The following is a 61941-nucleotide window of genomic DNA, read 5'->3' as shown; positions in this document are numbered from 1 at the left end:
TCAGGATTATACTGCACTGCAGAAAAGTTAACATCCTGTGGCAGCACCAACAAATGTATTCATTGTAGCTGGTGGTCTTTTTGTAGCATTTCCCTCATAGTCATTCTGAAGACCTGAAATGAAAGTGAACTATAAATTACTCTAAATTCGTGAGGCAGGGTGAAAAGTTGGGTTGCTTTGTTTTACATATCAATCAATTCTTTCTTTTCTGTTCATACTGGTGCTTACTTTTTCATAGCCAAAAGGCAGAAAAGTTCCCTCCCACAGTCTCCAATGTGTCTGTCTGACCTCACAGAAACGTCTTCACATATTACAGAGCAGGACCACCAGAGGCTTTGGCACACTTGCAGTCCCTCGCCCGACATGGAAGTCCTGCTGGAAACTGTGCTGCGGGGGCTGTGCCGGGTAGAGAGGGCAGTGGGAGGTAAGAGCTCTCACCCTTCACCACCTTCTCCACCCAGCATGGCCAGCACACTTTGGTCTACGGCATATCTCCAAGTAGAGAATGGGCTTTGAATGCTGTTGTTACCTTGGGGATGGGGGATAATACTCTGATTTGGACTATTTGGTGGGGGGAACAACGTGAATTTTATCATCAGAGTAGGAATTGTTACAAGTAAATGTGTCTTTTATATTGCTTTTAAGACTGAATTATTGTGTTTCTTTTATCCACTGTTCCTTTATTCACAGAAAACATAAAAGCACACTTCTGTCTTTTCCATTTTTTAAATTTAAAAATTCAGTATTTTAAATTTTCTTTTTCATGTTAAGTAAAGTATATGTAATATCCAATTTACCACTTAAATCATTTTTAAGTATATGAAAAATATACCTTCCATCTCCAGAATTTTTTTCATTTTGATTTAAAACTCTACGTTTCCCACCTCTCAACCCCTCTCTTTGAATTTTAGGTAATTCACATAAGTGGAATCATGTAATATTTGTCTTTTTGTGTCAATCGTATTGAATTTTGTTAAGATGGAGAAACTATCATTAGATATATGTGAAATGTAGCCTAATTTATATTTGGTTTATTGTCATTATTGTCTGTGGTAGGGAAGAATGTTATGGTGTCTGCCTCTAAGGATATGAACAGAAGATTATGCCTTCAACAGACTAATTTGTTTATATTTTTGTGATTTTTTTTTTTTTTTTTTTTTTTTTTTTACTAATTTCATATTCCATTTTGGGACCTCTACTTCTTAGTTTTCAGATGGTTTTGTTAAATATCAATGATTTGGAGGTGGCGTAACTAAAAGTTAACCAAGACTTTGTTGAGAGTAGTTTAGAAGAATGGGAAATTGATTTTATAGTATATGATAGGCTATTGATGGCAATGTCTGTAGAAGGACCACTTGCTTTGGATTCAGAAGAGCAATTAGAGTTCAAGTTCTACTTGCTAGCAGTGTGGATCTTGATAAGGACACATTGCCTCTCCAGGCCTGAACTTCATACCTATAAATTGCTAATAATGGGCCCAGAATATTTTTTAAGTTCCTTCTGACTTTAGCATTCTAAGAATTAAGGTTGCAGTGTAAGAAAATAGGGTTGAATCTGTGTTTATGAGTTTGTTACAGAAAATAATTTCAGATGGCTTGTAAAGAAAGGTATGTAAAATTCAGTACTGTACAATGTAAATTTAAAATGAGGTAAAAGAAGAATAATGATAGACTAAATGGCATAGATTTAATTTGAGCTTTCTTAATAGCCATTTTATGCAAAAGAAAAAAAAATTTTCATGCACACAAAGGGTCCATGAGATAAAAATAAGCCATTTGTGTAGAAGTACAAACGCACTTTCTCCAGTTTTACACAGTACAAGATTTGCGAACGATGTCTGGGCTTGATGAATTAAGCTGGGATAAGAGATTAATTTGCTTTGTTTGGGGAAGCTTATTGAAAATATTGAAGAAGCCCTCTTACCTTTACTTGGAGGAGAGCCCATTCTGGGCCAGGAGTTTCAGACTTTTTGTTTTACTTGGTTTTAAAGTATAGGTGAAGGGGGGTGCCCAGAGCAGCAAAATTTTATTTTGTGTATACTCATTAAAGTAGTTTTAACTTGAAAACATTCTAAGAAGGGCTGGGGATGTGGCTCAAGTGGTAGCGCGCTCGCCTGGCATGCGTGCGGCCCAGGTTCGATCCTCAGCACCACATACAAACAAAGATGTTGTGTCCGCCAAAAACCAAAAAATAAATATTAAAATTCTCTCTCTCTCTCCCTCCCTCCCTCCCTCCCTCCCTCTCTCTCTTTAGAAAAAAAAAGAAAAAGAAAGAAAACATTCTAAGATAAATGTAACCAGATCCTGTCAACAGTTGTGGGACTCTTGCTTTAAGAACTGCTCTTTCTCCCCCATCCTCCACTTTTTGATAATAACTTATGTGAATTTGTTTATAAAGCAGTTAAAAGTTTGAATATCTGTCAGAAAAGAGAACTAAAATAACAATCCTGTTTTGTTCTGCAAGAGGTGCTTTAATTGTTCTTCCAGAAGACTTGTTCTTCTGGCTCAGCTTCCATACTGGTATTGGAGAGAAGGTTCTATATGAATATTAATAACCAAGCAACCTGGTTGAGACTTCTGTAATTTGACTCATAATCTATTCATAGATTCAAGGATGAAGGAAAAGCTAATAAGAAGCAGCTGGGGCTGGGGTTGAGCACAGTGGTAGAGCACTTGCCTTGCGTGCATAAGACACTGGGTTTGATCCTCAGCACCACGTAAAAATAAATAAATGAAATTTGTTTCCAGCTACAACTAAGAAAATAAAAAAAAAAAGAGAGAAGAAGCAGCTAACAGGCTGGCACAATTAAAATGAAAATCTGCGACCATACTCTATAGAAATGGAACAAATGGCATTGTGGGCCTGAATAGACAAGATCATAGTTAAGGGTTCTTTAACCTGAGGCTTCAGAGATCCAGGGATTCTATACATAGACTGTATTTAGTATGTTAGTTTCTTTTGTAATTCTCAGTGTTTTATGTATTTAAAAATACTCTGAGCTGGGTGCTATGGCTCATATATGTAGTCTCAGCTACTTAGGAGGCTGAGGCAGAATAATCATTTGAGCCAATGAGTGGGAGGCCAGCCTGGGCAACATAGAGAGACCTCATTTCAAACAAACAAACAAAATATATTCTGTTAAGAGGTCCATAGGTTTCATCATAACTGCCAGAGGGATCCATAATAACAAAACAGACTCAAAATCCTTGCTTAAGTTTTTTAATTGTCAGTAGATATGGCCAGATTAGTTTTTCCCGTAATTTCCCTCATGAGTTGTTTTTAAAGGAAATTAGAAAGACTTAATTGGATTCAATTTTAACAGCTGCAGATTTATTCTTCATTGTATATCAAGCCTTATATGCCTCTCTAGTATTAATATTGATAGTAGCAGCCTAAGTGTGAATGGGTGTTTCTGGCACAGAGCAGATTTTCATTTAATTGACTCTTTCTTTTATATGTTAAATCTTGGTTGCCAAGAGCTTTTCTCACTAGGAGTTGTAAATGCTAAATCTATACTTGACTTCACCACCTCCTGTCAAGATAAATGCAAGCTTTGTTTCCTCTCAAAGGAGTTCAAAGGAATAATTTACTCCTTGGTGGGTTTGGGGAAATATTGTTCTCAGCCAGTATCACATGAACCTAACAGCAAAGATTTCCAGTGCCTAAAGCAAGTTCAGCTGCCTTTTTGTTCTCCTGAAACATGCAGCAGTTGAAATGAGAAATTAAAAATTGCTCACTTCTAAATTCTATGATAGAGAAATGGCAGCAATAAAATCCTCTTAAGTGGGAGTATGTTGATGTCCTCCAAGTTTAGTCATAAAGTATCTTATATAGCTGAACAGTCATTAATAGAGATATAGGAAACGGTCTTTTTGGCAGCCTGAGGGCAGAGAGATAAGCTGTGCTTATTAAAGATAATCATTTTTGGATGTGTGCCTTAGAAACTAAAAACCTCACATTTCTTACCCAGCGATCTGTATCTTTGAGCTAAGGCACATAGAAATCTATTAGTAAAAAGGGGCTGGTAGATTTATTCAAGTTTTGTATTAAATAGTTTTTTGGTGGACTGTAGGGAAGGCTTGCTGTTTTACTTGGGGTAGAGTTTGTTGAGATAGTTTATTTTAAAAGCCAGATGGTGAATTTCACAAATTTTTCAGATTTATATGGGCTTGCTTTTTGTGATTAACCATAGCATGTTTTATGTGCCTTCCCTTCAGTTAATGTTTGTGCTGCTCAGAATAACCCTGTGAAATAGGTTGCGAAGTTAGCTTCTTTTTATAGATGAGAGATTTGAAGCCTAGAGAAACGAAGAGTTCATAGTAATCAATTCTTGTATTAAGTAGAGTCAGTACTGAAACCTGGATGTTATGAGTCCTAGCCTTGCACTCTTTAAACTGCACCAGCTATCCCACTTGAAAAAGATGATGCAAGATACTGTTGTAACTCCGCATCATTCTCCATATCCATTGGAGAATGGATTCATTTTTCATGTTATAGTATTTTGACCCATAATTTTCTGCTTGAAATTACCTAGATTCCAAGCCTGTTTACCTGAGGACTGGTGAAGATTAGAAGAGCCCACAGTCCTTGAGGTTTTCTTTGATGATGATATCTGTAACTGCATCAAACACAAATTTGACATTCTGTGTATCTGTAGCACAGGTCATGTGACTGTAGATTTCTTTGACATCTTTTCGCATATTGAGGTCAAGGAACTGGTTCTTGATATAATTCCCCGCATCCTCAAAGGAGTTGTTCCCTGGTTTTCCAGAAAAATAGTAAAGAAGTGGGCTGAATAAATCCTTGTCTGTTGCTTGTTCACTTTTTAGGTGGCCAACTTGATCCTTAAAATGTTGTATTAGACAAATACAGTTGGGGGCCTGTTTTTGGAACAGGGGTTCAGCCTATTGTCATCCAGTGTTTCTCACTTGAGTAGACCAAGGAAATTGAGGAGGGAAGTATCTCTGTGTCTCTACCTTTGGTTTCTAGTAGGAATCCTTTGAACAGTCAGTAGCTCTCATGCATCTAAAATTTGCTGTATTCCAGACACATCTTTATTTTAAACCTCTAACTAAACGCCCAAGCTTCCCCTGAGACAAGATCCTTTATATCTCCTTAGCATAGGGAATGAGGCAGTTAGTTGCTAGTTACTACAAAAAGGTATCACTGTTGTCTGGAGCCCTTGACACTTACCTTCATACTCTGGAAAACAAATACTGAGATGGACTTTCTTGATTTTTTCCTCAAAAAGATCTTTCTTGTTGAGAAAGAGCACAATGGAAGTAGCCGCAAAGAACTTGTGGTTACATATGCTGTTGAACAGATGCAAAGACTCATGCATACGATTCTAGTAAGAGGAAACACCATTGAAAATATCAGATTGGGTTTATAAGTTGGTTGTTTGCTTTCATTTTTGTTGCCCTTAGATAACCAGTACTCGAAATGTAAAAGGATAGATATGGGAATAATTTTTCTCTTTTTAATGTGGAGTAAAGCCAACATATCTGGGTTCCTTCTAACCTCATTTCTGTCATTTTAATAGCTGTATAACTTGGGGAAATTATTGAGTTTCTCTTGAGTCTCAGTTCCCTTATACTGTTATCATGAAAGTTAAATGAGGGCATATATAATGGTATCTGTATAGTGGCTAGCATATAGGTATACAATAAATGTTATGCACCTCTTTGGCAGCCAGGATACCAGCAAGGACTTCAACATCCACAAATACTGCCAATAATAGGGTCCTAGATCTCAAGTTTGGACAGGAACATGACGGGTATACTTTGGATCTAGTGCCATATGATGAAGGCTAGAGAACTTCCCAATGCACACCACAAGCACTTCTGCTCTTTTTGTTTCCTTCTGTGATTGCTAATCTGAAAGAGTGAGAAGTGGTGCTATATATGTGCAGAGTCTGCAGATTGCCCATACTAGCCTGCCTGTAGGAGACAGGCCTTTAGGGACCTGAAGTAGGTTGATACCTGACTTGAGCTCAGTCATCTAATAAAGCAAGAAAGATAAAATTTGTAGCGTTATCTCACTTTTACTACTCCTACAAAATTCTTTAAAAACCTCAGAAATCAAGGTTAAAGATAGAAGAGATGTTGGAAACTGAATAGTGTAAAACATTTTGGCTGAAGTGGTAGAGTGTTCTAATGTGAACTTGAGCTTTTAAGGGGAATGGAAAAGAGCTGAAGCTGAAGTGAGGAATAGGAGGATAGAATGTTTTCAATGAGTAGGTTGCTGGCTTCCATTTGTGAAGTAGATGTTTATGTGAAATTAGTGTTTTCAACACCTTTGACATCCTTTATCTGTCTTATACTCAGAGAATGTAACTGCCCAGGGTCTGATACTTGTCCTGCAGTACCCTTACAGAACTTCACAGGTTGAAGGGAACCACCTCAGGTGGTTCCCCAGCTGTCAGTTAATTTGGCAAGTGAGAAGCCCGGTCTGCTAGTGTCGCCTTACTTCTGTTGATACACAGTACATTTCTAGGCTTCTGAAGTGAGGTTAGTAGCTCAACATCTCTATCTGGGAGATTTATACTCCTTACCTTGTTTTTTAAAAAAAATACTGAAATCCTCTGGTGAGCTTTGTGATAGTTAAGTAATACTTTGATGTCTAATCTGAGACAATCCTCATTCTTAGTAAATCTAGAGCTCTAAAGTACTAACCTAGAACCTGCAGAAGAGGTATTTTAGAATTGCTTACATGAGACATTCATTGGTCTGCTAGAGGTCAGCTAGATTGTTAGAGTTCCCTGAAGTCACTCAGTTTGGGGCATTGGGATGACACAAGCTTAAAGAAAGGGTTACGGCAAAAAATTTGTCCTACTAAAGCTGGTTGAAAGGTCACTTACCACTTCATCATCTTCCACCAGTACCATGTCGTAGGCACTGAGCGCTGCACAGAAGATGATGCAGGTGACGCCCTCAAAGCAGTGGATCCACTTCTTTCTCTCAGATCTCTGCCCTCCCACATCAAACATCCTGTGGGAGAAATCAGATGTTCATAGGTATGCCCAGAATATGATCCACATGCCTTTGGTGTTAATCCCCCAAAGTGGCTACTTTGGGGTCAGTTAGCAGCAAAATGAGAAGTGGAAAGGAAAAGGGAAAGAAGTAGGACAGTAATTTAGATTGGGTTTCAGCAAAGGCCTAGAAGCATGCCCATGTCCCTTTTTAGGATTACATGTGTGTGTCTGAGATGCCCCAGGGAATCATGTACTCACCTGAAATTCAAGTCTTTGACAGAAAACTTGGTTTCAATAATGCCTGTAGTTTTCACTCTAGATCTCAAAACATCTTGCTCATTAGGAATGTAGTCCGGGTCTGTAATCCTGTCCAGTTGGTTCAGGTAGCTAGAGAAAAGTAGTTTGTATTGATGACATTACATTCTCCACAACCAAGGTGAAGAAACGTAAAGCATCTTGCCCACAGTCACACAAGTAATATGGTGATAGAAACAGAACTGGAATCCATATAATTAAATCTAGGATTCTTTCTTTCAAACCATTATGTGTCCTTCAAAAAAAAAAAAAAAGTAAGCAATGGGCTAAGGGACTGCCCATTTGAGGCAGGAGTTCCATCCAATTTAAGTCAAATCAGATTAAGTTATCCTTGGATTTTTGCATGAGTGCAAGCTTTTCTAGACTGAATGAGATTGACTGGTTTAAATGGGGTGACCAGAGTTCCATCATGAGGCAAGAGTAGACTGAAAGAAACTAGAGACCCAAGACATGAAGGCAATACATAGACTTCATCCTGAATCACATTGGGGGAAAATCATTTGAGCTAATAGGGGAAAATTGAACACTGATTTGGATATTAATTATATTAAGGTATTATTAAATATTGTGATGATGATATTGTGCTTTTCTTTTTAAAAAAATCCTTATATTTTAGAAATAGTTTATAGGATGAAATGATATCTGAGATTTGCCTTAAAATAATGTAGTGAAGCCAGGTGCAGTGGCACACACCTATTACCCCAACTACTCAGGAGGATGAGGGAGAAGGATTACAAATTTGAGGTCAGCCTGGGCGATTTCAATAGACTCTGTCTCAAAAAAGGGCTGGGGATATAGCTTGGAGAACTTCTGGATTCAATCCCCAGTGCTGCAAAAATAAGTAACTGAGTGTAGGGGTAAATTAAAAGAGTTGGCCATGAATTAACTATTGGAACTAGGTGATTCATTATTTTAGTCCACTTTTGTATATCTTTGAAAATTGGCATGAAAAGTAAGAGTTTTTTAAAAAGGATAGGAAGCTTGGTGCAGTGGAGCATGCCTGTATTCCCAGTGGCTCAGGAGGCTGAGACAGAAGGATCAAAAGTTCAAAGTCATCCCTAGCCACTAAGCAAGGCCCTAAGCAACTTAGGGAGACCCCGTCCCTAAATAAAATACAAAACAGGTTTGGGGATGTGGCTCAGTGGTTGAGTGCCTCTGAGTTCAATCCCCAGTACCAAAAACAAAAAGAAAAGAAAAGATAGGAAGAAGGCAGATGTGAAATGAAATGACTGAGATAAACGGAACGAAAATTAACACTAATGCCTAATGTATGCCAGGTATTTTAACATTAAAATTCTCATTGAACCTCATACACCTTCAAGATGCATATTCCCATTTTATGATTAAAGGGAAAATTTAAAGAGTTAAATAACTTGCCTGAGATCAAAAGACTTTGTGGTATGCTGTAAGAAAGCTTTGTGGTCAAGCTGAACTGAATGCAAATCTAGCCTCTGATAGTTACATATATGACCTCGCTGAAATGGTTTTTCGATTATAAACTAGTACTAGTAAAAAGTATTATCTACCTGAAGGCTTATCGTGTAGATGTGTAAAGGATCTCAAGACAGTACACATGGCACATCTAGCAGGGACTGTGCCTTGGAAAGGGAGCAATCTAGAGAGAGTAAATGATCCAAACAGGAATTTAATGCAGGTCTGTTTAATTGCAAAATTCATGCCCATCTATGACATCTCCTGTTACAGACACACTTGATAACTCAGTCTCTGTCTGTGTCTTTTGGAAGCAGCTTTGCAAAGTTGCTAGTCTATGATTCCTGATCACCTTCTTTTGGTTTGCCCTGGTGGTTTCTGAGTCCCCTGCCCTAATATTCTGACATAGATGCTATGGTGAAGGAAACTTTGATTCCTGCTTGGTTATCCAGTAGAGCCTGAGTAAACCAACTTGAAAAATCAACCCTGAAAGAGCCTTCAATGCATTACATGTCTCCTGAGAGAGTGTGTGGCAGAACCACAGGGCTATCTTTTGATTCTGAAGGAAGAGGCTAAGTGTTCAACTTAAAAGAACGGAGCTGAGGGCTGCTAGGCAGAGCACCTCTGTTTTGAATTTTGTCTCTTCTGCTTTGTAGCCATGTGTGGTAATGCAGAGTGGTGGGAACTGGCAGGTACCTGTGTGGCATTAAGTTTATTGTGTGGGTCTCCAGCTTTCTATGCCAGAAATTTAAGGCAATCCTGGAAGATTGCCTAAGCATCATCCCGCCGCCTCCCCAGTCAGAATCTTACTAGGATGCTGAATCATTGAGCTGATATTCTGCAGCTCTTTCGAAGCAAGCTTGAACTCCACCATCCTTCCACAACTTTCTGATGACCTCCACCAGCTCAGGAGGCATGGTCCCCTCCTCAATGGAGTCGGCCAGGTTATTGAGCTGTCGCCCATCATCCTGTAACACAGAAACCTGGCTGAGAATGATATGAGCAATGGCTTTCTAGGAACACTGCTGAATGGAAAGCATTTTGCATTGCTACCAGTGGTTAAATGTGGCAGTCTCCAGTTAAAGCACACTTTAAGTGTGCTCAGATGTAGAGTGGGCAATATATCCAGCCCTGGGATGCCTATAGGATCTGAGATCACAGGTGCTTCTTCTCTGTTATTCCCAGCTTCTATCCTTAGTCTGAAAGTGGACTGCCACAAAATGTGTGTCCTTTACTGTAGGGAGATTGGAAGTTTAAAGGCTACATTGACCATGAAATAAGATGGAAGAGAGGCCTTTGCTTTTTCAATGGTTTAGGAAAAGGCTCATACTAGAACTAGGGGTTTAGCTTCTAAAAGTTTTATGACTAGGGCAAGAAGAGCAATTTAAATGGTAAAATAAGACAAAAAGGGAGAAGAAGCCGGGCACAGTGGTGCATACTTGTAAATCCCAGCAACTCGGAAGGCTGAGCCAGGAGGATTGAGAGTTCAAAGCCAGCCTCAGCAACAGAGTTACTAAGCAACTCAGTGAAACCCTGTCTCTAAATAAAATACAAGAAAGGGGGGGATGTGGCTCAGTGATTGAGTACCCCTGAGTTCAATCCCTGGTACCAAAAGAAAAAAAAAAAGGTAGGGGTGGGGAGAAGCTGAGAACAGTTTTGTAAATATAAAAGTGAGGTTTGCTTACTTCTCTGGACTAGGATTTAAAACTTGGCATATGGGATTTTAGTTAAACAAGTTTTTTTTTCTTACCCAATTTCCCTCATTGTTTGTTGGTCTTTTTTTTTTTTTGTGCGTGTGTGTGTGTGTGTGTGCACGCTTTTTTTTTTTCTTTTTTTCATTAGCCTTTCTTGCTTCCACCCTTAACCACATAAGATTAATCACGTACCGCGCGGCTTGGTTCAGCATAGTCAATGCCCAGTGTGGACATAGCCCGGATGATAGCCAGGATGGACTGTAACACATTCCCATAGATGACAGTCTTGAACTCCAGGCATTCTTCTGGTGTATACCCATCCTGGTGAATGATCCTTCAAGGGGCAGACACCCAGCTTTTAGATGAATCTAAATAACCAGACCTAAGGGATTGGGAATCTAGGGGGACTTAAAAGGTCATAAGAACCCCATCTCTCTAGTTCTGCTATCCCAAAGTGCAGAGTGGGAATCAGGTTTTTATACTCAGTTTCCATGAGGCTGAAGAGCCTTTCACTCTTGAGTACCTCCATTGGTTCCACTGAGTACTTCCCCCAACCACAGTCCTTTGGGGCTTTGTTCCTACTCACTTCATCTGCTTGACGATAGTGCTCTTTCCTGACTCCCCAGCACCTGGAAGGAGAAATGCTTATGCTTCCAGTTTCCACCAGTTCTCCCCAACATTCCAGTAGATGGTCTGTGAGGAGTCAGAGCCATTGCTTGCTTGGGAGCCTTGTAAGGGGAGAACTTGTTAGAGGAATGATTGCTGCCCTCAATTTCTGTCTCCTTGAGCTCAGGCCATTTGCCCTGGGTTGAGAGCAGAATTTCTCAACTTCAGCACTTATTTACCTTTTGGGGTAGATTTTCTTTTAGTCGGTACTGCCCTGTGCATTGCAGGATATTTAGCAGCACTCCTAGCCTCTACTCACTACAGATCAGCAGCATCCCACTCTTTAGTTGTGACAACCAAAAGTGTCTCCAGATACTCCCCAAATGTCTCCTGAGGGTCAAAACCCTCCCATTGAAAAACACTAATTGATTCAGAAGAATTCCTTGGACACATTTTTTCACTGTTTTTGACTCAGGTGAGTAATCTTGGGTAGGATTGGAGAAAGCTGGGCCTCTTTACTGGAATATTTTTTTCTCTATGGTTCCCTTTATTGACTAAAATATCCTAATGCTCTCTTCTCTTTCCACTTCAAAAATTCACCTTCTGGGCTGGGATTGTGGCTCAGCGGTAGAGTGCTCACCTAGCACGTGTGGGGCCCAGGGTTAGATCCTCAGCACCACATTAAAAAAATAAATGAAATAAAGGTATTGTGCTCAACTACAAATAAAAAATAAATATTAAAAAAAATTCACATTCCGGGCTGGGGATATAGCTTAGTTGGTAGAGTTCTTGCCTTGCATGCATAAGGCCCTGGGTTCAATCCCCAGTACCACACACAAAAAATTCACATTCCCTTTGACCCTCCTTTACTCCATGCTACCCTGATCCCTCAACCTCCTACCACTTAGCTTGTGCTGGTTCCCTCTAAGCTGCTTATTCTGAACCTAGAATTTGCTTTAAGCTTAAAAGGTCTTTCAGTGGCCCCACCACCTCCATTTCCCCTTGTGTAACTTCTGAGCTTCTCGGAACCTGGGTTGAGCTTATAGAGATGCTCCTCTAGTGTGTCCTTAAGCTGTGCCACAGTAGGCTGAGAAAAGGACATGCTTTAGCTTCTGCTTCAATTCCCAGGCTCCTTATGAGCTTGGAAACCCAGCCCAGGTATCCAGGCCCCACTTGCTCTAGCTAGCCTACTCCTGTGGTACTACTGGTGCTTTTTTGTTTTGTTTGTTTTTTTCCTTAAGCCTGTTGTCAAATTTTCTTGTCTTGGTTCTATTTATGGTCATGAACAATTTCCCTGACTGACCCACTGAGATGCTTTTATTTTCTCAGTACAGACCAGTGATCTGCTTAGGAGCTCATCAAGTTGATGAACCTCCCATCTGTCAGGGGTTTTAGAGGCAGTTACCTAATAGAAAACAGGAGGGGACTTATTTGGATAAAGATCCCATTCCTCCCACATCAGGATTCCCTACTTCCAAAATTTTTACTGAAAGCCAGAAGGAACCAATGTACTTGGCAAGAACCAGTGGATCTATGCCTGGGACTATGTAGGAGAATTGTATGGCAGAACTGCTGAATCCATTGGTAAGGGAAGGTCCTGTCTGATTCTTTGGACCAGAGTTCTCTCACTGCAGATTGGGTAAGTGTCTGCAAGGTTAGGGTTCTTGGATTTGCAAAATCGAAGTGAGGTGCTACATTTGGAGATGGTGGGTTTAACCTCACTCTTGGATTATTACTAGTTCAAGGAAGAAGAGAAAAATTCCAGTAGCTTTGGCATCCTGGGTTCCCTTGGAGTGGCTATATAGACTTCACATAAATGGCCCTAGAGCTCCCTAACTCCTAGCTTGAGACTGGATAGGGAAGAGGGAAACTGGCCTGCCCTCCCTCCTCCCTTGGGGTGGGCTGAAACACCCTCCAGGAAAACAGGAAGAAGCATTACCTTCCCCTTCTCTGGCTCTTCTTTGCCTCTCACTCACCCAGCAATAGCAGCTTGACAGTCTTTGCTTCCTTGTCAGCATCCTCCTGCAGCTTCTTTTCTAGCTCCTTGGACCTCTTGGCCAGTTCTTTGTCCTCAGTACTGGCTCCACTCCCCATCTCTGCTGTTCCCTCCTCAGCTACGTCCTTAGGCTTCTAGGCTTCTCCTGTAAACTTTCCTATATGTGAGATGGAAGAAAAGGAAAAACTAAGTCCAGATGGAGTATCGATCTCTTGCTTCCCTAAATTGATTTACATGTGGCTGGGTAACAGCCGGGCTATAGGTTGTTGTACCCTGCCTCCCCTGGTTGAGACTCCCTACCCCAACTGGACACCTTCGTCTTAGTCTAGGGATTGTAGTCTTTATGTCTAGCAATGTGATGGGTCAAGCCAATTAAGAGCTTTGCCAATAAGCAAAGGGCAAAGACTCAATCAAACGTTCTGTAATGAGAGAAGTGATTCAGATTCTGACACAGGAGGAAAGGGTACAGGTAGGTACTGGAGCTCTTTGGAATGAAATATGCCCACCTCCATCCTTTTGGGAATCTCGTCTCCTGAAAGCCACCTGCGCCCTTGGAATTACTTGTATTGTAGAGCTATAGGTTAGGGGCACAAATGTAGGAAGCATTCCTCATGCTGGGCCTCTAGATTACAAGGTCTTCGTTTCAAGGGCCTCAATAAATCAAAATATACTCTTGCATCAGAGCAGACTGGTTCTGGCAAAGAATTTTTGTTCAGGATTGAAAAGATTGAATAGATTAGGACACTTTTATGCAGCTTTTCCAGTGGTTGTTGCTCCAAGAAGATACTACCATTGTTCTTTTGCGTGGGCCCATCTCTTGTGTTTCTGTTCTTAGCATTTAGCTCTTCATGTTTAACGATCTGTTTGCCAGTGTGAATTCCTCCCCCCGAAGGTCAGGTACCAAATCTGATTCATCTCTGAACCCTCAGAACTTGTAGTTTATTAGTGCACTCTCATCCAAGAGTTGGTGAATGAATAAGTGAAAGGAAAAGGGTCCATGATAGAGAGAATAGGACTGCTTCCCACGACCATCAAGGCTACTTGATGCCCAACTTAACTTGGCAAGTGAACATTGCTGGTATTTAGAGAGGGGTTTGTGTTGCCTCACACAACAAACTCTGCTTCCTGTAGCAACTGGAGTCTTGACTTAGTCTTCTGAGGCTGGGGCAGCTCTCACTCTGGCCTTCATCCCAGTTGCCTTAACCAGGGAGAAATGAGGGTGCAGTCACCTCACAGACATGGAAGAATTTCCACTGCTCATATTTCTCAATGCCGTTGTTTCATTTAAATGAGTCATGGGTGGAGCCTCCTCAGGCCAACATTCTTTAGAACTTTGCTACTCAAAATGTAGTGTAACGACCAACAACATTATGACCTAGAATTTTGTTAGAAAGTACAGTTGGGGGTGGGCCTAAATCCAGATCTTCCAATTCAGAGTGCATTTTAACAAGATCAAAAGTGACTTTAAGGGGCTGGGATTGTGGCTCAGTGGTAGAGTGCTCACCTTGCATGTGCAAGGCCCTGGGTTCAATCCTTAGCACCATATAGAAATAAATAAATAAAGGTATGGTGTCCAATTACAACTAAAAAATAAATATATAAAAGAAGTGACTTTAAGGATATTAAGATTGGGAAGTACTGCCCCAGGGAATTGTTTTTCCCCCAAGCTTGCCTCATCCTGAGAATTCACCTGGCATGATTGTTTCTGTTTCATGAAGTCTTACAGACCACTGACTGGAAGATCACCTTGCTTTCAAAGATGTTTTAAAAGTACTCATATTTTAAAAGGGTATGTCTTAGAATCAGTAGGTTTCAGTAATAATGTTAATTCCAGAGCCTGAGAAACTGTATTTTAAATTAATATAAATAATTTTTGTCATCTGGCAAGTTTGGAAAACCCTGGCCTACACCAGTTCTCAATTTGGGTGTACGTTGGCATTTACTAGAGAGCCTTTTTAAAAATATATTGATTTAATTGGTGTAGGGTACAGTCTAGGCATGAAAATTTAAAATTTTCCCCAGGTGATTCCCATGTGTAGCCAACCTGGAGAACCATTAAGTTAAGAAGATTTAACTTGCTCTTCCCTTTTAGAGCTGGAAATGTGCAGCTGTGACCAGTGGGACAAGAAAGTGGGGGGTAGAACCTGGTTCTGCTCCCTACCAAACAACCTGAGCCCTGGATGATCTCCTCCCCTCTGCCCTCTTTCAGCTGGCACCTGGGAGGCTGGTCTCTGGCAGCTGCTGAGTGGCTTTGGTGCAATAGTGTTTTCCCAATTGAAAACTGGCAAGTGCTTATTGACTTAAGGGAAAACAGGACTCTGAAATTGTGACATCTTGGCATCTTGGTCATAAGGTTTCAGTAATTATACCTCACCACCGTCCTGCCCTGCCCTACCCACAATATTGGTAACTTATACCTAGGCCAGAGCTGTGTTGAAGGCTGAACCTTTCAAAGCAAGGGACTGCTAGGAACTCTGCTAAACCACTTAGGTGGCTCATAGCAGTTAATTCTCATAATAACTTCAAGGTAAGTGCTGTTTTCCTTAGTTTACAGACAAGACGACTGGGACTTGAGGGTTCCGTAACTTGTTCAAGTTATATATCTCAACAAATAGACAATCCAGTGATCTTCCTTGCCACTATCCACCCCCTGCCCTCAATAAGCAGCCATAAAGGCAAATTGGGAACCCAGGAACAGCAGCACTTGCATTGTAAGAGGAGCCACAAACTTGTTTCACACGTGAAGAAGATGCTTGAGTGTGTTCCTTTGTCAGCCTCCACTGCTGCAGACTTCTGTGTCCTGCTTTGTTAGCTTTCTCATTAGTTCTTAGGAAACTCTTGGCCCTTGCCTGGCCTGAGAGCAAGGTGGGATCCACCACCTTGGCACCATACTATGCCAGGACATATCCCTCAGGGATCTCTTACCTCCAGTCACCAGCTCTGTGCCTTCCCTATGACTGTTCTGGTAAAATAGGGAAGGCAGGTAGTGCAATTCCCATTTTAGAGTTAAGAGAAGTGAAGCACAGGAAATTCTCACTTTTAGTATTTCTCAAAATTCTCACTTTGCTGTCAAAAGTCAGAGCTAGAGCTCAGGTGTTTGGTTCACATCCCTTTATTACCACATCATTTTGAGAGGAAGAGGAATCACTTTCTCAAAAAATTTGGGCATATTTCAGAGTTAAGGGGAGAGCTCAGGATCTGTCATTATCAGTAGTAAATCTTGTCCCAGAGACAGTGCAGGGATATGACACAGGAGGGAGATGCCCTTAGGACCTTCCAGTCCAAAAGAGGAGGAGGAGGAAATTCACAAATTAACAGTTTAATTAAAGGGACACTAATGCTGGGGAATTCAGAGTTGTTTAAAACCTAGCCTTCACCCTAGGAAAGGCAGTTATATATACATCTAACTGCTGGACTGGTAGATTCTGTGGTAAAAGAAAGGAAGGGGTGATTGTAAAATGGACAGACTTTCCCTAGAGAAGCAGAACAGCCATAAAAATGGGGATATGCATTTGGGGAGGGGAAAAACCATGAAAAAGGCATAGTGGCACATGAGGTATAAAATGTGCTCAGAGAAGATTGGAAAATTTGATGTGACTGTACTGGAGCAAAGAGTGCATGGAGGATAGGTAGAGCTGGGAGATGAGGACAGGAAAGATAAATCGGGGTCAGCAGGTGAAAGTCCTTGAATGACAGGTTAAGGGGTTTGGCTAAAATCCAGTGGGGACTTATAAACAAGTACAGATGGATACAATTGCACGGTACTATAAACAGTGCTGTGTGACTGAGGTGACAAGGTAAGAGGAGGTGGCTGCTGGGAGAGGCTGAGAAATGAGCAAAATGGCTTGGTTACAGAAGGATCTGGGCATAGATGGGACTTAGGAAATTGTTCTGGCCAAGGATCTTTTTGAAAGTTCAGGTGTCCTCTTCTCCCAGATATAATGTCTGCTAGGAGTGGTGTGGCCTAGGGAGGCTGGCATCATTGGCAAGCCAGAAGGGAAGAGAAGCAGTTCTTCAGAGAAACAGGAGTGCATAGAAATTGGGGGCCCTCAAGGGCCTGGGTTCCGGGGGTGGGAGGCAATTAAAGAACCATAGTGGGAAGAGGCTGGGAGGGAAGAAACTGTTTAGAGGTAAGAAAGACCCCAAAGGCTCAAGATTAAAAACCTCAATGTGAAAAGCAGAGGCTGTGGGAGGATCACTCCTTCCTTTCCCAAGCTCTGTTTTTTTTTTTTTTGAAGACAATGAAAACCCACTGAGATTCTTTTTGATGCTGAGTAGGTGGGAGATTGATGCTTAGCTGTAACCAAGGCAGACTTCCTAGCAGCCACAGTACACCAGATGGCCAGGAGTACCAGGGGTGGAGGGGAGGGTTATATAGAGAAGGGAGTATTGCACATGGGCCCACGAATGCTCATAAAGGACTAATGAACTGGTTTGCATGGGTTGGGTGGAGGGCAGGGATTGCCACCTATTGGCTAAATAGGTGGGTAGATCCAATGCTAGACAATTTTTTAAATGCAGATAGGTAAAAAGAAAAATATATATATAACCTATAATCCCACCACACACGATAATAATTTTTTAACTTTTTGGTGTTTCTTTTCTATGCATATACATCACTTAATTAGGACCATATCATATGTATATAGCTTTTTTGCATCCTTTTTTTTCAGTTTCATATTTTTTTTTCTAGAGAGAGAGAGGGAGAGAGCGAGAGAGAGAATTTTTTTAATATTTATTTTTTAGTTCTCGGCGGACACAACATCTTTGTTTGTATGTGGTGCTGAGGATCGAACCCGGGCCGCACGCATGCCAGGCGAGCGCGCTACCGCTTGAGCCACATCCCCAGCCCTCAGTTTCATATTGTAAACATTTTCACATCATTAAAAAATTGTCCAAAAACAATTTTAATGGCTGTATTTCATTTTCTGCCTGACAATAATTTAAACATTTCCCTAATGTTGGACCTTTAAGTTTCCCAAATTTTAACTGTGTGATAAACATTTAACTGTGTGATGAACAACTTTGTGCATACATATTTTTCTGGCAGTGGTTTTAGTGGTTTTTAGAAGAACAATTTCCTGAAGGTAAGAACCTTTTTGAGATTCTTGATTAAATATTACTAAATGGCTTTTAGAGCAATTCAATGTTTATGGCCACCAGTTGTGTTTGTGTGTGTGTGTGTGTGTCCATTATATTCACCTTGCTTGCTCTGTTAGATATGTATTTGTTTGCTATTTTTGATACGCAAACATTATCTTCTTCATAGATCTCCCACCCCCTATGTGTACAGAAGTCTTTTTTTTTCAGTGCTGGTGATTGAACCCAGGTCTCTGAAAAATGCTAGGCAAGAGCTCTGAGCTACACCTTTAGCTCAAGACCCCCCTCCCCCCTTTTTAAAGTTTGGGGTGAGGAGTAGATCAGGGGTCAGTCGGGTGGACACCAGAGGTAGGTACAGAATAGGGTTCAGAGTCCAGAATCCAGGGTGGGGAGAGAAGAGAAAGCCAACTTTGGGAAGGAACTCTGTGGGGGAGGTGAGAACTGGGAGGAGCTGGACAAAGAGCTTAGAACAACTGGGTGTGGGGGCAAAGGGCTCCCACAAGGGAGAGAATAGGGAAGAGACTAATTGCTGCTCATACACTAATTACATTCAATGAAGTTCTCTTTAGGTAGGATTCTCTTCCCACTCCCAAGGGGCAGAAAATCCTACCTAGTTGGATAGGGTGTCTGCAGTCCTGCAAAGAGTCAAACTCCACTTCTTTATAGAATGCAAGATGAATCAATAGGATGTCAATAAGGATCCAAAGCCCAAGACCAAAGCAATGATAATACATGATCATAATAGTAATTACAGGCTAGACACAGTTCTAAGCACTTAATTTACATTAATTCATTTATCTTAATCATCATATAAAGCAGGTATTCTTAAACTTACAATGAATGTTGAAACAAACACAGAGAAGTTAAGTAACTTGTTCAATGTCATTCAGGAAGTAGGTGGAGGAATCGGAATTTGAACCCAGTCATTCCAGCTTCAGACTTTAAGCTCATTAACTCTCAAATATATAAATTAATGTCGGAAGGGAAGGTAGCATTGCAGGGCACACCCTGACTACCAATGCCTGCCAGAAAAAAAAAAAAAAAATAGACGACCCAGGTGAGAATGCGAAGAATGCAGAAACAGAACTTCTCAAAGTGAATCCCAGGACGAAATAACTTCGTTGGACCTTGCCTATGTGCCAGGCGTTGTGCAGAGGGGCTTCACAACATTCCTCACAATAACCCCTGTGAGTGAGGTACATTCATTACCCCTAACCCATTTTACCGATGAGGAAGCTGACTCTTGGAACTTGCCAAGACCCAGGGCCCGGCCAGGCCAAACGTGGCGTGGACGCCCACGTGGCGGCCGGGAAGAGGAAAAATGGCGGGGGCGGGGCCGCCGGGCGTGGACGGAGGGGGCGGGGCCACGGACCTGGCGGGGCCTACGGCTGCGGAGGCTGGCGCGGCGCCGGCGGGGTTTCGGTGGGGTAGCACCTGTTGCGTGACTCCCCCACGGTCCAGCCGTGGGAGTCGGATCCCGAATGTCCAGGGAGTGTTGAAAGAAGCCTAGACGAGTTCCGGGTACCGTTCTCTGGTGAGCACGTGGTCTGCCCGCCTCTGAGTGCAGGACTGGGGGTCGGGACGCCGGGGTCTCAGAGGCCAGTCCGGCTGCCGTCGTCGGCGGGGATCCGTTTCCAGCCAACTAGCAATTTTGAAAAACTGCCTTACTTCCCCCTTCTCAGTGCCAGGGTGGGGGCCCTTGGAGCAAGTTGGCTGGGTTTGGGCCCCATCCCCTCTCCTCTCCCTCACCACCCGGCCTTCCCTTCTGGGCAGACCCTCGTGGGAGACTCCCTGGTGCCCCGCGGGACTCTGCCAGCATGGCCTCAGGTAAGTGTATGCGCTTGTGTTGCTGGAGGGAGTCTGGGACAGAGAAGTGCTGTGGCCAGGGCGACAAGAGGGTGGGGGTCTCAGTGCATCACAGCCTACAGAACTCAGGGACGGCGACCAACTCCTTCTGGAAGGGCCTGGGGAAGCTGAGCCTGAATGTGCAAAGACTGAAGCAAGTCAAGAAGAGTCTGGGGTCTTTTCCCTGGATCCCAGACTTGCCCCTGCCTCTTGGCCTCCCTGCTTTCTTAGAAGGCCGTTTCTGCTGGACAGTGGAATTTTCCCAGGACAGGCCCCTCCCTTCTGGACTGGGATTCTCAGTTTTGCACTCTCCTCCCAGAGCTGGACTACCCCTGGAACTGGGGGTCGGGTGGAGAAGAAAAAGGGGAACTCTGTCCCAGAGGCACTGGATTTTCTCCAGTACACTTGCGCTGCCCCTAGAGCAGTGTGCTCTGAGCTTGGAGGAGTTCAGGCTGGATTCCTGTTTATTATTATTATTTTTTTCTGCCAGGCTGGCTGGACCAGGTAGCCTGGACTTTGGCCCATTTGCTTTAGAGTCTGGGCAAAGGATGAGGGTTCCTGAGCCGGGTTAGTGCAGAGCTGAGGGCTGGCCCTGACCCATCTTATTTTATCCACCATAACACCCATCAGGCACAGCCACCATCAGTCACGTCACTGCGGGGACCGAGGAGGGAGGGGAGGAATAAGGGGCAGGGATGGAGGCCCCACTCCGCGAGGTTGCCTAGACAACATCGGCAATCGTGGCCAGGGCCTCTTCCGCCTGCGGGGTGCTGCTTCCTGCATCAGTCACTCCCGCTGGGGGCGGGGCGGAGGAAGGGGTTGGATGTGGCAGAGCCGGGGCCCAGCCGGTGCTGCTCAGACTCCTTCATTGTCGCCTTGGCCCCAGCCATGGCATCGTATTCATCTGGCCCTGGCAAGTCCAAGGCCAAATATCCCTTTAAGAAGCGGGCCAGCCTGCAGTCCGCAGCTGCAGTGCCAGGTGAGTGTGTGCTTGTTTCTGGCCTCAGGCAACTGGCTCTGCCCCAGCACCTTCTGCCCAGGTCACTGCCCCTCTCAGGAAGGGGCCCTTTTCCTGCACTCTTTCTGCAGTGGTGCCCCTTGATCTCGGTTCCAGAGATGTCTGGCTTGAGAGTTGGTGTGCAGAGAGAGACGGGGTGGGGATGACCGAGGTTTCTATGTCAGGGATGCTGTCCTCTGTAACAAGGAGTGGGTGTGGGTGCAGCAAGAGGTGTGTGTGCACACGTGTCTGCGTGTGCAGATGCTAGGACTGCGTGTGAAGTGTGTGTGTGAATGGAGTGGGGGTGTGTGGGACTGACTGGTTTGTGGACTGGCCACCCTGATTGGTGCTTGTGTCTTTCCCAGACAGACTCAGGCTGTACTCCTGTGGCTGGTCTATCTTTCCAGGACCCCCTCCCTGGGGTTCTGACATCTGGGCACATCCATTGCTGGCCAGCATTCCAGAGCTCCAGGCTTGACTCTCTCTGCCGTCTGTTGTTTGCTTGTTCCTGTGTTGTGAGCCTCCTTAGGAGAGTGCTGCCCTTGGGGCAGACCTATGTGCTTTGTACTCTGCATCCTTTGGTTTGGTTCCCATTCTCTGGGCATCTCTGCACTGTATGGAGCCTGTGGTGTGATATGGTTGTGCTCATCTCAGTGAGGGCTCAACCTCCTGGGTGAGTGCTTACTGAGGACAGGTTCCAGCAGGCAGGAACCTGCTGTCTGCTGCCTGTAGGCCTTGTGGCTAAGCAATGACCCCACCTTGATGACCAGGTCATACCAACCCTCCCAACCGCCCGCAGTTGTCCGTACCTATAGCCCAATTATAGGTATGGGGGTGGTACCAGGTGGCCAGAATCTTGGAGTTGGTGGAATAGCCCTCTTTGGTTTTTGGTTGACTAACGTGTGAGTGTGGGTGTGGATGTGTGACACTGTCGTCAGGAACCTCTGGCACAAGTCCCAGGAGGAGAGACAAGTAGGTGCTGTCTTCTAGGCCTGGCCTCAGAGACTGTCCTCTTCCAGTATTTTCTTGTGCTATTGAAGATGCCTGGTTTGAAGTTTGTAATGTCCTGAGGGTCTGTTTCTCTGTGCCATTCAGAAGGTATATGCCCTGAGGCTAGCTCTGTATATGCTGCCTTTCTGTTGAACCAGGTGGTGGCCAGGTGGTGAGAGCATCTGATACTTGGGGCCCCAGCCTGCCAAGGCAGTGAGTGGGGAGATCCTGGTTTAGGGGGGTAATAGGTGGCCAGAATCTTGGAATTGGTGGAGTAGCCCTCTCTGATTTTGGTTGACTAACTTGTGAGTATGGGTGTAGATGTGTGGCACTGTGGTCAGGAACCTCTGGCACAAGTCCCGGGAGAAGAGACCAGTAGGTGCTGTCTTCTAGGGCTGGCCTCAGAGAGCATGGAGGTTACTGCCTGTGTGTCACCTCTAGTGAACCCCAGGTGGCTCTCTGCAGTGGCCTGGCAGGCAAGGGTGGCTCTGCCTGCTGGAACCTGTCCTGCACACCCCAGCATTGCTGTGCAGTCCCCAGGTCACCCTGCTAGGAGAGAGGATAAGATTAGGACCTTTGACTCTACTCCTGCTGAACCAGCACAGACCAGCCCTGGAAGCCTATGGTCTACTCTTCATGAGGGGTTAGAAGTGTTCTGGGACCTTATCTGGGGAGTAGTATATAGGCTCCAGGCTCTTGGGCAAGCAAAGACTTTACACCCTGAGGGTGGGGTAGGTGCCCATCTTTTCTTCTTCTTCCTACTGTGCCCTCTTCCAGGTAAGACATGGTGTCATACCATCTCTGCCCCTGTCAAGTTTTGCTTTCTTTACTGTGCTTCTTTGCTCAACTGCCTTGGTCCTGGCCTAGGACTTTATAGAACATGTGCAGAGCATTTTCTCTGTGAGCCCTGGGGCTGTGGCTAGGCAGTGCAGGGGCCCCTTCTCATTGTTTACAGCCTACATCCAGAGATAGAAGCCATGTCATATGTGAGTCCTCTACATGCTCGTGCCCTTTCCCAAAGCTCTCCTCCTGGAGGGTTTGTCCTGATCCTGACAATTAGATGTAGAACAGGAGTTAGAGGTTTGGGGGCCATAAAGCCTTAGTATCTGGCTCTTACTTAGAGTGGGCCACTCCCCCAGCTGTTAGTCAGCTCTTCTTCCCACAGAGACCTTTTTTTTCCTCCTGAATGACCCCTTAGTCAGGGCCAAGAAGATAGTGGTGGGCAGAGGAAGCTGACCTGGGGTTGCTGGTTTCAGAGAGGAAGAGAGCTGCTGTCCCTTCTTTTCTTTCTTCCTACCCTTTGGCCAGCCAGCCCTTGCCTGCTTCTGTCCCCTAGGGCAGTGGTTTTAAGGAGGCTTAGCCCCTCCCTGCCAGCCTGCCCTGGCCGTATCAGCCTGCCTTGCTTCTTCTCCCCCTTGGGAGCCCTGCTTCTGGCTGGGCCACCCCAGTCCTGTAGAGCTTAAGCCTCCTACAGTTCAAGACTTTGTCTTATCTCCCAAATCTGATGTTCCTTCCCTGGGTTTCTGAGCCCCCTGAGCTCCCTCAACCCTCTACTCTGGCCATCCAGGGTCTCCCCTGCTTGCAGCTGCACTTGGTACAGCCCGTGCCGGCCCCTGAGCTGTCCTGGGGGACTGGCTGCAGCTTCACTCGGCAAACAGGCGGGCAAGGGGCACAGGGCTGCTGGCTGGAGCAGCCTGAACTCTGCAGGTAGGGTTCAGGCAGGACCAAGGTGAGCAGGGGAGGTGGTCTTGGATCTGGGACAGTCAGCTCTTTCTTCCCTTTGTCCAGCTTGGAATCAGACCTAGAGTACTGGGAAATGGGCACAGAAACCTTAAGGCATGCTACCTGGGCAGAGCCTTTAATCCCTCCCCAAGTCAGGATAGAGAGGAGAAAGAGGGTGCTGGAGGGGTACACCCTGCACAGCTGTCTGGGAGAGCCAAATTGTCTGTGAAGAGCTCCGTACAGGGGAGGCTGGGCTGCTGAGCCCAGGGAGGGTCCTTCCTGGTGGGCCGAGAGCTCAGTCAGTCCCATAAAGGAACAGCTCCAAGGCCCTTCAAGTCGTGTCCTTATGCACATGAAGAGTTTTGCTCTTACTGGAGAAAGACCCCTGGCCTTTGAGGCTCCCTTCCCAGGGCTCTCCACGGGGCCTCCGGCCCAGATCCTGGGGCCTCTGAGTGGCGCAGACTGTTTGTGGCAGCTTCCTTTGGAGGGGCAGCCAGCAGTGGGAGGGGCAGGTTGGGGCCAAGCCACATCTTGGCAGCCCTGGGGTCCTGGGGAGAGGGCAGGCCTCCAGGGAGAAGCCAGGGTTCCCTGCCAACCAGGCCTTTCCCTTCCCTGAGGACTGGTTCCCTAGGTCAGAGCTGAGTGCCTGCTGTGGCCTCCCCTGCCCTGTAGGTCTGGGATTGCAGGGGGCCTCTGGCCCCTTTGAGTAGAAGATCTGCTAGTCCAAGGGCCGGTCTGATCCTGGATCAGCTGCTCTGGAGGCTGTGGGCTAGAATCCTGGGTGTAGCCAGCCACCTGGTCCTTGCCTGTTGTATGTCTCTCTGTGTGTGTCTCTGTAGTGTATACACATGTACAGGTGTGTCTGCCTGTGGGGGATAACATGGTAGATTCTCATGACCCCAGGGAATGCGCCCTTATCTGGGCCTCAGGTGAATTGAATGAATCCACTTGTCTTGGGGCAGATGCAGGACCTCCATCCCTGAGCCTGGGATGGTGAGGGGTCCTTCCTTGTACTGGGCTGTGGGTGAGGTCCTTTAGGAGCCACTCAGAGGCACCTTCCTCAGCCTCTGTGGAGGGACTTCCCACTGTCCAGGCCCTGGACTCCCTCAGGGACTGGCCTGGGACAGGCAGCGGCCCTTGGCTTCCAGGGCACCCAGGCCCTGCCCATCCCCACCCTTGACCCTGACATCACTGTCTCTGCAGAGGCTCGGGGTGGTCTGGGGGCCCCTCCGCTGCAGTCTGCCCGATCCCTGCCGGGCCCCGCCCCCTGCCTCAAGCACTTCCCGCTCGACCTGCGCACGTCTATGGATGGCAAATGCAAGGAGATTGCCGAGGTATCGCTTGGCACCCCCCCTCCCCTCACCCCATGCCCCGCCTCTGTTCCCACACCCCTCTGTCTCAGCTGCCTCACCTCAAGCTTGGCTGTCCCTGATCCTCAGTCTCTCCCAGGAACCCCAGCTCCTGCTGCCCACACCCACGCCCAGGTTCTGCAGGGGAGGGCTGGGGCTGAGGGCCCAAAGGAGAGGCCCCCTGACCTGTGTTGCCTCCCTCCTGCCAGGAGCTGTTCAGCCGCTCGCTGGCTGAGAGTGAGCTCCGAAGTGCCCCATATGAGTTCCCTGAGGAGAGCCCCATTGAGCAGCTGGAGGAGCGGCGGCAGCGGCTGGAGCGGCAGATCAGCCAGGATGTCAAGTGAGCCTGGCACAGAGCCTGCCCAGTGCCCCTCTGGCTTCTTTCTTGTTCCATCCTCCCTTTGAGATCTACCTGGGAGCACAGGCTTTGAGGCCAGGCTGTTAGGTTCTGGTTTTGTCTTCTGTCCACTGGGGTGGCCTGGAATATGCTGTTTAACTTCAGGGTCTGCTTTCTTACCTCCAAGGTCGGGTGAGCAATGCATAGGGTCCTACAGTCTTGCCTGTGAGGATCACATGTGACAAACTCTGCATAGCACCTAGTGTAGTACTGGAGCCTGGGAGCCAGAGCGACCCTCCTGTTCTTCTGACCTCTTGCTCCTCTTGCCTCTAGGCTGGAGCCAGACATCCTGCTTCGGGCCAAGCAAGATTTCCTGAAGACGGACAGTGACTCAGACCTACAGTGAGCAGGGCAGGGGTGCACACACAGGGGAGGTGGAGCTGGGGCCTGGCTGCACGAAGTGTGCTCCAGCCCCTCCCTTGTATGCCTCCCCCCTCCTGTAGGCTTTATAAGGAGCAAGGTGAAGGCCAGGGGGATAGGGGCCTGCGGGAGCGTGATGTGCTGGAGAGGGAATTTCAACGAGTCACCATTTCCGGAGAGGAGAAGTGTGGGGTGAGTGTGGGGCGAGGTTTTGGATTTCCATCTCTTTCTGTCATGTCCAAGGGAGCTCCCAGGCTGGGGGATTTCCCAGCCTGGGGAGCTGAGGATAAGGCCTGCAGAAAGTGTTTCTCATTCCTAACAGCTGGAGGGACAGAGGGTCTGGCTGGGAGCTCCCTGATAGGCTGGGACCAGAGTAGGCTACCTGTTCCTGGGTCTAGGCCTGCAGGAGGTGGGGATGGTGTGAGGTCTGGGGAAAGCCACAGGGAAGAGGTGCTCGTGAGTCTTGAGTCTGGGTCAGAGACTGAGGAGAGTGACTGCGTGTGTTCCCCTGCAGGTGCCATTCACAGACCTACTGGATGCAGCCAAGAGTGTGGTGCGGGCACTATTTATCCGGGAGAAGTACATGGCCCTGTCGCTGCAGAGCTTCTGCCCCACCACGCGCCGCTACTTGCAGCAGCTGGCAGAGAAGCCCCTGGAGACACGGACCTTTGAGCAGGGCCCCGACACCCCTGTGTCTGCTGGTGGGACTCTTATCCCTGACGTTCCCCAAGTGCCCTGGCCTCCTGCCTTGCCCATGTCTCCCCATACCCAGGATAATTCCAGCTTCTTGAACACCCAGAGGGTGGAAGTTGGAGCTGGAGCTGTACTCTAGGACCTTTTTTTAAAAGTTTTTTTTAGTTGCCAATGGCCCTTATTCATTCATTCATTCATTCATTCATTCATTTATATGTGGTGCTAAGAATTGAACCAGTGCCTCACACATGCTAGGCAAGTGCTCTACCACTGAACCACCACCCCAGTCCTCCTTTTGGGACCTTTGATGGATGTCTCATTCCCTCTAGAGCCTCTGGGCTGGATCGCAGCTGATCTGGGGGAGCCCTGGTCCTAACTCCACCGTTTCCACCCTTACAGATGCCCCAGTGCACCCCCCTGCTCTGGAACAGCACCCATACGAGCACTGTGAGCCAAGCACCATGCCTGGGGACCTGGGCTTGGGTCTGCGTATGGTGCGTGGCGTGGTGCATGTCTATACTCGCAGGGATCCTGATGAGCAGTAAGATGGGTGTGGTGTGTGCTAGGGGATGGGGGAGATGACATCTGGGAGGTGCATGGTTTCCTTTCCTTACCCAAGCTTCCCCACTTGCAGTTGCTCTGAGGTGGAGCTTCCATACCCAGACCTACAGGAATTTGTGGCTGATGTCAATGTGCTGATGGCTCTGATTATCAATGGCCCCATGTGAGTTCTTTCTGGTCACTCTGCTTGCTTCCTAGCCCAGATTCTCCAGCCCTAGCACTGCCCTGTTCTGTCCCATATCTGTTACCTGGGCTCTGGTCTCCTCACCCCACCCCAGTCACCAAGTCCTTGACCTTCCCTCGGTCTGCAGCCCTCTTGGCCGCCTCTGTCTTGGACCCTCCTGCCTCTTCTTGTGCTCTGCTGCCTGGGCTCTACCCAGGTTCCTCCCTCAGGGCCTGAGTCCCTGCCTTGCTGCCTTCCTACTGCCCAGAAAATCATTCTGCTATCGCCGGCTGCAGTACCTGAGCTCCAAGTTCCAGATGCATGTACTGCTTAACGAAATGAAGGAACTGGCTGCTCAGAAGAAAGTGCCACACCGAGACTTCTATAACATCCGCAAGGTGGGTCTTCACCTGTGGCCCTCTTTGTGTCCTGACTGTGCACCTCTGCCTGGCCTCCCTGTCCAGGGCCTGGGATCCCCACTCAGCATCCAATATGGGGAGCCCTCTCCCATCTCACTGTGCTGGCCCTAGACCCTCTGGGCATTTGGTAGGCTCAGCAGTGCCCTGTTCCACTCTAGGTGGACACACACATCCATGCCTCATCCTGCATGAACCAGAAACATCTGCTGCGCTTCATCAAGCGGGCAATGAAGCGGCACCTGGAGGAGATTGTGCATGTGGAGCAGGGCCGTGAGCAGACTCTGCGGGAAGTCTTCGAGAGCATGAATCTCACTGCCTATGACCTGAGTGTGGACACACTTGACGTGCACGCGGTCTGTCCCCATGCATGAGCTGGGGGGTTGGGTTAGTGCAGGAGGTGAGGGTCAGGGGTGACCTGGGCCTGCCCATCTCCCCCAGGATAGAAACACCTTCCACCGCTTTGACAAGTTCAATGCCAAATACAACCCTATTGGGGAGTCTGTCCTCCGAGAGATCTTCATCAAGACCGACAACAGGGTTTCTGGGAAGTACTTTGCTCACATCATCAAGGTATGGAGGCAGCCTAACCTACTGAGCTGCAAGCCTGGGTATAGGTGGGGTGAGGGGACAAGGGACTTAAGAGGTCTGACTGAACATGCATGGCAAGTGTGCAGAGGGTGGGAGAGGAGCCTAGGTGTGGCAGCTATTCTGCACATGTCTAGGAGGTGATGTCCGACCTGGAGGAAAGCAAATACCAGAATGCAGAGTTGCGGCTATCCATTTACGGGCGCTCGAGGGATGAGTGGGACAAGTTGGCACGCTGGGCCGTGACTCACCGAGTGCATTCTCCTAATGTGCGCTGGCTCGTGCAGGTGCCCCGCCTCTTGTGAGTGTCCCTTGAAATGGGAGGAAATACCAGGGCTGTATTCAAGGGGGCCTGTCTTGCCTCCTGTCCTCCTGGGACTGGGAACCTCTCCCTGCCCGGCTGAGCCCTCCAAGTACAAGGAGAGGCCTCCCTGGCCCAACCACAGTCTATCCAACCTGACCACCCTGGCATCCCCACTTTCCCAGTGTAGTTCACACATGCTTCTGTGTTCTTGGGCCAGCTCTGACCCTTACCTTCTTTCTGGGTTAATTCCTATTGGCTCTGACCGATTGTCTCACCTACAGTGACGTGTACCGCACCAAGGGCCAGCTGGCCAACTTCCAGGAGATGCTGGAGAACATCTTCTTGCCATTGTTTGAGGCAACTGTGCACCCTGCCAGCCACCCGGAGCTGCACCTTTTTCTGGAGCATGTGAGGGAAGGGTGGCAGGGGCTGGGTGTGGGCAGGACAGCCAGGCTCAGGCCCAGCCACCGGCTTTGGGATTGACCACGAATTCCTATACCAGGTGGATGGTTTTGACAGCGTGGATGATGAATCCAAGCCTGAGAACCATGTCTTCAACCTGGAGAGCCCCCTCCCTGAGGCTTGGGTGGAGGAAGACAACCCACCCTATGCATACTACCTGTACTACACCTTCGCCAACATGGCCATGTTGAACCACCTGCGCAGGTACCTGTGCCACCCAGTGCTGATCCTCTGCTAGCGGTCACGTGTGTGCCGAGGTGGGGCTGTGGAGCTGACCCTGTCTTCATGCCCCCCCAGGCAGAGGGGTTTCCACACGTTCGTGCTGAGGCCACACTGTGGGGAGGCTGGGCCCATCCACCACCTGGTATCAGCCTTCATGCTGGCGGAAAACATCTCCCATGGGCTGCTTCTACGCAAGGTCAGGGTCTACACCCCAGGCTCCCCTCACAGTTGTTTACCTTCCTTTGAACCTTTGGACTCTTTCAGCAACTGATCCTCCTCACCCTGACCCACAGTCGGATTCCTCCTTCCCACTGTAACTAATGTTCTCTACCCTAGACTAGGCCCTTCCAGGCTAGGCCTCTACTTGGGTTCTGGCTATAACTTGAATTCTCAAATCAGGTCTAACCTGGACCCATCCTCCAACATGCACTACCTGCTACTGTAGCCCAGACCCCCCCATCCCCCAACCAGCATTCTCTTCTCTGCTTCAAAGCCATCTAACTGGTCCTCCCTCTTTTGTGTCTGCCCAGGCCCCAGTCCTGCAGTACCTGTATTACCTGGCCCAGATTGGCATTGCTATGTCCCCGCTCAGCAACAATAGCCTCTTCCTCAGCTACCATCGGAACCCGCTACCTGAGTACCTGTCCCGTGGCCTCATGGTCTCGCTTTCTACTGATGATCCTCTACAGTTTCACTTCACCAAGGTCAGAGACCAGCAGGCAACTTGGGACACTAGGGTATCTGGGTTGGTGCTGCCTCCTGCTGGGGATATGCTACAGCCTAAGTGGAAGTTCTACAGGATAGGGTGGGAGCAGGGAGGGGCTGCAGGGCCAGGTGCACCTATCTGAGGGATCCTGGCCTATGCAGGAGCCGCTGATGGAGGAATACAGCATTGCCACTCAAGTGTGGAAGCTCAGCTCCTGTGACATGTGTGAGCTGGCCCGCAACAGTGTGCTCATGAGTGGATTCTCACACAAGGTACTAATACCTGCCTACCTGGGCCTTGACTCTGCCTTTCTCTTCCCTTCCTCCATATTTGGGGTCCTGACCTTGTCCCTGGGATGATTGGGAGTAGGCTGCAGCCCTGCCCATTACTCACATGTCCTGCAGGTAAAGAGCCACTGGCTGGGACCCAACTATACCAAGGAGGGCCCTGAGGGCAATGACATCCGCCGCACCAATGTGCCAGATATACGTGTGGGCTACCGCCATGAGACTCTGTGCCAGGAGCTGGCACTTATCACACAGGCCGTCCAGAGTGAGATGCTGGAGACCATCCCGGAGGAGGCGGGTGTTGCCACAAGCCCAGGGCCTCAGTGAGCCTGGCCCTTGTGGTGCCCACCCCATCTCAGCACCTTGACCATGAGTTGTTTTCAGACCCCTCCCATCCTGTTGTACTCTGCATGTCTCCATCCTTCTTTGTTTCTGTTCTGCATGTCTCTGACCATGTGCTGTCCCTGGGCCACCTCGGTGAATGTGATGCTCAGGAATTTGCTTTACTGTTGTTTGACTCAGGTGGTACCCGATGGCCAAGATTTAAGGGCTGACCCCACTGGTGGCCCTGTCCTAGGATCCTCAGAAACCTGGCTGTCCTTTGGGTACCTCTAAGTGTCCACAGGGACTTGGAAGGGTTGTCCCCTTTAGCTAACCAAGGTTGAACCAATCGACCAAGGCAAAAGGAGCTGGCCCCTTTTGCCCCTGGGGGCCTGCCTGGGCAAATCCGAGCTTTGGCTAGAGTTGAAGTTTAGTCCCCTGTCCTGTTATGTGACTGAGGGGCTGTTGAGAGGGCCCTGTACACTCTGCTGTAGGCACAGGTTCCTGAGGCCTTGTGGAACTCCAGCAGCCATGTCCTGGGCAGAGCTGGGCTTGAGCTCGCTCAGAGCCTGGACTGCCTGGCCTGAGGTGATGGACTTGGGCCTTGGAGGTGCTGGACCACTGCCTCTGCCAAGTCACTGCCCAGCAGCCTTTTCCGTTTTTTCCCTGGTCCATGTGCTTCTCTGGTGTTAGCTTCCTATGCCTCTGTGGGAGGGGGCAACTGCCCTGTGCTGTGTCTGGGGCCACTGCAGCTGGAGGGTGCTGGATCTGCCACTAGCCCTGTGGGGTATCCGTTTTGTAATCCCCAGATCTTTGACCAGCCCAGGATCCCAGCTGGCCCTCTATGTTGTGTTCTGGACCGAGGCCTTTGCTGTGAAAAGCAGTGTTTCATATGACCCATCTTTCCTAGTGCATGAGAAATAAAGGTTATTTAAGTAACAAGACAGGAGGAGTCTCTGTTGGGAGAGGGAGAGCTGTTGGGGGTGCTGTGGTTGGGTGCCAGGGACATTCTGAATGGAGGACCAGCACATTCTGATGGGAGCGGCTTGTACACTTGGACATGGACAGAGGGAGCTATAGGACAGAAGAGATGCCCAGTGGGCCTTCATCCAACTTGCCGCCTCTGAGTCTGGCCCCAGGTGTGGGGCACATTCGTGTCATACCAGTTTGAAAGATGATGGCCCTTCCTACCTTTTATTTCATGTGCATTTGCAGCCGGTTGATGTGAGCATACACCCTTACAAGCCACCTGAGACCAGGACTTCTGAGACATCAGGATCTGGGGAGCTTGTTTAAAATGCCCTTTCTAGGTCCCACCTTTAGAGATCCTGATTCAGAGGTGGAAGTTGTGGTGCAGATACCAGCAATGCCCCCACAGATTCAAGGCTTCAAACCCAGCCTTAAGCAATTCTGCTTTTGTCTTGCACCCACTGCACTGTTTTCAGAGCACCTCCTTGGCGTGGAGGCTGCTGGAGCCTTTTGCCTGTATGAGGAAGGGAATTGTAATATGCCCTGGGCTGTGCAGGGCCCTGGGTGGGCAACAGGGAGGCCTGTCATGGTTGCTGCTTCGCAGGGAAGGAACTGGGGGCTGGCTGCCTCAGAAACAATCAGCCCTAAAATAGCTCGAGGCTATAATTGAGGGTCTGGATGCTGGAGGCTGTGGGCCACTCATCCCCTCTGTCAGTAGTTCTGCCCCTGATGGCCTCTCTTGGCAGGCGATGAGTGCTTGTGCACCTGGCCCCAGCCTCCCCAGCAGGTGCCCTGGGCACCCTGGGCAGAGCTCCCCTGATCCTCCTGCCTCCCAAAGGCTGCCAGCCAGGCCTCTGGTGAGGACCCAGGGCCCCTGTATACAGAGGCATCTGTTGCCGATTCTTTCTAGGCACTTGCATACTAAATGTTGGCCCTGGGGGATAAATGGGAGGCTCTACAACTCTGGCTGGTTTCTAGCTGGAGAAACAGGCTCAGGAGGTGAAAATGGCCAGTGGTAGAACCTAAACTGGAGCTTGGGGATTAGGGCTCTCTTCCACCCGACCCTGGGCCTTACCTACCTCCCAAACAATACTTTTCAAGGGTAATGGGACTGACTTTTCAAGGATATATTTAATATAAATAACCTGTATCTTAGCTTTGTAAAACAGGCAAGCAGGATTAAAAGGGAGGGTGTGTGTGTGTGTGTGTGTGTGTGTGTGTGTTTGTTTTGGTATTGAGGATCGAACCCAGGATATTGTGCATCTTAAGCAAGTGCTCTATCACTAAACTGTATCCTCAACACTTCTAAATTTTTATTTTGAGACAGGGGGTCTTGCTCAGTTGCCTGGGCTAGCCTCTAACTTGAGATCCTCCTGCCTCAGTCTCCTGAATAGCTGGGATTACAGGTGTGCACCACTGTGGCCAACCCAGAAGAGCTTTCTAGATTAGGACTAGGACTTATTCTAGAACTTTTGAAGTTCTTAAAGGCCAGGACTTCCTGTCCCCTGCCAACATTTAGGACTTTTCCACCAGTGAGAACTCCCTATTTATTTATCGTTGAATTTGTCATTTAAATCAATCCTTTGATCCCCTTTCTTGTCCCTTGTTTTTGTCAGTGTGTGCTCAGGGCTAGCCTTAAGAATTTTACAAAATTCAAAGAGTTTCTTAGCAACCTCTCCATAATTTTTTTTCTTTCTTTCTTTTCTTTTAATATTTTTTGGTTGTCAATGGACTTATATTTATTTCTATGTGGTGCTGAGAATTGAACCCAGTGCCTCACACGTGCTAGGCAAGCGCTCTATCACTGAGACACAACCCTAGCCCTCCAATTTTTTTCTTTTTAAAATCATTATTAAAACATTGTACAAATCAATGGGTTTCACCGTGACCTTTTCTTATATCCATGTTTTATACCTTAATCACATCCACTTTCCCTTCTGCTCTCTCTTCATCCCCACTCCATCCTCTTCCCCTGAAAGTCCTTCTTTTGCCTTCAGGTTGTCTTGTTTACTTTCTTAGTTTTCACCTATGAGATGTAATATGTGATGCTTGCCTTTGAGTTTGGCTTTTTGCTTTACATGATGTCCTCCAGTTTTATCCATTTACCTGCAAATGACATGGTTTCATTCTTCTTTATGGGTGAATAATGCTTTGTTCTGTATATACACCATGTTTTCTTTTTAAAAAGTTTTTAGTTATAGATAGACACAATACCTTTAATTAATTAATTAATTGATTGATTTTTATGTGGTGCTGAGGATCAAACCCAGTGCCTCACATGTGCTAGGCAAGAGGATCAAACCCAGTGCCTCACTTGTGCTAGGCAAGAGCTCTACCACTTAGCCACAACCCCAGCCCTACACCATATTTATCCATTTATCTGTTGACAGGTACCTAGAATTAGTCTAGGTACCTGTCAACAGATACCTAGAATCAGTCTTGATTGTTCTGGATAGTGCCACAGTAAACATGGGTTTGCAGCTAATCTCTTTTGTATGTTGACTTCATTTTCTTCAGGTATCTAACCAGGAGTGGGATAGCTAGATTTTGTGATAGTTCTATTTTTGGTTTTTTGGGAATCTTCATACTGTTTTTCATAATGACTATTTACATTCCCATCAAAAGTGTATAAGGGTTCCTTTTTTCCACAGCCTTGTTCAAATTTATTGTTATTATTTTTTTCTATTAGCCATTCTGACTGGGGTGAGACGGACTCTCAAAGAAATTTTGATTGTCATTCCTTGATGGCTAAAGATACTAAGCATTTTATCATATCATTAGCCATTTGTATTTCTTTTGATAAATGTCTACTGAGATTATTTGCCCGTTTTTCGTTTTGATTACTTGTTCTTTGGTCAGTAAGTTTTTTGAGTTCTTTATGTATCTAGATATTTAACACTGTGTCAGATGAATGGCTGGCAAAGAGGATCTCCCATTCTGCAGGTTGTCTCTCAACTCTGCTAATTGTTTCCTGTGTTGTACAGAAGCTTTTTAATTTGATGTGATCCCATTTGTCAGTTCTTGTTTTTGTTTCCTAGTCTATTGGAGTCTATTCAGCCAGCTTAGAGTGTTTCCTCTATGTTTTCTTCTAGTACTTTCAGTGTTTCAGGTCTTATGTTTCAGTCTGTTTTATTTTGAGTGGATTTTTATATGGGGTAAGAGATAGGAGTCTATTTTCAATCTTGTACATATAGCACTTCTTGTTTAGGAGGCTGCTGTTTCTCCCATTTATGTTTTAGCTCTTTTTTTGAACAATCAGTTGTCTGTAGCTGCATGAGTTTATTTCTGTGTCCTCTCTTTGGTTCCATTGGTCTGCATGCCTGTTTTTTATGCCAATCCCATGCTGTTTTGATTACTGTGGCTCTGTGGTGTGTTTTGACACTGGGTATTGTGATGTGCCAGCATTGCTCTTTTTGGTTAGGATTGCTTTGGTTATTTGAAGTCCTTTGTGTTTTAATTTTAGAATTTTTTCCCCAGTTCTGTAAAGAACATTATTGGTATTTTGATGGGGACTATATTGAATCCATAGATCACTTTGGGTAGTATCACTGTTTTGACAATATTAATTCTCTCAATCAAAAAATATGGGAAGTCTCTTCATCTTCTAGTGTCTTCTTCAGCTTCTTTCTTCAGTGTTTTGTAATTATCACTGTGTAATTTTTATCTTCTTAGGTTTATTCCTAAATATATCATTTTTTGAGGCTATTGAGAATGACATTGATTTCCTGATTTCTTTCTCAGTTCACCATTGGTGTATAGAAAAATCTCCTGATTTTTATATGTTGATTTTTTGTATCCTACTATTTTGCTGAATTTGTTTATCAATTCTCAGAGTCTTTTAGTGGAATCTTTAGGGTTTTCTAAGTATAGAATCATACCAGCAAACAGGGATAATCTGACTTCTTCCTTTCCTTTTGTATCCCTTTTCTTTCTTTTTCTTGTTTGATTGTTCTGGCTAAAATTTCTAGTACTATATTGAATAAGAATGGTGAGAGTGGATACCTTGTATTGTTCCTGTTCTTAGAGAAAATGCTTTCAGTTTTTCTTCATTCAGTATGATTTGGCTATGGAATTATTATACATAGCCTTTATTATGTTGAGGTACAAGCCTTCTATACCTTATTTATTCAGGACTTCAAATATGAATGGATGTTCAATTTTATCAAAGGCTCTTTCTGCATCTACTGATATGATCATGTGATTTTTATCCTTAATTCTATCTATGCACTGTATTATGTTTATTGATTTGTGCATATCGAGCCATACTTACATCCATGGAATGAAACCAACTTGATCATGGTGTGTGATCTCTAGTGTGCAATTGGATTTGATTTGCAAGTACTTTGTTAATCAGGGATATTGGCCTATAATTTCCTTTTTCTGTTGTATCCTCATCAAGTTTTAGAAGCAGGATAATATTGGCTTTATAGAACGAGTTTGGAAAGTTTCCCTCTCTTTATATTTTATAGAATATTTTTAGAGGCATTTGTGTTAATTCTTTTTAAGAATGTGGTAAAATTCAGCAGTGGATGCATCCAGACCTGGGCTTTTCTTTGTTGAGAGATTTTTTTGTGTTTTTTGTTATTGTTTTGATATTTGTAATTGAACTCAGGGGCACTTTAACACTGAACATCTCCAGCCATCCCCGCTGCCCCCCCCCCTTTTTGGGGGGGGGTGGTACCAGGGATTGAACTCAGGGGCACTTGATCACTGAGCTACATCCCCAGCCCTATTTTGTATTTTATCTAGAGGCAGGGTCTCACTGATTTGCTTAGTACCTTGCTTTTGCTGAGGTTGGCTTTGATCTCATGATCCTCCTGCCTCAGCCTCTGGAGCTGCTGGGATTATAGGTGTGTGCCACCACATCCAGCCCCATCCCTTTTTATTTTTTGAGACAGGATCTCTCTACATTGTTGAGATTGGCTTCTAACTTGTGATCCTTCTGCCTCAACCTCCCAAGAGCCTGGGATTACAGGCGTGTGCCCTTTTCACGATTAGGAGAGTTATTACTGCTTCAATCTTAGGAGAGTTATTATTGCTTCAATCTTATTACTTGGGATTTGTCTATTTAGGTTTTTTATACTTTCTTGGTTCAATTTTGGCAGGTCATATGTATCCAGAAATTTGTCCATTTCTTGTAAAGAGTTTCCAATTAATTCACATATAGTTTTCCATTGAGCCTTTGAATTCCAGTGGTATCTGTTAATGTATCCTTTTTCATATCTAATTTACTCATTTGGGTCTTTTTTTTTTTTTTGATTAATTTGCTAAAGGTTTGTAAATTTTATCTTTTCAAAGAACTGTGTTTTCTTTCATCAATCCTTTGCATTATTCTCTTAGTTTCTATTTCATTTATTTCTGCTCTGATCTTTATTATTTCTTTCCCTCAACTGATTTTGTTTGGTTTGTTATTGTTTTTCTAAGAATTTGAGATGCATCATTAGATTACTTGAGTTTTTTTTTTTTTTTTTTTTTTTTTTTCAGGTACTCATTGCTATAAACTTCCATACAATTTTTTTTTAACAACTTGTTTCTGGTTTTCAATTTCTAGAATTTTTTCTTTCAAACATATATCAAAAGCAAATAATCTTAAAACATCAAAAAAGTCTAAAAAGAAAATCAGTTTCTTAAATAACTTGGAAAATATAGAGAAATGGGAATAAGAAAAAAACCCCACTCATACTCTGCCAGTTTCACCAAATATTTTCTAATTCCCTGTGTGCCTGAGGTATATGTATATATTTAATACATTTTAAACATTAACGTCTTCCTTTTGGTTCTTTTTTCAAGTGGCATTTTTTAGTTGAGATTATATATATATAAATAATTTTACACTTAAAAATTTATTTTAACATGCCTTTCTACATTTCACTAAAATACTACATAAATAGGAATGGAATTACTGTGCCCTGCTTTACCGTTATTTACCATAACGACGTTTCTCTGTTAAGAATAATTGAGCTAACATTGTGGCTACCGTTGTGTACTCTGGAGCCAGAATTTGTGGGCTTGAATTCTGGCTTCACCACTCTCTGGCTGTGTGACCTTAGGCAAGTTAGTTCCTTCTCTGTCCTCAGATCTTTACCCATTGGATGGGGATAATAATAGTGCTTTCCTCATGGGTCAACTAGATTCATTCAGTCACTGAATGAAGTTGTAAGTAAGTACTTGATAAGTGTTAGCTATTGTCTTTGCATAAGGCCTTAGAGATTATTCCCCTAGACTAGATGTCCATGAGGGAATTTACCAGGTAATTATAATTATTATTCAGTACCAATAATGATTATTATTACTGTTATTGGTACTGGTGATTGAACTCACAGGGACTGAGTACATCCCCAGTCCTTTATTTTTAAATTTTTATTTACTTATTTATTTTGATACAGGGCTTCTAAATTGCTGAGGCTGGTCTTGAACTTACCATTCTCCTGACTCAGCCTCCCGATTTGCTGGAATTACTGACCTGCATCTTCAGCTGCTTTTATCTTTTATTTTTATTTGATTAGATTTACAGCTTTCGATGGAAGTCAAAGCCCTTCCCTCTTATATCTTGCGCACAGCTCCTACAGTCCCCTTCTCCTTCCCTCTCTTGGGGTTCCACCACGCCCCTCCTGGTGACCTGCCTGGTTGGTGTGTGGGGCTCCCTGCTCTGTGCTCTGGGGTCCGGGACTCTATTAAGTGCGAAGGGGGGCGGGAATGACAGTGGCATCAGAGAGATTTTAAAATTTGCTCTAGGTTTAAAGGCCCCAATAAAACGGGTACAAGAACCTGCCTCTTTCTAGTCCTAGGGCTGGCCCTAAATGAAGGCTACACGGGGCGCTGTCAGGTCTCCAGGGCCATTGGCTACACCCCTGGCTTGCCTCCCTCGCGCCCCCTCCTGGTGTAGGTGGGGAACTGCTTAGGATGACAATCCAAAGCCTCCATCAGAACATTTCCCAGGCCACAGCATTGCCTCATTCGTAAATTTATTTACTCATAGGAAATCCCAATAAAGCTTTAAGTATTAAATCACATCTAACCCAGTGCTTGACAAACCACTTTTGTTTTCAAAACGAAAGTGAAGTTGCAAGGTGGGATGCCCTGGTCAATCTGCAGTGGGTGGTCTCCCCTGCCTGGGTGTCTGGAGTTGGGATGATCCAAGAGCACTTGCTCTGTGTCAAACCTGTCCTTTGTAGGGGGCAGGGAAGATTTTAGAATGCCCCCAAATGTGGGAGAGTCCAAAAATAAACTTTGGGTCTGCAAAATATGAAAAAAAAGCAAAGTCAAAATTGACAAATGTTAATGGAAGGCCTGCAGAAAACAGCATGTCAACTTTCATATTTATTCAGTTTAGTATTCATACAAGTGTCATTATATTTGAAAACAATTTGTAAACTGGATTTTTGGCAAAAGCTCCTGAATACACAGGATGATTGAAGAGGAATCATAGCCAGTAGTAAATTAAATGAGTTACTCATAGTCAAGTAATTTCAAAGGCAAGTTTATAAGAACCCTTTTAAATTTAAAGCAAAGAAGAGTTGACTGAATGAGGGACATGGGTGCATTTTGATGCTTGTTACTGTGAGACTGGAATCCCCAAGAATCAGACTCAGGGTCTGTAAGGTCTTAAAATGGCTCAGCCCTGCAGTCCTGCTCTGGGCTAGGAGGATGAGCTCAGCTTCTGGTCCAGCCGTACCCCATCCCTTCCTGGAGTTGCAGGGATAGATGCAAAGAGGGGTGAGTATCAACCCATTCTCAGCCTGTGTTCCCAACAAACAGGTATGTTTCTAGTGGGATAAAATACCAGTGCACACGCTGGCACCGGGTGAGCTAAGTGCTATGACAGGGTAGCCAGCACCCTGACAGAGCAGGTTCCTTCCCAGCGGGTGTGAGCTGCCTGGGAAAATAAAAAAGTCTGAAATAGTCAGTGAGAAATAAGACAAAGCCAAAGATTAGATTTAAAAAGTTGAGTGCTTGATGGGTCTTCCAGTCCTGATAGGAACTGGAACTGAACAACTGAAAAAGGCCCCAATTCTTTATTTAAAGGGGAGTATATCAAAGGCAGGAATAAGGTTTTAGTGGGAGGAGTTTTGTTTAGGTGCTTACTTCTCAGTGTGGTGGGAGTCTTGCTGCAAACAGGTCGATTGGCCTTTGGCAAGCTACATCTGTATCCAGGAGGCTGTCTGGCTTTAGTGGGTTACTCCTCTACGGACCTGTGTTTGAACTTGAGCTGTGAACTAGAACAGGGTGCCAACGTGAATTGGGTTTTCTTGCACCAGTGGGTTCTCCCTGGGAGTTACCAAAACCGAGCTTCCCTGCCTAATGGCTCAAACATTGCTCGGTTCATACACGGCTCATAGATGGCTTCCCACAAAGTGCAAATGCATCTAGTATACCTGAGGACTCTCCTTGACAGCTATCATCACAAGCAAATGGAGGGAGATGAAGTTGGAGTGATTCCCTCTCCTAAAAAGAGAAAATCAAGGTTCAGAGAGGCTACATAATTTATCCAAGGTGACTCATCTAGTCAGTAGCAGGAGGTGGGAATTTGACCCCCACAACAGTCTGCAAAATCTTTGTTGCCCCCCCCCCCATGACCCTTGAGGCATGTGTGATTGGGGGTATCTCTATTGGGGTGGAATGATCAGGGAAGGGGCAGTGTCTGGCTATGGTGAGCAAATGAAGGGAGGCGAGGCTGGAGACTGGAAGGTCATGAAGGATAATCCTGCCACATCCTGGGTGTGAGTGATGAGGACTTGGTTGGTGGCTGTGGGGGTGAAGAGCAGGGGGTGGCAGAACTAGCCATAGTGTTGTGATTGGCTGGCACAGCTGATAAAAAGTTGAGAAGGCGAATCCTGCCACCTGACATTCCACACATTGCCTGGGAGATAGGAGTTTGGGATGCCTGGGTTAAAAATCACCGTTTAATGATACAATTGTCACTTATTAACATGAGCTCTTGGGCAAATTATATGAACTCTGAGCTTTTGTTCTCTTATCTGTATAAGAGAACAAAATTGTGTTTGTCAGCTTTGTGACGTTGGGGAAAAATTCCCTGAGATAATCAACTTAAAAGGAGGAAAAATTGATCTTGACTCACAGTTCATGATCACTCACAATTCAACTTAGCCCTGTTGCTTTGGGCCTGTGGTGGCAAGCCCATCAAAGTAGAAGCATATGACAAAGGACGCCAGCTCACCTCCTGGTGGCCAAGAAACAAAGAGGAAGTGTCCAGGGTCTCAATAGGTCCTTCAAGGGCATACCCCCAATGACTTCACTTCCTTTCCCTAGGCCCCACCTCTTAAAGGTTCCATCACCTTCCAATAGTGCAGTGGGTTGGAGACCAAGCTTTTAAACACGTGGGCCTTTGGGGAACATTACAGATCCAAACTATACCACAGGCCCATTTCAGTGGTTTATAGTGCAAATTAAATATTATGTATAAAGCTGGGCTCAAGCCAGGGAACTTGGACAATTTTGGACTTGTGGCAGAGTCTCCATTGGGGAGCTGGAGAAGTGTGGGTTAATTCTTTTGGGGAGAAAAATCACAATAATAGCATGTTTCTTTTGTGCTTCCTGATTTTGCACTCTTCATTTTCACTAGCACCTATGGGTTCAGCAGGAGAGTGATTATTCCTATCAGCAGCCTCAGATCCTTTTGGAGCAAGGTGGGATCAATGCTGTACAAACAGGGTATAATGGCATGGACTACCAGAGAGGCTTGAGACCTGGCCTGGCCACAGGGCTAGGAGGTGAGCTTGGGTCACACTTAGCATTGGACTCCTGGCCTAGTGCTCTCATTTTTAAGCTTGCTTTGGGACCTGCTGAAGATTTAGGGCCCTCATCGCATGGAGAGGTGGCTAGTTCTAGATGTGTGTGAAGCTGGGGTTGTGGGGTATGCAGGGAGGAGCAGGAATGAAGTAAGACTTTCGAAGACATACACCCATATATCTCTTTAACTCCCTGTAAGCCCTTCAGCTCTCAGCTCATCCGTACCTTGGGCTCAAGCATCTTCTGGGAGAATCCCCACTAGCTCTGGTCTTCAAACTCCAACTGGATGGCTATAGAGTCTCAGGTACTCTATCCTCCTCTCAGTTCCTTCTCTGCCAGCCCCCATCAGCTAAATTCCTATTTATCAAGTTCCTTTCCCAGAATAATTTTCCTTTAAAAATTCTCACAACACATTGTACAGTACTGTTACATTTAAAAAAATTTTTTTTTTAGTTGTAGATGGACACAATGCCTTTATTTTATTTGTTTTTTATGTGATGCTGAGGATCGAACCCAGTGCCTCACACATGGTAGGCAAGTGCTCTACCACTGAGCTGCAAACCCCAGCCCCTATAGTACTATTATTATTATTATCCACTTTTCAAGATGGGTAATCCTAATGTACAAACAAATTAAATAATGGCCTAGTCACTCAGCTGATACAAAGTAAAGTCAGAATTCAAACTCAGAAAGGCAGGAAACCAGCCAGGGCAGAGTCACCCTGCCACGAGGCAAGACACATTTCCCAAAAGGCACAGTGAGTGAGCCACCATGTCTCGAAGAGGCCAAGGATGCTGGTGGGAGAACTTGGAAGGGGAGACCAGCAGGGCAATCTGGAAGCAGTGGCAGAAACTCAGGCATGTGGGACAAGGGGCTGTTCAGTGAAGAAGAGGATGACAAGAAGATGCAAACTACTTTATTAAAATGTTCTTCAGGGCCAGGCCTGGTGGCTCATATCTGTAATCCCAGCTATTCAGGGGGCTGAGCAGGAGGATGACAAGTTTGAGGCTAGCCTCAGCAACTTTGAGAGACCCTATCTCAAAAAAAAAAAAAAAAAAAAATTAACTGGTAGGGATATAGCTCAGTGGTAGAGCATCCCTGGGTTTAATCCCCAATCCACCAAAATAATAATGAAATAAAATAAAACACTATTCAAGGTGACCCCTCCTCCCTACTGGGTGAGTAATGCCATTCTGCTGGCTTCCTCCCTGGTTCCATCTCTCCTCTGGCCACTCCCATTACCCCAGGACAGTTCTGCTGTAGGTGCCCAGCCCAAGGTTGCTCTTCCCTTAGATCCTCGAGTCAGGAAAGAGGTCTGTTGAGAGCTAAGGATGTGTGGGGAAGAGGTGGGGTGAGGAGTGTAGGAGCACCTTCACATTCCTCCTCAAGGGCCTGGTTGGGTGGCTATATTAGCAGATGCCATGATGGGCAAGGAGAGTGTTCAGGAGTCCGTTGGGGGGAGTGACCCTGCAGGCCAGATCCTCTACCTGCCATGGCATCCAGGGACAATCGGTCCGTAGGAACTGATTCCCTCTCACACCCAGCTCACCGTAGATGCAGAACAGACCTGCTAAGCTACTTACCATCTTATAATATGGGCTCAAAATATCAAGCATAGGATTTGTAAAAGGTCAACTGAAAGTGGCATGGGAAGCAGAGAGTTGGCCCCAGAGTTTTGAACAGCTTGAGTTGGCTCAGGACCTCCTTTTCCTTTGCACCCTTGTGCCCCCAGGGAGATCCATGCTAATCTGTAAAGGGCCTTTGTGTTTTGAGAAAGATGCTCCTTCCTGGGGTGAGCATAGCCTCACATTAGGAAGCACAGCATGGTGAGCAGAGCAGAAACTGGCTTCTAGGTCTGGCCACCCAGGAGCTCTCTGCAGAAGAGAACCTGCTTGATACATGTGGTGGCCTGGCCCTGGAGTCCTGGGTGCCCGAGCCTGTGATACAGGTGCAGCTGCATTATCACTGATGCCACTGGCTCTCATGCCTGCCCTTGGACAATGTCAGCCTGCTGGTCGTGGGATTGTAGGCAGCATCCTACAAGAGCTTACAAATCAGCTGAAGCTCCAGCCACCCCCACTCTACCCTAATCCTGTCCTGTTGATGAACAAGGCTCAGCGCCTGCAGAGCTGCCTGTGCGCTGCTATGGGAGTAGTGTATTTATGCTAACATAACCCTGGGAAGTCTGCCTTTGGTGCCAGAGCCCCCACCTGAAGAATCTGGGTGCATAGCTGTCTCTTTCCCCTCTGCCACATTCTGTCCCTGTGCACCAGTTCTGGTTTTTTTTTTTTGTACCAGGGATTGAACCTAGAGATGCTTACCTACTGAGCCATATCCCCAACCCTTTTTCGTATTTTGTATTTAGAGACAGGGTCTTGCTGAGTTGTTTAGGGCCTCGCTGAGTTGCTGAGGCTGGCTTTGAACTTGCAATCCTCCTGTCTCAGCCTCCCAAGCTGCTGGGATTACTGGCATGTACCACTACACCTCACTACCAGGTTTCTTGCTGTACTGCTTGAGCTTCTGGGTTGCGCACTAACCCAGGGCTATTGCTCACCCCCATGCCATGTGAGTTAGGAAATGGTGAGCCCTCTGGGCATACATGGCCCTGATAGCTCAGGAACTGATGGCATATTTGGGTAAAGAAGAGTGTTCTCCCTTCTGGGTGGTTGCAGCTATGCAGTGCCAGGAAAATTCTTCCATGAACTGCCAGGTGGAGGCTGGATATCAGCTACCATTAGCACCTTGGCTTGTAGCCCTTGTGCAGTTCCCAGGATTTACATAGGGTGGCAGTACTGACACCTTTCTGAGAATAGCTGCTTTATCCAGCAGCAAGAACTCAGGCTGCATGGGCTGGCTGGGGCACCCTCCCCAGGTATCGGTGCCCACTGACACATGTAGTGGGCGCCTGTGGGACGGAGACAGACTAGCTTATGTACAAACCCCCCAGTGAGAGATATGACTTAGGTTCATGCCAGGACTAGGATAGCTGCCCAAGGGCCCACTGATTTGTACACTTTTGTCCTGGGCAAGGTGGGACACTCACATTCTGTCCCTTTGGCTATGCTGTTTTAGACCTCACTGTATGTGCATTATCTCGCTACCCCATTCTTCCTTTAGCTATGTGGGCCACCTGTGTTTGAGCTACATTTTTTTCTTTCTTTTTTTCTTTTTTTTTTTTTTGGTACCAGGGTTGAACCCAGGGGCACTTAGCCACTGAACAAAATCCCAGCCCTTTTTTGTATTTTATTTAGAGACAGGGTCTTGATGTGTTGCTTAGGGCCTCACTAAGTTGTGAGGCTGGCTTTGAACTCACAATCCTCCTGCCTCAGCCTCCTAAGCTGCTGGGATTACAGGCTAGATCTTTTATGTTGGCAGATCCTAATTGGGTTTCCAAGTTCCCCTTGCTCTTCATATGGAATATCTCTTAATTTTTAGATGATTTCTGCAGGTGTTCATTTTTTCCCTATCTCTGGGTTTTTCCTGTAATTCTCAGAGCTTTGAGAAGGCCAGGTTTTCACCCCTGTGTTCTGTTACACTCCAAGGGTGGTCATGGCAAGGCGTCTTGCTGAGAGCCCTGGCAAAGGCTCTTTGGGTTGTGGGTGGTCAGTGCAGTTGAGGAAGCTCTGGGGTCTGGGGCACTCAGGCAAGTCTTCAAGAAGAGGTAGGCTCTGGCCTGCTTTCAAGGATGGGGAGAACATGCACAAAGGGGACCAGGGAGGAAGGCATGCTGGGACTATACTGGGGGCATCTTACCCCCATCCTCTGGTGTGGGGTCAGTATCCCAAAAGCCATGGTAGAAGGGAGCAGTACTGCCCTTGGCCTTGGACCAGTGCCTCCCTGGGACGGGACCTGGAGGTTCTTCTTTCCTCTCTCAGGGGTAGGCTCTGAGTCTGCTGAGTCCACGTGGGGGCCTTAAATATTCCCAGGCACATGAACTTGTTTATGTTGTGACTAGAAACACTAAAATATAAAACCAGTCGGAACTAGCCCCAGCCCTGAACCAAATTCCTTACACCCCCATATGAATACCGTGCTCCAACCCCCTTATCGTGGACATACCTAGGTAGAACTCCATCCCTTTTCTCACTGTCCACCTCCAGGATAAGCTGAACCACTGTTATGTAGTTCTCATAAATGTTTTGGACTGATCACCCTGGTGGCTAGAGCCTCTTTCTTGGGGATCCCAATCATCCCCCTCTTCTGACAGTTTGGCGCTATCCTTTGTGAGAATTCCCTGGCTGTTGCCTCTGTTGCAACTCCAGCGGTGGGATCCCCAGAACACACACCTACAGCAAAGTCAATCCCAGGTGTGTTGAAGATTCACTTGTAGAACAATTCTGCTTTTAGAGGAAGACAGGGAGGGACATTTGATGACCTTGGAATGCAAAGATTTCTTAAACAGGACACAAAAAGCACTAATTGTGAAAGAGAAAAAAATTGATAAATTATATTAAGATTAAGAAATTCAGTTTCTGAAAGACACGGAATGGGATTAGATTAAAAAAGGGATTATATCCAGACTAGATAAAGAAGTCCTACAGATCAATAAGAAAACTACAAATAAAATTTATAAAAAAATTATAAAATAAAAAAAATTATATTCTTTCTAAAAACAGAAAATAAGCAAAGGTCTTGGTCAGATGTATCACAGGAGTGTTCAGAGATGTTCATCTTCACTGGCAATCAGAAATGGAAATTAAGCCTCCAGGTATACACCAAGACGGCATAAAGGACAAATCTTGTGCTGTAAGAAGGTGAAGCAGAACTGTGGGGCATGACTGATGGCAGTATAAATTGTTTCAACTGTTTGTCAAGGCAGTGACCCAGAGTTCTGCATGTCCTATATTATAGCAGCCCTTTCCTTATTGCTCAGTCATGTCTGACAGGCACCCATGGAAGGACTGAATGCACGTGGTAGAGTCATACCATGGAATGCCAGGTAGAAATGAACTTGACACGTTACCATTGTACACACAGCCTGAATGAAGGTTGTGTGGAAGAAGCCCAGCACCGTGTAAACCCCAGACCAGTAAGAACTGGTCTATGGCATTAAAAGCCAGATTAGTGGTTACTCTTGGGGTAGCACAGACTTTGGGGGGATATTTAGGGGTGCTGAATGTTCTGTTTTTATCTGTGTGCTGGTTACTCAAGAGTGTTGAGTTTCTGAAAATACTCGAGCTCTATACACACTTATAACTTGTGCACTTTTTCTGCATGTATTTTATTCTCCAATAAGAAGTTAGAAACAAAATAATGGTCTTGATGGGACTAGCCCAGGACCTGCCCTGGGAACCCTGGTGATCCCGGGTAAAGGAGTTCATGGGCACAGGCATGGCCTATGAAGAGGACTAAGGGCTCCATGGTCAGCTTGCTGCCAGAGATGAGGGACACGTGATGGCCCTCTGACTGAGGAGATGTTCCCTAAAGAGAATGACATGAAGCTCACCTTGAGTCTCGAGGTAGTAAAGGTAGATTTACTGGGGATGGGGTTGTCCTGGGTGGCAAGAGGGGAGTCAGCACCAGCCAGTGGAGAGTAACAACCTACGCGAAGTTCACCTTTTTTCTATTCCACTCTGTGGGCCTTGGGCTTCCCAGTCTTACTAGTCTGTCCACACACGGCCATGCCATTTTCTTAAAATTGATTTTAAAGAATTTCACCTGAAGCTCAGTCACAGTACAACTCTAGACCCATTAGGACAGCCATTAAAAGGGGAAAACAATGGAAAATAACAAGTGTGTTGGTGAGGATGTGAAGAAACCGGAACCCTTATAACTGTTGATGGGTCCCTGTGGAAAGGAGTTTGGTGGTTCCTCAGAATCTTAAACATAGACTTAATGTGTGATCCAGCATTTCCACTCTGGGGTATGTTCCCAAAAGAATGGAAAACTGGTACCCAAAGAATTACATGGGCACACATGTATACTGCAGTGCTCTTCACAACAGCCAAAAGGCAAGATAGCCCGAATGGATCCAACAAATTAACGCATAAATAAAATGTGGTGTATTCATACAGTGGAATATTCTTCTGCCATAAAAAGGAATGACAGTCTGATACAGGCTCTGATGTGGCTGAACTTTGAAAACATTATTCTAAGTGAAAAAAAAAAAAACAACAACAGATATATTGTGTGACTCCATTCACATGAAACATCTAGAATAAGTAAATCCACAGAGACAGAATACAGATTAGTGGTTTCCAGGGGTTGAGGGGAGGGGACTAAGGGATAGGGGGTTTCTTTTGGGGGGGGGGTGATAAAAAACTAGATAGATAGAGGGTGGTGGTTGCTCAACATTGCGACCCTATGAATTGCCAATGAATTTCTCACTGTAAAGTGGCTCGTTTTTATAATATGTGAGTTTCACAGAAATGAAAAAAAAAAAAAAGTCTCAGTATTTTGTTGTTTTGTTTTGAGCTGGATCTTGCTAAATTGCTCAGCCAGGCCTCGGGTTCACCATCCTCCTTCTTCAGCCTGCCAAATTGCTGAGATTACAGTCATGCACCACCTCACCCTGCTCAGCCTCTTCTCACTGGAAAAAAGAGGCTAATAACATTACTGTATATCTTAGGGGCAGGTGGTAAGGAATAGAAAAATAATGAGCAATGAGGTCAGCCAGCAGCTATTCCATAAACGGTGGTTACTATTCTCTAATGCTACTTCCTAGGGCCTTACGGGGGCGGGGGTGGGGGTGGGGGTGGGTATCCAGTCTTCCTGATCCTAGGATGTGGCTCAAGTTCCTGGGCAAAAAAAGGGAAAAGCACAAAGAACTGTAACTGCGAGGCGGTGCCTAAGGGGCTGTCCCTTCCATGAGGACAGAGGAGTGTCCCTTGCTGTGCAATGGAGCGGATGGATAGCGCTGAGATCAAGCGGCACGCGGAGGGAACCCGTGGGTCCAGTCCCTGCCGGCGACCTGCAAGTTCGGGCACCAGGGGGAGCCGTAGGAGTTATTGCGAGAAATGGGGCGGGAACTGAGGCTTCTACCAGGACCCTGCTCCTCAAATCTGTAACCCAGCCTACTGGTAACCATGGAGCCCAGTCAACGTGGGAGATGTCGGGGTTCACCCCTCTCCCCACGTTGCTCAGGGGCAGGCGTGGGTCCCGTGGGCAGGGTCGTCCTTCAGGTTTCCCCGCCATTCTCTAGCCTGCATCCTTCTGGAATAGAGGAAGCTGTACCTTCTGCTGGGGTCCTGCCACCCCCAAATACTGCACCAATGGCCGTGCCTCTGCCTTCAGGGCCGGGCCACCGGAGTCAGGGCGACTTCGAGAAGGCTCAAAGCGGCAGGTGGGTTGAAACTTCTCCCTGCTGAAGCTTCCAGGGACTGGGGATCTGAGGCATGTCGCAATCCCTCTGTGCCACGTCTGCATGCTCCGCATCACCTCTGCTTCCCTTTAATTGGTCAGTTCTCAGCCGGGCTGAGTCGGCCTGGAGTCAGATTGTTGCCTGAATCCCTAGTTTCCATCGTCCCTTCTGCTGAGTTGAGGGCAGTGGCAGGGGGCATCCTCAACCCCTAATGCTCCACCAGGGGCAGAGCAGCCAGGACCTCACCATCACTATTTTTGTACCTGAAGGTTCCTCCTTGCCCCCACCCAGGTCAGACCACCAGAATGCGTAAATGGCCCATCTCCAGTCTCTTGGGACATCCTTATAACCTGCTTTCAATTCCTGCCAGATCCAACTCATTGCCTCCCTTGCTTGACCCCATTCTCTCTGTACACTTTTTATTTAGGGAAAGAAAAATCCAAACGGTCTTACACAGGGAGGTTGTTGCACACGGTGATGGTTCTGTAGCCCTGGCATACAGCTCTTAAGCTTTCTGACACATTCTTTCTGACTTCTAGACTCTCTCTGGTGTACCTGTTGCCTCACTTACCCCAGACAGCGTGTGTTTATATCTATGTTACACTGAAATATTAGGGCTCTATGAAGTTAGGTTTCTTGCTGATAATGAACACAAGAACACAAAGAATTCTAGGAAATGTCCACTCTGCCTGACATGTGCCCAGTTTGTCTATTTTCAGCTCTCCTGGTATTTGGAAACAGTCTTGGATGGTGGCTGAATCTTGGGGCCCTTTGATTTTGCCCTGCAGCCTCCTGCAGGCAGTGTGGTGTTCTGGGTGGAGTCAGGCCTTGGGATTGACTGGGCTGGGTCAAATACAATTTGGTGACTTGACAGCTCCATGTCCTTGGAAAAGTTACTTTGTTTCTCCTGGCCTCATTGTCCTTATATGTCAAATGGGAGAAGAAGAAGTCACAGAGATAGATACTTGGAGAATTTGGGAACAAACATATTTGGTGGACATGTAATAGGCATTCAATAAATATTGACTGGGATTATTAGTAAAAGCAAATACACCCCTTCATTAAGGAGGGACATAGCTCTTTCCTAAGCACCATTGTCATACTTACGTTGGCTGTCAAGAAATGATCGTTCCTTCAATCAAATACAAATTAATAGATAAATGAAAGGAAGTCTAGTAGACTAGAGGAAGGATAAGGGGAGTTGGGGGAGGATGGGAAGGGAAAGGGAGAGGAAAGGAGGGATCATAAAATGAAATCAATTTCCATGCGTGTATGATTTTTGTCTGGATCACCACAACTACTATGTATAACCATAAAGCTCTAATAAAAAAATAGAAAAAAAAAAGATAAGGTGACAGTAAAAATGAACTGTTCAAAGAACAATGTAATTAGTGACTTCTCATGAGAGTGGGTTGTCATTTCCTTCTCTGCCAAATTGTGAGCCAGGGAACCCCTCTTCAGAGGTGAAGTGCCAGCCCTGTGTTCTTAAAACTTCCAAACTGTTTGCTAAATCAACCTCTTTCCTTTACAAAGAAAAAAAATAGAAAAGAAAAAGAAAGAAAGAAAAGAATTACCATTCCTCATTTGGAAATGGTGGTGCATGCCTATAATCTCAGCCGCTTGGGAGGCCGAGGCAGGAAGATCATGAGTTCAAAGCCAGTCTCGGCAACTTAGTAGGGCCCTAGGTAATTTAGTAAGACTCTGACTCAAAATAAAAAATAAATAAATAAAAAGGGCTGGGGACATGTCTCAGTGGTTAAGTGCCTCTGGGTCCAATACCTGGTACCAAAAAAAAAAAAAAAAAAAAGGAAGAAAGAAATTATTGTTCCTGAAGACACCCAGGAGCAGAGACCAAAGGAGGAATATTCCAGGGTGTGGGAAATTTGCATTCACAGGTCAAAAGTGGTTAAAAGACTCTTTTCTACCTCTGCTAGCTTGTGGTGGAGCTGGGCCCTTTATCCAAGCAGAGTGAGATCCTGCAGAGGGCAGGCTGCCCGTTCTAGTGTCTGGGCCAGGGTAGCAGAGGCAGAATTATTCTTAAGGGGAACAGATAAAAGGCCTGCAGCCAAGTGTGCAATCAAATCTCCAAATAATAAAGCTGTGAGGGACCTTAGATGAGAACTCATAGCTGAAATATCATGGCGACTGCCAGAAGTCTCACAGCTAGGGAGGGCAGAGCCTGGCACAGACGGAGGATGGTGTACTTTTATCAAACGTTGCACATTTATGGTCAAAAGTCTTGTCACATACAAACGGACTGAATCTCTGATACAGTCCCCACTGAATGAAATTTCTGTGAAGTGTGAACTTTGTCTATTTTGTTCACTGCTGAATTTCCCAAGAGTGATTGGCGTATGTGATAGAGTGTTAGATATCTGGTCAAGACATGGTGAATGAAAGAACCCTGTGAGGCCTGTGCTACTGTAATCAAGGAAATTCAAGGGGGAGCATGGGAGGAATGGAGGAACTTTGGATAGGGTAAAAGGGAGGAAGGGGAAAGGAGAGGGCATAGGGGTAGGAGATGGTGGAATGAGATGGACATCATTACCCTAGGTACATGTATGAAGACACCAATGGTATGACTCTACTTTGTGTACAACTAGAGAAATGAAGAATTGTGCTCCATTGTGTACTATGAACTGAAATGCATTCTGCTGTCATGTATAACAAATTAGAAGAAATAAATTTTTTTAAAAAAAAGAGAGAGAGGGGAAAAAAGAAGAGGAAATTCAACAACAAAGGGATTAAGCAACTTGCTCAAGTTCCCCGAGCTGGTCAAGGGCAATCAGGGTTTGCACCCAGGTCCCTGTGAGAGGTTGCCTGTGAGCCTCCAGAGTCCCAGTCTCCTCACTGCCTAGTTTAATATTCCATCTAACCAGTTTCTTTTCTTTTCTGAGATCCACTTATTTGGAACTTCTCCTGTCATGGCTGTCTGTAGATATTTATGTAACTTAGATGAATTACCTTTGGACACTTAGCCATACCCACTGTTGGCTTCCCCATTTCATGAAGAATTTTCTGTGGTGAGTTTAACATTCATTTACTTGAATAAGTCATATTCAAATACAAAGGCAAAATATGACATATAAATATGTCTGATTTATAAGTTTCCAAAGTTTTTTGAGAGGTCGAAGGTGGGATGGCATTTCCAGGGTTGCAGGTACAAGGATTGGCACCCAGTTGGAAGTCCAGAACCTTCCTGATTTGTTCTACTTGTCTAGCGAGGGTGTGAGACACAATAGTGACAGTGTTTGAACATTCTCCTCCTTTTAGGCAGCCTGTAACGAGCTGCCTAAAATAATTATTTAGTGACAAATAATGAGGGACAAGCCAAGAAGTGACAGCCATCAGTGAGGCTGGGTCTCAGGAGCTCTTCTGTTCTCTTCCTCCACTTCCCTCCACTGATTCCCATTTTCACTCACCACAGAGGCTCATTCTGTGGTTCTTGAGCTTGAAGGACTTTGGGCATTGTCATTTTCAGCCTGGGGGCTGTCAAACACTGGTAGGACTGAAAGCAAGCAAAATATATAAAAATCTAGGTAATTTTATAAAAATGAATGTTAAAGTATGTATACTGACACGTACACACAAGTGCCCTGTCCCACCATCTTGCTTCCCAAGATTCCAAGTCAGTAGATCTGGGTGAAAGCCCCAGTACCTTGTCTTCACGGGGGATTCTTAAGTGCAGCCTTCGATTGACACACAACTGGTCCAGTCTTGCCAGCCTTTCTTAACTTGGCGTCATATGAAAAAAATAAAATAAAGGTTTAGCATTACTGTACCCATTTGTGAAAAAATGAGTCCAGAGGCTAATAGATTCCCATTCTGACTATCCTGAGATGGAGCTTCATTTTCATCCTGATTTTTGAATGTGTCAGGAGCCCCCTGTGACTCTATAGCGGCACCTCCTCCTCCACAGAACAATCTTAATTAAGCTTCTTTAGAGATCCCCACCAAAATGGTTCTTTTTTTTTTTCAGAGTAGAAATTAGAAGTTTATTAAAGGACAGCAGAAAAGACTTCTCCTGGAGGAAGAAGGGGACCCAAGAGATGGAATCCCCCAAAATGGTTCTTAGACTCTCTGTAAAAGAATCGTCAGGAGGGGATATTCCTGCAGAAACACAGGGTGATAAGAAAAACTGACCCAAGGCCTTCACAGAGGCACCTGCATTTCAGAGTTAGGTCCTTAAAGGGCAACTGGTGAGAGGAAAAGAAAAAAGAAAAGGAAAACTTTCTCTTTCCCAGGCACTGGTTTTCAGAGAGAAAGTAGAGAGACTATCCTTGGGGTTATTTTTGTAAAACCAGGCCTGATCTGGGAGAGAGAAGAAGAAGAAGAAGGAGAAGGAGAAGGAGAAGGAGAAGGAGAAGGAGAAGGAGAAGGAGAAGGAGAAAGAAGAAGAAGAAAGAAGAAGAAAAACTGTTGCCATGTGAACTTCTATAGATTATGAACCCCTGAGCCCCTCCGCCTAAACACGGGGTATAAAGTTCTAAAACTTCCTAAACTCAGGATCCAGAGGGATTAATTGATTACAGCAAGAGCTTTTCCCTCTGGACCTGGTTGCAACCAATAAACAAATATATCTTTTCCTGCTATTCCCTGGGTGTCTGTCCTCGTCTGTCCTACTTCAACCCAAGTGCCACATCCTATGTCCTCTGTCTCCTCAAGCTCCCCTGTTTTGATCCCAGGGTGATGGTCACCAGCCAGTCACAGCAGTCTCTTGTAGGGACATTCTTGTCCACTTTCTACCTCAGAGCCTAGAACTTAGGTGGAAAGCAGTTAACTCGACTGTCTTCTGGGCAGGAGGGAAATGGAAAGACTCCTCATCTTCCTCATCTTCACAGCCAACACTGTGTCAGTGGCTCCAACTGCTTCACTGTATCTCATCTTCACAGTGACCCCATGAAGTAGGTACTGTTATGATTCCTGGTTGACAGATGAGGAAACCAGTTCCCCCAACATGAGGCAGCTAAGAAGATGGTCGTGTCTGTCCTTAGAGCAGCCACACATTGTGTTAGTCCCACATAGCTCCCAGAAGTTCCCAAATGGAAGATTCCAGTTCAGTCTTCATCAAGCTGGATCGTGGAGGGGAGGTCCTGGCATGTCAGTTCCAGGCTAATCAATTCTCTCCTCCTTCAATCTCTGCCCCACCCCCTTCAAAGGCAAGCCTCTTTGTTGGTGAGAACAAATATCCCCTTTCAGGGAAATCCTGTCCCTCTTCCCACTCAAGGTGCAGTTTGACCCCAAAGACTCATATTTGACAAGTGGAACCATTTGCCATTACATTTCTTAAGGTTTGTGTTGGTCTATTTGGATTGCTTTGGCACAATACCCTAGACCAGGTAGCTCTTGACCACCAAACAGGTGTTTCTTGTGTTCCTGGAAACTGGGACGTCCAAGATCAAGGCCTTGATAGATGTGGCCTCTGGTGAGGGGATTGTCTTTTCACTGTGTCCTCACATGGCAGAAGGGATGAGACCCAAACACTGATCTCTGGAAACACCCTCAGACACCAGGTTACCAGGTTTCCCTTCCTACTAACAAGATGCAACTAGCCCACATATAACCGAAAATGCGCTTATCCTTTTCTCAGAATTGGCTGCCTACCCTCATTTATAGAGCCTGTTTTTTCAATGGAATTGTGGTTTTCAGGATTTCAGCTTTCAGGATTTCAACACTGAGGATTTTAATCTTTTGGAATTGTGATTTTGGGACTTTAGGGTGTAAGAATGTCGATCTTTAGGGATGTCAACATTGAGGATTATGGCGTCTGGGATGGTGGTTGCAGGGTGCTCCACAGTTGGATAGACTGCCTTTTAGTCTGTTGATTGCTTCTTGTGTTGTGCATAAGCTTTTTGGTTTGGATGTGTTTCCCTTTGTCTATTTTTGCTTTTGCTGCCTGTGCTTTTGATGTCATATTCAAGAAATCATCGCTTTGACTAAATGTCATAAAGGTTTCTCCTTGATTTCTTTTAGAAGTTTTATAGATTCAGCTCTTGTATTGAAATCTTCAGTCCATTGTAAGTTGATTTCTGTGGATAATATAAGGATCCAATTTCATTCATTTGCGTGTGATTTCTGAGCACAATTTTTGAAGAGATTCTCCTTTCGCCATTGTGTATTCTCAGCACCTTTGCAGAAAATCAGTTGACCCTATCTATATGAGTGAGTTTATTTCTGGGCTTTCAGTTCCATTCCATTCATTGATGTGTCTGTTTTTATGCCACTGTAAGATCTGGAAATCTGAAAGCATTATGCCTCCAACTTTATTCTTTTTCAAGATAACTTTGACTACTTGGCATTATGTTGTGGTTCCATATGAATTTCAGGATTTTTTTCTATATCTGTAAAAAATACCATTGGGATTTTGATAGGGATTACATTGAATCTGTACATCATTTTGGGTAGAATGAACATTTGAACAATAAGTTGGTCTTCTAATCTATAAACATGGGATGTCTTCCCATTTATTTGTCTTCTTTAATTTCCTTCATCAGTGTTATGTGGCTTTTAATGTAGAGATCTTGGTAAAATTTATTCATAAGTATTTTTTCTTTTTTTAATCTTTTTTTTAAAGAGAGAGAGAGAGAGAGAGAGAGAGAGAGAGAGAGAGAGAGAGAGAGAAGAGAGAATTTTTTAATATTTATTTTTCAGTTTTTGGCGGACACAACATCGTTATTTGTATGTGGTGCTGAGGATCGAACCCGGGCCGCACGCATGCCAGGGGAGTGCGCTACCGCTTGAGCCACATCCCCAGCCCAGTATTTTTTCTTTTGGAATTATTATAAATGAGATCTTTAAAAATTTTCCTTTTAGACATTTTGTTGTTAGTGTTAATTTTTTTGTATGTTGATTTTACATCCTGCACCTTTTTTTCCATTTAAAAAAATTTTTAAATTGATTTTTAAAAAATAAATAACAGCAGAATGCATTACAATTCTTATTACACATATACAGCACAATTTTTCATATCTCTGGTTGTATATAAAGTATGTTCACATCAATTCGTGTCTTCATACATGCTCTTTGGATAATGATGTCCATCACATTCCACCATCCTTGCTAACCCCCTGCCACCTCCCTTTCCCCTCCCACCCCTCTGCCCTATCTAGAGTTGGTCTATTCCTCCCACGGTCCCCCTCCCTACCCCACTATGAATCAGCCTCTTCATATCAGAGAAAACATTCGGCATTTGTTTTTTGGGATTGGCTAACTTCACTTAGCATTATCTTCTCCAGTGCCATCCATTTACCTGCAATTGCCCTGATTTTATTCTCTTTTATTGCTGAGTAATATTCCATTGTGTATATATGCCACTCATCTACTGAAGGGCATCTAGGTTGGTTCCACATTTAGCTATTCTGAATTGTGCTGCTATAAACATTGATGTGGCTTATCCTGCATCTTTACTGAATTCCTTTATTAGTTTTAACAGTTTTTCTTTTACTTTGGGTTTTTGTTTGTTTGTTTTGTAGAAATGTTAGGCTTTTCTACATGTAAGATTATGCCATATGCATGCAGAGGCAGATTTACTTTTTTTTGCCTTTATTTCTTTTCCTGTTTAATTGCTCTGGGAAGACTTCCAGTGCTGTATTGAATAGAAACGATTAGATTCAGCATCCATTGCCTATCTTAGAGGAAAAATTTTCAGTTTTTTACAGCCAACTATGATGTGGGCTTTTCATATATAGCCTTTATTATATTAATGTACATTTATTCTATGACTAGTATGTTGAGTTTTTATCATGAAAGTTGTTGAATTTTCTGAAATGCTTTTTTTTGCGTCTGTTGAGATGATCATGTGATTTTTATACCTCACTCCATTAATGTGGTATTTCAAATGAATTGATTTGCATATGTTAAACCATCCTCGCAAGGGACTTGAATAAAGATTTCTTCAAGGGGCTGGGGATGTGGCTCAAGTGGTAGCGTGCTCGCCTGGCATGCGTGCGGCCTGGGTTCGATCCTCAGCACCACATACAAACAAAGATGTTGTGTCCGCCGATAACTAAAAAAAATAAATAAATATTAAAAAAAAGATTTCTTCAAAGAAGACAGGCAATTGGCTTACAAGTATTTTAAGAAACTCTTAATATCACTAATCATAAGGGAAATGCAAATCAAAACCACAATGAAATATCATCTCACACGTGTTAGAAGACTTGTCAAAAACAAAAACAAAAGCACAAAAACCCCTAAAAGGAGATAAGTGGGGAGGAGACATTGGAACTCTTGTATACTGTTGGTGGAAATATAAAATGGTCCAGCCACCATGGGGAACAGTGTGGTGATTCCTCAAAAACTTAAAAGTGCAACTATCACAGAATCCCAAACTGCCAATTCTTATTATAGAAATCCTAAAGAATCAAAATCAGCCTCTTAAAGAGATATTAACACTCCATTGTTTATTGCAGCATTATTCACGATAGCCAAGACATGGAAGCAACCTAAATGTTAATCAATGGATGAATGGATAAAGAAAATGTAGTATGTACATACAAGGGAATATTATTTAGTCTTAACAAAGAAAGAAATTTTTCAATATACAACAACCTGGATGAGCCTGGAGGACCTAATGCTAAGTGAAATTAGCTAGTCAGAGAACAAATATTGCATGCTTCCACTTATATGAGATATCTAAAATAGGCAAACTCATAGAAATGGAAAGTAGAATGGTGACTGCCAGGGCCTGAGGGAGTGGGATATGGACAGCTGCTCTTTGATGCAGAAACTTGCTGTCATCCAGGATAAAGCTGCTGTACAACATCGTGATTGCAGTTAGCAACGCTGGCCTGGGCCTGAAAATTTTGTTAAGAGCAAAGACCTCATGTCACATGTTATTACATGATTAAAAAAAATACAAGCTTTAAAGTGTTACCTATTTGTATGTTTATATAACTGTGCATGCCTGAATATATACAGATAGGAAATATTAGCAGATCCTTTATTATTATCAGTTACAAAAATAGGGTACTAAAGGAGCAAAATTAGAATTTGGGTCTTGCATGTGAAAGACTCAGTTGTTTTACATCCAGGTAGTACAGTTCTTTTTTTTATTTACTAATTTTTATGTGGTGTTGAGGACTGAACCTGTGCCTCACGTGTGCTAGGCATGTGCTCTACCACTGAGCTATAGCCCCAGCCCAAGTTCTTTTTTTTTTAAAACCACTGTGAATGTGAAGTGCTTTTTCACATATTCTTAAGCCATTTTGTTAGCAATTCCCTTGGGTAGTCCTAACCTAATTTATTTATTCATATTTAAAAATGGTATCACAGACCTATATTCACCCATAAAATACATACTACTCCAGAACTGAAATCTGAACGCTAATGTAATTGTCCTCATCTGGTAAGATACAAATAAGCATGTGAACTTAGGGCAGGTGTACTTTTGGGGAAGTCTGTGAATTTGGAATGCTTTGGAAATGAAGAGTTTTTTAACCTTGACAAAACCCTTGGCAAAACCCTATGACATTGGTTAAAATAAAAACCTCCAGCTGCTTTGCTGTTACTAATGAAATAGCTTTAATAAAATTGTAAAGAACATTATTCAAGCACAGAGACCTAGAACCTCAGAGCAATGCTTTAGCTGACCATTAGGCTAAACACAGCATCATTAACCAAGATAGTTGCTCTTACAATCTCATAGAAAAGGGAGGTCTTGGAGGAATTCAAAGAGGCTATTTTTAACTATCATAACAAATCCCTGATTCAAAAAAGGGGGAAAGAGGAAAATTATAGAAGCCAAAAGTTTTGGATCCTGATTGTGTGCTCAGAATGACTGACTTATAATGTCAAGTAATTTAAAATGGATCTTAGCAAAAATGCTTTATGAGGTTACTCATTATAGCAGGGATAAACTGGCAACAAGATAAATCAGCATAGGTGGGGATAATTTATTGGTATTACCAAAACACATCTTACTGTCAACAATGTGATCCTAATAAATCTAAGTGTGGGATAAGGACAAGAACCAAGATTTTTTTATTAATTTTTTTTTAGTTGTAGATGAACACAATACCTTTATTTGTTTATTTATTTATTAGTTGTATTTGGACACAACACTTTTATTTCACTTATTTATTTTTGTATGTGGTGCTGAGGATCGAACCCAGGGTCTCCCACGTTGCCGGGGATCAAACCCAGTGCCTCAAGCATGCTAGGCAAGTGCTCTACCACAGAGCTACAGCCCCAGCCCCAAGAACCAAGATTTTGAAGGCCCTTCTAACCTCTAAATGCACTTTATACCTTCTGCAATGAATTTTAAACATGTTTCTGATTAGTTTCTGGTTTGGTATTTATTGCCCTCGCCATGCCTTAAAGTTTTTCCTTGATGTACAGCTATAGCTCTAAGTGTGGCTAAAAGTTTTTTGATTTTTTTGCTGGGTGCAGTGGCACATGCCTGTAATCCCAGCAGTTCAGAGAGGCTGAGGCAGGAGGATCTGGAGTTCAAAGCCAGCCTCAGCAAAAGCAAGGCGCTAAGCAACTCAGTGAGACCCTGTCTCTAAATAAAATACAAAATGGGGCTGGGGATGTGACCCAGTGACCAAATGCCCCTGAGTTCAATCTCCAAAGTTTTTTGTTTTTAATCCTGGAAATTTCCATTTATCTCTCCAATAAGACAGAGACACTCAGTTTACTGGTATTGTTATTAAGGAACTCTGTAAAGTTTGTCTTTTACCCCCAAACTTTACTGTCCTTATCATTGACAGTCTTCAGGAAAAATAGAACTGATAGAATTGTAAAACTAAAATCAACAAAACGGCCTTAAACTCCTGGGGCCTAAAATATTACCATTAGCTTTAATGAGTACAAGATTGACCTTCTCCTTATGAATTAATAACAGGCTGGTCTATGTATTTGAAAATTTCACCCCCAATCTTAGATTCTATGTGATTGCAGTGAAATTGCAAGGAAAATAAAGAAATTGCAAAGGATGATACCTCTATCATCAATAGATCCAAACTGCACTGCCAAACTGCCTGCCTATGATCTACAACAGGAGATTCAGTGTTCAGGAAATACCTGACAAGAACTGCCCTTGAGTCTCATTGAAAAGGATTTTATCAGGTACTATTAACAACTGATAGCAGCGAGACTCCAAAGTACTGCTTCTTAGGTTAATGGTTCTCGTATACATACAGACTACTATATATATACAGACTACTAATGCACTCATTCCATTGGAAATCTTTGACTGAGATTCTTAGAATCTTCCTAAGATGCTTAGTTCAGAGGTGACAGCTTCTGCCCCAGATTTTCAATCAAGATTAACATTCCTATTCAACTCCCTTTTATTATTTCATCTTTTCATCCCACTTTGAAGCCCTCTAAAACCTTATCTCACATATCTTCATCCTTCTCTTTCTGACCCCTTGTATTCTGCATCTACCACTTAAGAGAACACAAAACTTTCTTGTATGTTTCTCCCAGAGTACTGCTGCCATTCTAACAATTGCTAGACCTGTCACTTTCTCCTGAGACTGCTGACAAAAATTTAATAGCTGTTCTTTTAAAAATTTCAAAAAGAAACTTTCCTCTCACAGGTTCCATGTGGTGAATTATGTTTCTCCCATATCATTAACTCCAACCTGCACTCTTGCAGAACTCAACAACGCTCCTGCTGAGGTCATTACAGTCCTATTGGCTAGACCAATCTATAAGGACTCATATTGAGGCTATTCTGGTTGCTACAGTTGTTTGCTTTCTTCAAAGACATCTCACTTGTTTTGCAGGAACTGCTTAATTCCACTTAGGGACTTTGTCCATCTCAAGGGATATAAAAATGATCCACTCCTTCTGATAACAACTGATACTCCCAGTGCAATCTGTGTTCCACTAAGATACAACATTGTGTGTGACATCAGGCTTACACCTTCTCCTGCACACTAATTTACCCCATGGTTCCAACTCCTTGTTAGAGATTTCCAGTCATTCAAAACTACCATTTCACTGATAATCAAGTTTACATAAAAAGGGTATCTAGAAGCCCGCTCCCTGCAAAATGAAGCAAGCAGATATTTGGGAGAACTTCTGGAGTAGGGGATTAGGTGATTCCTTTTCATACAAACTACAGGCTACATCTCTCACAGTGGGAACAGAAAAACAAGACACAACAGCAAAAATTGGCAGCCTTGAGTGGAGAAATAGACAATAACAGTGGGAGGCATTAATTATCCACTCTAATGATGTGTGGGACAGGCAGAAAGAAAATAAGCAAGGAGAGGACTTGAATAACAATAAGCCACCTAAAAATCAACAGACATGAAGAATACTCTTCTCAACAATCACAGAACACATTTTATGATGAAGAGAACCACTTTCCAGTGTCCCTAATCTCAATGCTCCCTATTGGCTTTCAGAAACTCTTAGCAACCCTTGGGATGATCCTCCTGGCTCCTGGGACCCACCTTTGAGAGCCTGCTGGTCTAGTACTTCCCTTTCTTATATACAGCTGTCCTCCTTCTGTGAAGGGGCCTTTGTGCTCTGAGATCCATCTTACCTGCTCCTCAGAGTCCTTGCTCTGGCCAATGTTAAGTTTAATTTGTGTTAAGCTACCTCCAAGCATAATGAATTGCAACCTAACTTGTTTGTAAACAAACTGCAACCTAACTGAGAGTGTATTCTTTTGATAGGTAGTTGAATTTCAGCCAATCGTAACAGCCTGAGATTCAGTCAACTACAGGTGGTCAACTCATAAGACCATGTCCTTAAAAAGCAAATGCTGAACTGTGACCAATCAAACTGTTTTATATTTCACTTCCATTTTCTCATGATAAATACTGCCTGCCCACATTGCTGGGGTGGGGGTGCTCTCAACCTCTCCTGATTCCAAGTGTTGCCTGTTCATAAATCATTCTGTGCTAAAACTCTACTAATATGTCTAACATTTTTCTTTTAACACCAGCATGGCCTGCACTCAGCCTCTTTCCTCAGTTTATAAAAACACCAAGACATGTCTCATATTTTCAAAACATCCTCCCTGTAGTTCTTGTGTGACTTCCAGTCTCAAATAGCCAAACTACAGGCAACTTGAGGGACTATCTTATCTATGGGGCCTATCTGTTGTAGGAACTCAACAACTATGTGTGTGTGTGTGTATATATATATATGTGTGTGTGTGTGTGTGTGTATGTGGTGGTGGGTACTGAGGGGTGCAAGGAATGCTCTACCTCTGAGTTAAATCCACAGCCTTTTAAAAATTTCATTTTGAGTCAGTGTCTCACTAAATTGCTGAGGGTGATCTTGAACTTGTGATCTTTCTGCCTCAGCCTCACAAGCAACTGAGATTATAGGCATGTGGCTGACCTTTTTTAAAAAAAGGAGTGACCAAATAAATGAATACTAATGTAACAATGTCTGTTGTTTCATAATTATTCTAATTAATGTTGGCTTTAAAAATCATTTTCTCAGTTGAATCTGGAAAT

General features: G+C 44.8%; 2 protein-coding genes across 7 annotated transcripts; one reads left to right on the top strand and one right to left on the bottom strand.

The window, feature by feature from the left end:
* Positions 1 to 4568: 4568 nt before the first annotated feature.
* Positions 4569 to 13166, bottom strand: Gnat2 (G protein subunit alpha transducin 2). The gene is made up of 8 exons (XM_046467283.2): positions 12996 to 13166; positions 11000 to 11042; positions 10606 to 10747; positions 9530 to 9687; positions 7232 to 7360; positions 6860 to 6989; positions 5194 to 5347; positions 4569 to 4759 (listed from the first exon to the last, which is right to left on the bottom strand). Exons 1-8 carry the CDS (start codon positions 13111 to 13113, stop codon positions 4569 to 4571), a joined length of 1065 nt encoding a protein of 354 aa, XP_046323239.1. The 5' UTR covers positions 13114 to 13166.
* A 6324-nt stretch (positions 13167 to 19490) lies between these two features.
* On the top strand, positions 19491 to 31442 carry Ampd2 (adenosine monophosphate deaminase 2). Of its 6 annotated transcripts, XM_046467186.2 has the most exons (19): positions 19491 to 19649; positions 19889 to 19942; positions 24873 to 25003; positions 25228 to 25358; positions 25689 to 25757; positions 25859 to 25967; positions 26290 to 26476; positions 26868 to 27009; positions 27103 to 27192; positions 27461 to 27590; positions 27770 to 27964; positions 28050 to 28181; positions 28334 to 28497; positions 28782 to 28908; positions 29003 to 29166; positions 29260 to 29380; positions 29715 to 29888; positions 30052 to 30162; positions 30295 to 31442. In XM_046467186.2, exons 2-19 carry the CDS (start codon positions 19933 to 19935, stop codon positions 30502 to 30504), a joined length of 2397 nt encoding a protein of 798 aa, XP_046323142.1. In that variant the 5' UTR covers positions 19491 to 19649; positions 19889 to 19932; the 3' UTR covers positions 30505 to 31442. The 6 variants fall into 6 exon arrangements, with proteins under 6 accessions (XP_046323142.1, XP_046323147.1, XP_046323141.1 ...); XM_046467185.2 differs by lacking the exons at positions 19491 to 19649; positions 19889 to 19942 and adding an exon at positions 20760 to 20939; XM_046467190.2 differs by lacking the exons at positions 19491 to 19649; positions 19889 to 19942 and adding an exon at positions 23522 to 23654.
* The last annotated feature ends 30499 nt before the right edge of the window (positions 31443 to 61941 follow it).

The sequence above is a fragment of the Marmota monax genome, unplaced genomic scaffold (assembly GCF_021218885.2).
Source record: "Marmota monax isolate L192 unplaced genomic scaffold, Marmota_monax_Labrador192_F-V1.1 WCK01_AAM20220418_F8-fsc00181, whole genome shotgun sequence".
Taxonomy (NCBI): domain Eukaryota; kingdom Metazoa; phylum Chordata; class Mammalia; order Rodentia; family Sciuridae; genus Marmota; species Marmota monax.
This window is presented reverse-complemented; position numbering and strand designations above follow the sequence as displayed.

Coding starts and splice junctions, on each gene's coding strand:
- Ampd2 (XM_046467185.2), top strand. CDS start 20,849: ATGGCATCGTATTCATCTGGCCCTGGCAAGTCCAAGGCCAAATATCCC. Junction 25,359..25,688: donor CAGATCAGCCAGGATGTCAA/GTGAGCCTGGCA, acceptor TCTTGCCTCTAG/GCTGGAGCCAGACATCCTGC. Junction 27,965..28,049: donor ACACACTTGACGTGCACGCG/GTCTGTCCCCAT, acceptor CATCTCCCCCAG/GATAGAAACACCTTCCACCG.
- Gnat2 (XM_046467283.2), bottom strand. CDS start 13,113: ATGGGGAGTGGAGCCAGTACTGAGGACAAAGAACTGGCCAAGAGGTCC. Junction 5,348..6,859: donor TGGTGGAAGATGATGAAGTG/GTAAGTGACCTT, acceptor TCCTCTTACTAG/AATCGTATGCATGAGTCTTT. Junction 4,760..5,193: donor TTGTTTTCCAGAGTATGAAG/GTAAGTGTCAAG, acceptor CTGGAAAACCAG/GGAACAACTCCTTTGAGGAT.